The following is a 72,089-nucleotide window of genomic DNA, read 5'->3' as shown; positions in this document are numbered from 1 at the left end:
TGGGCCTCCGGGCCACCGTCATAATATCCATGACAGTTCGGCACGCAGCTGCGGCCCATCCTGTGAACTTTCTGGCCATTTCACGCAAACGAACTTCACTGCTTGGACTCCAAACAACACAGCCAGGACCAAGACTTGCACAAATCTCCAAAGAAACTCCACCCGAAATATTTCAAAATTCTTGTGCAGCGTAGCACCTCGCTGTGACATGCCCAAACAAGTTCTAACAGGCTTGCCCTAACGAAGGGAGTCACTGAGCCTGCATTCCCCAACCTGTACTCACAATCTCCACCAGTTCGTCGGCCTAGGTGTGCTGACGTCACACAAGAAAACAAAGGGAGTGAAGGCGCCTTGAAAATTCTAGGAGGCGCTGCACAGACGCCGCATTGTGATTGTCTAGTGACTAAGCAATTCGACTGCTGCCCCGCTGGTCGTGCGATCGAATGTCGGCTGCGACAGCTGCATTTTCGATCGAGGCGGAAATGCTAGGCCCTTGTGCTCGGATTTCGGTGCAAGTTAATGAGTTTCTGGTGGTCTAATTTTCCGGAGCCCTTTACTATTGCTCATAATTATATGTGGATTTCGGGACGTTGAACGTCACATATTTATCAATCATCGTGAGTGTCATGGTACATTTCTTTATATTAAGGCCTCCTTTACTCCACAGACGCCCCGATGCAACGGTCTAGCGACTAAGCTACTCAGCTGCGGACCCGCAGGTCGTGAGATAGAATGTCGAATGCGGCAGCTGCATTTTCGATCGAGGCGGAAATGCTAGGCCCATGTGCTCAAATTTCGGCGCAAGTTAGAGAATCTCAGGTGGTCAAATTTTCTGAAGCCCTCCACCACAGCACCTCTCATAATCATAATGTGATTTTCGGACTGTAAATTCTACATATCAGTTAATCAGTCTACTTCACAGATATGTGTCAAATTGAGCAAAAAGGTGCATATCCAGCACCATGTTACGTAAATTACGCTGCGGGATAGCTTAAGTAGTCCGTCTTTTTTTACGAATCTCGCTCCCCAGCTTCCCTGCCAGACGTTCTCCCAGACCGGTTCTTTGCATCGTGGAGGAAAGCCCTCTCACACTGGCGTCACCGAGAGTGGGCTGACCAATCCACATGGCTGTACGATGAGACAGAAGCGAACGCTCAGTACTCTGTACATTCAAACTCCATAACCATACCGACAGCGATGCTGCAGCGCCCCTTCTTTTTTTTCGATGGCCCGCCCGCACTGAGCTACGGTGGGATTGGCACAGTGAGTACATGGTGTCATGCAATTAGTATATATAGACGCTGTAGCTGTGAAGTTCTGTTGCAGAGCGACCAGTATCGTCGACACGCATCCACATAACTGTGAACGACAAACACCGATGTTCTTATTTGCGTTTCTATATGTGCAAACTGTTGTCCTTAAGTAACATGGACCGTTAAGGCAGCAGAGTTAAAATCTACGATCAAGAGAGATTATTATATCAGAAATGCTATGTTAGTGACATTGGCGGCGAAGTTTGTGAGCGAACAACATAAATAGATGCAGAGAATATATATAAGCGTCCTCTCAGGAATCTAACGCCGGCGCTGTGCGTATAAAGTCAGTGTTGTGCGAGAAAAAAGCTTGTGCGGGGGCTACTTGGAACGTACTACAAGTAGAGGCAGGTATTTTACAAAAAAGTCACTATAATACAATAAATTATACGTTAAACGACATTTAACCGTGTTGTGTGTGCGTGCCTGTGTGTGCGTGTGTATGCGCCAGCTTTAGCAGAAGTACAGCGATGCGATGTTTCTGAAAGTAGGCCAAGCGTTCTCGCATGATCACTTCCTTGACTTGGTGTGCAGTGGTAATGCCAAATCTATAGATGATTCACGAATCATGAAAAAGAGCTGTCGGTGGCGGCGTCCAACGGCATCATCGGTGACAACACTAGCATGCAAACAATCACAGCGTGATGACGTGGACACATTATTGCATCATGTTGTAACAGACTGCCAAACAAATCTGATGTGCTAATCATGATTTCACTACTGTGTCACTTGGGGACGCCACCACATGGCGTCATCATTGGTGAATTGTGAACTGGTAATTTGAGCAGTGCAGGCGAGAAAAGGAGCAGGAAGCTTAGGAGGCCTCTGATCCTGTAGACAAAAGGAAGTAGAGAAACTTGTTGGAAACAGGGCGGCAACAGTAGGACGATGACTGGGCTGAAACTCAAAAAAGAGATCGATGTCACATATCACTTGTCTTAAGATGCACAAGAGGCTCAATGAGTTTCAATAGCTTTCTCGCACGTAAATAATTATGCTATATTGTCGCAGATAATGGCCCACGAGATCATGCATGGCTATGACGTTCAGGGTTCAAATTACGACGACAAAAGTCACCACGATCCCTGGAGAACGCAAAAGATAGGAGAGGATTACACCAATAGGACATTTTGCATACGACGATCGCATAGAGCTGCAGTGAGTACATGCGATATGCTTCTAATGAAGTGTTGTTTTATTTATTTCCTCTAGAAACGTGTTCAAAAAAAGGCACGTGTGAAAAAAACTATATCATGTGTGACTCACAGCTTCGCTACGTGCGTGCAAGCAGCGCTAATAGTACTACTGAGGTTGTTCATGTGACTACAAGGAATGGTTCAAATATGTAATCGTGTAATTGAGATGATGCGACTGCTATGCAAAATATTTCAATGTTGAAGTACAAACGCGATAATTAATTTTGAAACGAAAGACGCCTTTCGGGGTTTTGCAGCCAAAGCGCTAGCCTGGACATGAATGACACAAATCTCTTATTTTCAGAGCAATAGGATTTTGTGAAACCAGGCTGCTATGAAGACGAATAATAATTAAAGGACTTGGTGTAAGCGCTTAAACGCCTCTCACTGCCCAGAATTTTTCACACTCACAAAGCACGTATTACATTCACATATACATATAAGAGATTCACAATACGACCGGTATTTTAGACTGCACGAAAAATTGCTTTCATGATGCCACGTATGCAGCATGTAGAGCTGGTACTTAATTGACTTGACAAAATGCGCAACTAATTTTTCACAGAGTTTTTCGGTATGCAAATTTAAGTTCGTGGGAAGCGTGAGGTGGTAGGAAATTACCTTTTTCAGAGGCCACAGATGCTTGACATAAAATACTTGGTCAAAAGTGCTAAATTCACAAGCGGCGCGGTATTTGTTGAATTTGAACACGCCGTATTAACATGGGGACTTAGAAATTACAGTTCATTAGGCACGGATTTGTTGCTGCCGGCCCAGTATATATTGCTCATCACTATAACACAATGATCGCCATTGCTAACTTCGGTGTACCTTATTAGATGCGGTGCAATATTGCTGCATATGAACCAACAGGCCAGAATACAGACTTTCATACAATTAGAGATCGTCGAAAAGCGACAAGAGTACCAGCTAGCCTCCCCCCCCCCCGAAAAAAAATTTTAGGTAAAATTTTTGCTGACAAAATTGATAGAAGTACTGTCATGTTAAGGCTAGGAAAAGGGCTTCACGATGATGGCCGATGCGTCTGACACGAAGCAATACTGTCCTTGAAAGAAGGTACCAGCAACACTGGAAGGCGATGCAAAATGCAATGTAGTACCAAAATAATCTGGGTGGAGTGTTTCACATCCTAAAAAGTGCAATCACAAGATGATGTTGCCTGCACCCTCATTCATTGGCTGAAGTTGTCGGGTTCCCCTCCAACCCACCAACAGAGGTCACAAAGATGGTTAATTTTGAAATAATTGATGTTACTTTCCTCCGTGGACCATGACAAAGTTAAACCATTCTGGAGGAACTACCTGGAACAACAGAACAACTGGTGTGGTGGCACTGATCGTCTGAAGTACATTTTGTAGCTTAAGTTACACTGGCCGAGGTTGAGCACTTTTGTGTGGCTTATTGAGAGCCGTGCTCCGCATGCAGGAGGAGCAGTGACGTCACACAACACACAGCTAGCGCACCTGAGATTGCCTGAAAGCGTCTGAAACAATGCCACTTGTGGGCTGGAACTTGAATCACGAGTGCTCGCTTGCAAGCAAGTCCGTCTATTTGTGCATTCATCCGTCCGTCCGTAGCTCACGCCATGTGTATCCTGGCATAGCCGAGCTAATCCAGTGCTAGTTTTCTAATTTCACTGGTGAAGTGCTCCAAGTGAATAAATGCAACAAGTGCAACGCCTTACAATCCTGCTGTAGTGAATGACTATGAACTTGCCTTGACACTCATATCAACTGGCTGAAGAAAAAATACGGGGATGCTTGAAGAGTTGAACGTGATGGCGATGTTCTGTCCCTAGAGCGCACTTAGTGCTAAAGGGCTTGCCTCAGTAACGTTTAGCATACGGCTGCATTCCATGTAGTCAGTAGCACTCTAAGCTTTACCAAATAAACGCCTGAAATCTTTTCGAGCTTGCTATTTACCCACAATAGGTGGCTTCAAGGGAAAAGCCGCCGTAACGTGTGTGCCTTTCGTAGTGGGTGGCCCGCTTTAAAGCACGAAGTCATCCCAATCGTATGTTCTAACAACCGCTCGCAATGTAGGCTTGTACCACGCAATAATACTGCGATCGTATACGACACAAGTCAAGCATGTATACAAGATGCGTTCCTTTGTAAACCATGCATGTTACTCTCGCGGCATTTCCAAGCAGATAAAGTTACTTTCACGATACTTCAAGAAGACGCATGGGTCTGCAGTAGAACACCCGCTTGCCACCCAAGACACCCAGGTTTATTCTTACTGACACCCAGACTTTTGTCCTATTTATTCTATTTCTAACTTGCTCACTTTTTTTTGCTCGTGAACAAGATTATAATTTTCTGCTCACAACTAAGGATGCCACCACCAACTCCGCAATTTCCGCAAAACCAGCTCGCTATTGCTTTCATGAGTGCCAACGTGTATTACTCGGTATGAGCAGGAGGCTCATCACCACGCGCGAGACGTAAGTACACCAGTGCTAGTTGTTAAAAAAAAGTTGCGGCAGCCATTAGACTTGTGCGAGGTGGTTCAGGCCCTACATTTACCATATTGTGTATGGCAGTCGAAAGTAATATGGCGGAGTAACGTACCGGGGTAGGTGGGTAAGCTGCGCTCAGTTAGCAGTCAAAGCTTGCTCAAGAAAAATCAACTTTACTTTGCACTGTTTGTAAAAAGGAGGGGTATTTTGAGAATTATTGATGTGAAGCCAGTAGCTTGTCTATTCCCCAGATTGCTTTACCTCCCGAGGAAAGTGAGACTCTAAATATCTCTGTTCACACCATCGTCTTTATATAACCCCTGGCATTCCTCTGTCACCTAAGCCTTGTTTTAGTTGTATTTTCCGGTGTATTATTCGGATACTGTATCTGTTGAGCTTAAAGTTCAATGCTTAAAGTTCAATGTATTATGTTATTTGTATTATAGGCGGCTTCCACTAGAATATGAATACTACCTGTATCCGTTTAGCACTTGATATGTTTCGCAAAACAGTTAGATTTGTGGGTGCAGCAGTGGCACAGTGCAGACAAATGGAGTGTATTGTGTGGCATACTTCGAAAACACTGTCGGTCCTGAATTTTATTTTTTTTTTGATTAAGCAGGAGCTGTGAACTCACCTATTGACGTTGCCCTTTAACTTTGCTTGCAGCTAATAATGAGATCCCAACAGGAAATGGTAAACGACACCCTCGACTCGGAGAACTTGGCCGACTTCGTGGGCACCCTGACCGCGTACGCGGCCTTTTCGTCGTTACCCTCGTACGAACGGGACATCGAGCTGTCGGGCCTCAACATGTCAGCCGAGCGCATCTTCTTTATCAGCAGCTGTGTTAAGTGGTGCGAACAGGAACCTTTGATTGGAGATCGGTATGCACCAAGCCGACCTCGCTGTTTGGTGCCACTCATGAACATGCCACAATTTTCGGCTGCGTTCTCCTGCCCGTTGGGGACGCCCATGAACCCTCGCGACAAGTGCACTTTCTGGTAGTGCAAGCACTTCTACATTTGTGCTATTAGATATATATTGTGCGATATGCTTATCAATTGTGAATATATAACGTTTCTATACTTCGAGCTTTGATATCGTATTAGAGTTTTATGTTTTATTGGAGACTAAGGTGAAACAATGAATTGCTCTATGAATGTACTTTGATAAATTTTCATCGTTACTATTCTTTTTTGATTAGAGAAAAAAAGCTGCCGAGTTCCTTTCTTCAATTTCGCTCTGAAATAATCATGCCCATTGGCAACATTTCGATGTCTATATTATGTAGTTTCAAAACATTGGCTAAGCAAATTTCTCAAACAGAACGTGTATATATATATATATATATACATGTCCCCACTACTACTTGAAACCGACGTTGAAACGTGTCAAAGGAAATGTACCAGCAGACTTATGCAGCCATAGTCACCTATGATACTAATAATGCAGGGGTAGCCTTAGGCAGCTGTCCTCACGCGAATTGAGCTGAAGACCCTAAGTGGTATCCACAATCAAGCCGGTGGAGTGGTGGTGGTCACTGGTGTCCTGAGAAAGGTAAATCATCCTTGACCTATGCACGTCCCAATTGTGTATTTTCATTTTTATAAAGAATTGACGTATTACTATCGTCCTTATCATCATTTGGTTATTGGCTTTCGAAACGCTGAATGTTTTTGATCACTTTACTGATTAGAAACTACTTAAGAAGCAATGGATGCAGCAAAATGTGACGTTTGGTTTGGGAATCTAAGGGTGGTGTCGGTAACCAAATTTCTTTTTGTGCTTTTTTTGCGTACCAAGCGTGATCACGTGGGGAGTGCGACTGTTTCAGAAATGTGGAAGAGCAATTTGATGGAATAAAAAAGTATTTGTCTTTACTGTCACCTACATGGCTTTTGAACGAGTGCCCACATATTCTTGAAACTTTACATACAACGATAGCTGATGAAATGTCAGCAGCAGCGGGATAGTTGAACAGTGCTTTTGGTGAAGATATACACAAGATTTGTGCAACGAGTCAAGTTAGTTGTTCAGGATAGAGAATGTCCATGAAGGCAAAGTTAAGCCTGGCGAAACAGATGTCGACCACACTGGTGGCAATACAATCTCACCATGACATTACCACCAGTGTGGCTAATACCATGTCGATTGGGAATAGCAGCGACTAGTCTTCTAGTTGAATAGTTACAGTCAGGCGTTTTGAAGCGTACATTCTATCATTCTTGCTTTAAAGGGATGGTGCCACCAAATTTGCGGCATGTGTGTTCTTTGCTGTAAGCGTTTCCTTCAGCTCCAGGAAGCATGATACACACACCAAATTCGTGCATTTTCGCTAAATAATTTAATATTGTTCTACCTATGTGGGCCATTTTCAGTTTCGGTTTCGTGGTTCCGAATTGGGCAGTGAAGTCGGTGCGTAGGTGGCTTGGTCACGTGAGCACAGAAGGCTGTGATGAACATCGTGTTGAGTTCCGTCTGCTCTCACGCATATAAGCCGCACCAAGCGCCAGCAAAACAAATGCGCTGACAGTCGCCATGGCCAGCTGCAGTAGCATCGAGGCAGTGCCAAGGCAAAAGGCAGCAAGAAGGGAACAAAGCTTTTATTATTGCAACGTACGTGCTGGGCGTGGACAAGGAAGCCGCATGACGCTCGATGAACCGACCTTTCATAGACACCGAGATGCTGATGGAGGATGAGACAACCCCACTGTTGGACGCGCGCATCATCTCTGAACGACGCCTCAAGTGTCTTTTCGAAAGCACTCCGAGTCCTTGACGGACGCACACAGTGTCTCTGCAAAGGTCATCAGCACACTCGTAACAGCAGGCATGCTAGTTCTCTGCTTGTTCACAAAATGCGTTTCGGAAATGGCGGAGGTCATTCGCGTCACTAAAAATCTGTTGTGACGTAAAAACAGCTGCCGTTCCCGGTTCTAGTCTAAAACGTCAGTGTTGCTGCGCAAGCGATTTGCCTAGATAGCGAAAGTGAGCAGCAAGCTACAATTTTAAATGCAAATCATTTTTAGCAAACTTCGGCAACTTTCACGTTATCTATCTATCTATCTATCTATCTATCTATCTATCTATCTATCTATCTATCTATCTATCTATCTATCTATCTACCTATCTATCTATCTATCTATCTATCTATCTATCTATCTATCTATCTATTTATCTACCTATCTATCTATCTATCTATCTATCTATCTATCTTTCTATCTACCTATTCATATATCTATCTGTCTGTCAATTTATCTATATATCTATATTTCTATCTATTTATCTATTTCTCTATATATTTATCTATCTGTTTATCTATGTGCTACATATATATTTATCTTTCTATTTATCAATAAATCTATCTATTTATCCATCTATCTATCTCTCTATCTAGCCGCCTATGACTTTTAGCTCTCCTGGCCGCTTTGTTATTGGTATCAATACCAAATTGGGTATGGCTTAACATGACTGTATGATGAGCGTATTATACTAGTCATAACATGATTATCATGACATGTATGTCGTGAATGTCATGATTTATATTTCATGGTCTTGCTGCTCTTGTAACCTGTTGCAAATATGGCATGGTATGACATGACTGCATGGCAAACACCAGTGACAAACTCTAACGATGAAATCATGACATGCATGTCATGTAAGTCATGAGTCATGACTGCACGCCATGCTGATGTTACTCTTGCAGTCGTTTCACTAGCTTCACCTATACCAAATTCGGTGTTAAGGGACGTGAATGCATGACGAAGGTATGTGACTGATGCAAACATGATAATCATGACCTGAGTGTCAAGTAACATGACTAAATGCCACGTTCATGATGCACTCGTGTCTGTTTCGCTAGCTTCACATGTACCAAATTTTGTATTACGGGACGTGAATATATGAGGAAGGTATGTGGCTGGTGCAAACATGATAATCATGAGATGCGTTCATGTAACATGACTACATGCCATATCCATGATGCACTCGCGGCTGTTTCGCTAGCTTCACATGTACCAAATTTGGTAAAACGGGACGTGAATAGATGACGAAGGTATGTGGCTGGTGCAAAGACAATAATCATGAGATACGTGTCATGTAACAACATGACTACATGCCACACTCAAGGCGCCAACACTCTTCGACGTGACCCGGCACACGTGCGCAGCGGTGTTCGTTTCATCGATTCATGCCCGAAATGCTACGCTAGGCGCCGATCTACCTGGCATATGCACGTGCCGCGCTGCGTTGCTTTGACGCACACACGTTTGAGCGCGCCCGGCGTCCCTCCGTCACGAAGCTAGGCAGACGCGGTGCTATCTGGGTAACGTCGCCGGTGCGAAATGCAGTATGTCACATTTCGCGCCGGTTGCCGCCGGGCCTCGCCAACAGACGGTGGTCGTGCCTTGCGTCACACTAGAGAGTGCTCGCGTTTTAATAGAGTAGCGTCGCTGTGCCCAGCGTGCGCACGCGTCAACGCTACATGGGCTCGCCACTGTTTCGCTAGCTTCACTTATACCAAGTTTGGTATTACGGGACGTGAACGAGCGACGAAGGTATGTGACTGGTGCGAACATGGTAATCATCAGATGAGTGTCATGTAACAACATGACCTCAGGCCACGCTCATGATGTGCTCGCGGCCATTTCCCTACTTACCCATATACCAAATTTGGGAATACGTGACCTGAATTGACGACAAATGTAAATGACATGTCGAAACATGATAATTATGACATGCCTGTCATGTAAAACTGTACTACATGCTACGCTCATAGTACGCTCAAAGCTGTTTCGCTAGCTGCACATATACCAAATATATCAGTTGACGCGAATAGAATACGAAGGTAAGTTACACGTTCAAACCTAAAAATCATTCCATAGATGTCATGCACGCCATAACTTTCCTCCGCCGCGTACCAATTTGCTGATTTTAAAGTGACATATCAACCTTCTTCATTCGCGCTTTGCATATCATTGATTCGCCGTCTACGCGGAATGTGCCAATATTTAGAAGTGAATTAAAATATAGTTTACGCGTTTGGTTTGCCTGACTTTTCGTGTGGAGAGTCCCTGCATACAGAGGAAACCCACAACAGGCTTGGGATAGCCTCGAAATTAGGTGTCACCAGCCCTTTAAGCTTTTTATGATGTACATTTGTAGGATGACTGCCAGTTGGGTGTGTTGGTAAGAGTTCATGATGAAACAAGCGCTAAAGAAGTGTTCGTTTTATCACGCACTTCTGTACTGCCATCAGCAGCACCTCTTCAAATGACGCCATCATCCTGGCAAAATTCATTGCAAGGCAAGGAGCGCTTTCACTTTTAGAAAATGAACGCGTCCTGGCCTTGCTACGGCGGCCTTATTTGCGCGAACTTGGTAACCTGATTAGCCCCCCTACCTATAGCATTTCCCTGGCATACATGCTTTTTCTTGGATGGTGTTCGTTCAAGTCACGAGACTTATTTTCAAGCTAGGTCCTAAGATGTCTCATAAATGGGCAAGAGTGGCTATCATGCAACTACAACGGATTTATGCAAGAGCTCAAACATGCATGAAGTTTCAAAAATTGCATTCTAGAGCACGTAGCGAAAAAGAAAACGCGCGCGCAAAAAGCTCTGACCCGTAATGAGCGCTAACTTCAAAGTATAGGAAAACTTGACAAAATGAGTTCCAATATAGAGCTAATTTCTAGTCTTTCTTTCTTGAGTGCAATTATGCGTGCCTGCTTTTCGCGCTACCTGGTCAAGTATACGGGTGACTGAACAAGACACATAATCAGCGATTACAAGTTGTTTGCGTTCATTTTATGACATCACGGTGGCGTTAAGGATCAGCGAATTCTCGATTCCATTATTACGGTATTATGATGTGCATAGATGACTTCACACGAAGACGGTGCATGGTTAAAGCTGTGCCAATCCAGAAGACCGCGAAGTACCAGGTGAGTTTCAGTTATTTTGTAATACTTCTAGAAGCTCTTTAGAGCATTTGGGAGAGGGCAAGCACTGTAACCTCGCTTGAGGAAAAAAAGATGTGTTTCGACAGAGTGGGTGTGGCCATCTCATTTATGCCATCGTCATCTTTATTATCCTCTTTAAGTGAAGAACGCCAACACAGTCGTTGCGTATACCTATTTCGGATCACTACGCTCATAAGGCTCGCTGTACTGTTCTTCGCAATGGCGTTGAAGAGCTCGTTTCGCAAAACTTCTGGAAGCAGTATCAACGTCCGTGTCTGCGTCGTTAGATGTGAGCAAAAAGTCACCGCTGTCCAGGCCTTCTGCCTGGTAAGGATGTATTCTACCTCAGAGTCTCACAATTACATGAAACCACATGGGGAAAAGTATTGTATGAATGACATATATAATAAAAAGACTCTCCTTAGTTGATATAACTACTAAAACCTCCGCTAAAATGTCTTGTTGGTGAAGATGATGATGATGTTGGTGAAGATGATGATAAATCTATTCCATATTAAAAATTCGATGCGCACAGCACCTAATTACGCTATTGTGTTCGATTGATTTATAAATATGTGGGGTTTAACGTCCCAAATCCATGATATGATAATGAGAGACGCCATAGTGGAGGGCTCCCGAAATTTCGAACACCTGGGGTTTTTTAACACGCATCCCAAACTGAGCACACGCCCCTACAACATGTCCAGCTCCATCGGAAGTGCAGCCGCCGCAGCCGGACGCTATTGTGTTCCCCTGCTGAAAGGGAAGTTCAAGCGCTCGCCGATGTTTTGCCTCCAGTATTTTCATCAAGTTTTTGTCTCTCGAAAAGATGAATCGTGGACGTCGGGTGCGGGCCACAGCTCACGACAACTATACTCACACTCTAGGGTGCCTTATTTTTCTATGCTGCTGGACCAGTTAACGGCAAATACACGGCAAGCGTCATTCATGAAGGAAAACAGATCAATTGTATATGAGTCGTCCAGGATACAGACACAACTATAATGAAAGAAGCAGGAATGTCCCTCACCCTATACGAAACCTTCAGTCGACCTTTATTCTGGCAGATTCATAAGCAGCCTACCGAAATTTTTACCAGCATATTGCACCTACCCTAGACTCTGTGTATGAGCCCGTTTCTCACATATACAGAAATTGTGCTGAATCAATGATGACTTAAGGGGAGATGCGGGTCGAAAAACGCACGTTTTTTTTTCAAAATTACCGATTTTTTATTTTGCCTGTTTTGATAAGATTTGTACCTCTACTGTTATGAAAAAATAATACAGGTCGAGACCTAACTTGAAATGCTTCAAAATTGCATCTAAAGAGCACAAGGTGCCCATTAAAGGTCGAAAGTTTGACGTATTCGAGCACCTTGCCGCCGATAATGCGCCGACGCTGGCCTATGTTGATCGCATGAGTCGAAGATTCGAGCCTCAATCTTCAAGTACCAACAGTTTCTCTCGCTGATGCAGCGCAAGAAATATCAAAAAGAAGCCCTCTTCTGCGTGTTTTTCGAGCGCCACGACTGGCTTATCATGTGGTACGAATTGGGGACCGCCATTGGCTGCTGTGCGCCTGTATGTGTTGTGAAACCTACTTGCGGTGCCCATGTCTTGTCGAGCAGCGCAGCTGAACAATGCTTTCCTCGTGTATTTACCTCCGTTATGAATGCAAAAAGGCGTTGCTCGCAAGTGAAACCCGTTGTGTGGCGCACGCAAGTGAAACCCGTTGTGTAGGAATAGGCTACGAGTAGCTGGTCCGATTTGCGGCAGTTGTTGGCTTGCAAACGCCAATTCATCAAAAGTCATTCAAATCCGTCAGCCGGAAAGTTCTTGATGCGGCAATGGATGACGTCAGTGCCAATCTTGAGAAGTCGAAAGAGCTCACAGTGAAAGAACTAAGCAGGGATGACATTGTCATTATGTACAACAGTATGTGGCACAAGTATGGCTGCAAAATGGCATGACACTGGACTTAGTTTGGTATACCTATCAGTTAAAGCGCACGAAAAACAGACATGAAGAGAGGACAAGCACTTGTAGCCTTGTCCTCTCTTCATGTCTGTTTTTCGTGCGCTTTAACTGATAGTCATACCATGCATATCCAACTAGCCCAACTTTAGATTCTGTTGTACTTAGTTTGGATTTCGCAGTCCTGTCGAACTTCTTCCTAGCTTGCAGTTGGCACAAGGCTCTGCCAGATGGAGCGGAAGTTTGGCAAGCGTTTATTGGCCGTGTCTATGAGCAAAATGTCTGTGCAGAGTTGGCTTGAAAAAGCCGAGAGGGACAAATTTAAGATGCCTGCGTATTTTAGCCGCAGTGGCCACTACAAGAAAGGTTCTTCTTTTTGGTGTGCAAATGTCATCTGATTTAATGATATCTTTCATGAATGAAAACTCACGTTTAACTGTAAAACTCGTTTTTCTCCAAACACAATGTTTTCCCTTTTTTCCAAAGTACCCCTTCTTTTTCGGGCACTTATAGTGCTCCGATCTGCATGAAATTTTGCCCAAATTTTTTTCCAAAGTATTGCAAATGCAAATATCTAGCTTAAATTTCAATTTTTTATTGTATAACAAAAATGTATGTGTACCTTCACAAGTGTAGGTGAAATATGGACTTTTTATGTCCATTATTTTTCACGCGTATTACATATTTTGTATGTGATTCCTAATTTGTTAGTTGCACTCTACACATTATTTGAGGCATTATGAGCTATGAATGATAAAAAATTACAGAAGCTTAGGGATGAAAAGAGAGGGGGCAAAAGGGTTGAGGTTTTCATTTTTTAAAGTTGCAGAGCTAAATGTGTGTAACTTTCAAGAGAACTAATTATATATTTGAAATCAGCACAAAACGTTCCATAAACAGCTCAAGTTTCATTGCTCTAGGGTGATTATTAAAAAAGTGTCTTCGAGTAGCATCTCTTCTTAATTAACGAACAGAAACTTCCACCCCCAGTCCAAAGTGTCAGCAAAAAATCGCAAGTAGCGTGGCGTTGCCTACCGACCCCGTCCAACTCCAATCAATATACACTGTCTAATACAGATGTCGACACACGCACCATAGTTCACGTACTGGGACAATAAAACAGCCACCCTGTACCTTATGGTATGGAAATGGCCACACAATCCAGCTTTTGCGACTCAAGACACAACCAAACTTGGAAGGTTGAGAGCCAGCTCTGTGCAGCTGGGATCCGAAGACCGAAGGAGCCTCCCATAAACATGTGAGGACTACGGTCCGTGCCAATTAAATCCTGGACTAAGGATCCTACTCACCAAGCTAAAATATTAAACCCTTTATTCTCTATATCTCTCTTTTGGGAACATCGTAGCTAGTTTTTTTGCCGTTTGTTTTGCAAAGAACGAAAGTAGATGTCGCTGAACCAGCCGGTTTCAACAAATATGTGTGTAATCAAGCTATGCAATTTCAAAAAGAAGAGTTAGCTTACATCTTAGCAATGTCAGCCAACAGTACACTAACAGCTCAGGACTGAAATCATCAAGGGCGCACACATTAAATGTCAGGGTGGCCTAAACGTAAATTCTATGCGCTGGCGCATTGAGTCGGACTATGCAGCCGCAGCCGACATGCGCCAGCGCACCCACTGTTGTGATGACTCTTGCTGAAATCACGCATTTTTCAACGTAACTTGCTTTTCTAATCCTTTATGCTGACCCACTATCCCTTGCGTCGGGAAGAGGGCTCATGATATTTTGCTCCCGAGAGCTGCTCGTGCGTGGGAGTCCATGCTACACGGGCTTCAAAGAGAGCAGCCAACGACGCACGCGAAGGACTGTGTCTAACTACACACGGGAAGTGAATTCGTTGGGCAGGATGTAGCGGGTCTTCAAGAAACCGGCGCTAGCCCTTGTGCCAAGCACGTAAGCCTATAAACACGCCTTCATGCGTTTGTACACTTGCACTGGCGTGTTATGTTCCAATCGCGTACAATAGATGTGGACAAGTGCGAAAAGATAATAACCGACTGTGCGTTGACAACGGTCTTAAGTTTGCGTGAAGACTTTTTAAAGGTCGCCAAAGCTGCATATTCTACAAAGTGTTGCCATGGCAAAAGCTCGCTCGGCTGGCACCATTTGGTCTGACCACACAGATCACGATGACAAGTTTTTCAGGATACTTGTCAAATGGTGAGATCAACACCGCGATTGGGCGACGACAGGTGCTGCACGGTGCTTGTGCCCTGTTTATTTGTTGCGCAACAACGTTTGGGATCCATCTCCATAGTGGGTACGGGTCATTAGCAATGTCGAGGAACCCTTACTATAATTATCAGTGTAAACCTTAGTGTGAGCAGCTTCACAGTTGGTTATAAAGTACAATCACCAGATTACGATGGAGAATTTTGAACCTGACTTATAACCTACATAAAGCTGGACTCACAGCATCTCCGTTATGTCTTTTTTGCAAGGAATAAGAATCAGTAGATCATTCCTTTTTATCCTGTCAACGATAATCTTATCAAAGGAAAATATACCTGGTCTAACCAATTAAGCAACTAGGTTTAAAAATAAACGTGGAAGTAATTTTATCCTTCGGAGGGATTACATTAGGTTATAGCCACAGGGAGGTTTACTCTGCCGTGTTTGCGTACATAGTGGCAACAAAAAGATTACCTTGTTAGTCTAGTGTTATTATTGTTTATGGCTACGAGCCTACGTGAATGCCTGACTCAAAACTAACTAACTTCATGATCCTGCCGCCCGGTTCTTGGCCGATCCCTCTTTGTGGGCGAGTGCCAGCAAAGCTGAAGGCTCATCATCATCATCATCTCCTGCTGCGTGCCTTCCAGGCACGCGCTGCCACGTCGTTCTCTCAGTCGCCTGCCTGGGTTTTACAACACCACTGACGGTGAGCGCAGTACTGAATTATGAGCTTTGTCAGACTACGCCTATATTCTGAAGGAGCTATTTATACGCGAGAAGCTGTCCGCCGCTGTGGAACGGTGGCCTTGGTGCTGGGATGCGGACGCGAAGCTCGCTCGCTTAATCCAGGCCGTGGTCGTCGCATTTCGGCGGAGGCGAATTGATAGAGTCCCGTGTACTGTGCAATGTTAGTGCGCGTTAAAGAACATCTGATGGTCAAAATTTGTAGATCCCTTCACTACGCCGTTTATTATAAGCATGTCCGTTTTGGGACACAAAACCCTAGATATTATACGCGGGAGGTAGTTTAGGTGCAAATTTACGCCTAAGTTTCTCAGCGCTCTTGTTTTGGTCTGAACTTGTGTTTACATTTTTTTTGCAGACACACAGTGATGCTGCTCTGATAAAGCCAGCCGGTAAGATCGAATGCCACTGCTTTAAGTACAGAATTTTTATGAGCGGGTTCCAAATGTGTATCTGTTAGTAGGAAGTCTTTTTATAAAGAACGCTCGCAATAAGAAAATTGAGAAAGCGTGTTTGTTGCTTATGAACATCTCAGTTTCGCTTGGTCAATTTTCTGTGAATGTCATGGCCAATCTTAAACTAAGGGTAACAACAATGGAGCCTGCATGTAAGAAGTTTCGGTAGTGCGTGAAGAAGTTTTGGTACAAAGTACTGACGGTGGCTCGTTTGTTTGCATGCATTCAAGTTAAAAAAACAACATTTTTACGGTACAATCAGACTACGTGCACCATGCAATGAAGTGTAAAGTGAGGCCGTTTATGGGCAGTCAGTGTATTTATTGTGTCGTTTAGAGTGCGGTGACCTTATTTATTTGAGTACCAGATTTTTCCAAAGTTATCAGGATATGCTGCCATATTAATAGGTGGCATAGTGGGCTTCGAACTATCAAACAGCGTTATAGATCTCACATCTTCGGTATCGTTGAGAAGTAAATGCTGCTTCAGTACTCTCTGCTTCTAAACTCATTGAATGGCTTCAAGTTTTCTTTTTTCTCTTATCTACTGAATTTACAAGCCGAGCATTGTAGCCGCAGCACCACAGCGATGCACTGTGTGATTTCGTTTTGCAACTATTGTAGTGTAGTTTTACCACGCGACACTTTAAAATTTGCTATCCAGTGCTTGTACACGCCGTTAAGAATATCGCTATCTTTGTGCCTTTTCACCATAGAGTCTGCATATGCGTGAGTTAAGCGTTTCACCGCAGTAACCAGAAATTTTATTCTAGAGCCTACTGCCTTGTGTGCTCGTCGCACTGGGTCACGTAATGTCAGAGAAAGTATTGCTCGAGCCAAATTTTGCTACATATTACGCTTCCTCAATGTGCGATAACGTTAAACGCTCAGTCCAATCACTAATCAAAAGATTGTTTAAAAACGATGCTGTCGTTGCTTGCAACATAACAGCTTCAGTAACAAGAAACAAAAAGAAAACTTTGTTCTACATTCTCAACCAGAAGATGAACACTTCACGGCCAGTGCACAATGACAGTCCTTCGTTTTGGTACTTAGGCTACACCGACCAATGAAAAGTTTTACAAACTTGATGCGGTCAATTCGGCTCTATGAAACGATAACCTGGTTAACTTCTGCAGAAAATAAATTACAGAATAAACATACTACGCTATGAGTGTCGTATGTTCTCATGTTCTTAAATGACACATGTGTTAGGGTTATTATGTTTGCACCAGTCATATATTTCGTCATCCATTGACGTCTCGTAAAATACATTTGTTACATGTGAAGCAAGCAAACGGCCGTGAGTGCATCATGAAGGGCCCAATATACTCCGATGTAGCGTTGACGCGCCCGCACGCTGAGCACAGTCACGTTACGTTAGCAAAACGCGAGCACTCTATAGTCTGACGCCAGGCGCAACCAGCGTCCGTCGGCGCAGCCGGACGACAACTGGCGCGAAATGCAACAAGCTGCATTTCGCGCCGATGCATGACCCAGATAAAACTAAGTCATCTCTTTTTGTGACGGAGGGACGCCGGACGTGCTGGAACGCGCATGCGTCAATGCAACGCAGCCCGGCGCGCGCCTGCCAGTATAAGGCAGGACCGGTGCCTGGCGTGGCAACGCCAGCTTCACGCGACGAAAGGAACGCCGGCGAGCATGCGCACCACGTCACGTCAAACGTATTGGCGCCTTGACTCTGGCATGTAGTCTTGTTCTCACATGACACGCATCTCATGATTATTATGTTTGCGCCAATCACATACCTTCGTCATTCATTGGCGTCAAGTAATACCAATTTGGATTTTGTGAAGCTAGCGAACAAGTGCCTCATCAGTGTGGCAAATAGCCATGTTTTTACATGACACAGATGTTGGGATTATCATATTTGAATGTGTGATTTGCATATGTCGTCAGTTCACGTCACGTAATACCGAGTTTGATACATGAGAAGCTAGCGAAACGGCTGCGAGCGTATCTTGAGCGTAGCTTGTATTTACGTTGTTACATGACACGCATCTCATATTTATCATGTTTGCACCAGTATCATACCTTCATCATACATTCACGTCCCGTAATAAGTGAAGTATAATAAGTGTAGTGAGGTATAAGTGAAGCTAGCGAAACGGCCACCAGCGCATCATGAGCGTAGCATATAATCATTTTGTTAAATGACGCGCATCTCATAATTATTATGTTTGCACCAGTCAGGTACCTTCGTCATCCATTCACGTACCGAAATAACAAATTTGGTACATGTCACGCAAGCGAAATGGCTGAAAGCGCATGATGAATGTGGCATGTAGTCATGTTGTTACACGACACGCAAGTTGTTATTTTCATGTTAGGGTCTGTCACTTGTATTTACCATGCAATCATGACATACCATGCCAGTTTTGCAACTTGTCATGCGAACACACCACAAGAGCAGCAAGACCATTACATGTATATCATGACATTCATGAAAGACTTGTCATAGTTTTCATGTTATGACAAGTCAAATATGTTCTTCATACAGTCATGTTATGTCATACCAAGTTTGGTATTTGTACCATTATCGAAACGGCCAGGAGAGCTAAAAGTCGTAGGCCACTAGATAGATAGATAGATAGATAGATAGATAGATAGATAGATAGATAGATAGATAGATAGATAGATAGATAGATAGATAGATAGATAGATAGATAGATAGATAGATAGATAGATAGATAGATAGATAGATAGATAGATAGATAGATAGATAGATAGATAGATAGATAGATAGATAGATAGATAGATAGATAGATAGATAGATAGATAGATAGATAGATAGATAGATAGATAGATAGATAGATAGATAGATAGATAGATAGATAGATAGATAGATAGATACGCTCAAAGGTGCTGAAGTATGCTAAGAAATGCTTGGCATTTATATAGAAAAGTTCCATGTTAACTGTGAATTTGCCACTCACCATATCTATTCCTAATAAGATACCAATAAGCCACAAATGGAGTATACTGAGCATAACCCTGCACCTCACTCGCGTTTATTTCAACCTGCCAAAGCAACAGAGTGTTATCTCACCCACGATACAAACTCTTAGCTGTGTCATTCACCATAATGTTTGCTCATCTTGTACACTTTCGTTTCAGAAATATAAAAGGACTCAACTAAAACGCTCAATATGTTTTTTGCGTTACTTACAGAGAAGCTAAAGCCACCCGTGATGAAGAACAGACCACTAAGCATGCAAGACTTTGGTGATGATATGGCGGTCCCGCAGGACGAAGATGACTGGTTGAGAACGACCGTCTTCTGCTCGTTGTGCTTACTGACGCTGATGAGTTGTTGCATCGTTCTCGCCCTGTTCATACTGTACAATGAGAAATCTGAAGACGTGAGTGAGAGAATAAGGAGTACATCTACAGTGAGTGTTTTCTTTATTATATGGGTGGGTTCTTTCATTTGAACATTCCTGAAATGTATAGAACTTGACGGCCAAAGGCGATATCAGATGGTTTTGGACACCACTTAGACTTTATTGTGACTGCATTATTGCGTTTGCGTATCTTCCGAGTCTTACCTAGGAAACGGTGTCAAAGTGACCGAAATTTCTCACCGAGTTCTAAACACGCTTGCTGTGATAGGCAAACTGTAAAAAAATTGACACATGCATTTATATGAAAGGTTTTAGCACAGCGTAGAAGTGACCCCCTCCCTTTCTTTATATGTTTTTCGTACGCATAAGCGTCTTAATCTATCTTCACATGGTATTACCCAATTGCCCTATATGGTGTTATACTGGTAATACTAGCATTCGCTAATTGATTCATGTTCAGCGGGATATCTACAAACTGGTAAAGATTTTTAAAATAAAATTACCAAAGTTTGTTTTCACTGTAGGGCGCGCCTTAACAGAAAAAAAAACAAGAGCATTCGACCTTAACGATGCACGAATTTTGTATTGTGTAAGAGACACAGGTTATTTACCTGAACTCAAGTCACCTATTGAGTTCATGTAGATCATCTATTCAAATAGCCTTGTTTGTGGGCAAACGTCGCTGCCTCGCCGCGGTGGTCTAGTGGCTGAGGTACTTGGCTGTTGACCCTCAGGTCGTAGGATCGAATCCCAGCTGCAGGGGCTGCATTTCCGATGGAGGCAGCAATGTTGTAGGCCCGCGTGCTCAGATTTGAGGGCACGGTAAGGAACCCCAGGTTGTCGAAATTTCCGGAGCCCTCCACTACGACATCTCTCGTAATCATATGGTACTTTTGGGACGTTAAACCCCACATATCAATCTATAAAACTTCGCTGGAATTTCTGCCGTAAACCTGCTCCTTTAAAAAAGACAATAAGCGTATATGCATATCTCCTGTTTTTGCAATATATTCCGTGTTTTTATTTATGTACCATGTAGTTGAAAATGGTACTGATTTAGAGGATAAAGAGCTTTGATGCGGTTGAGAATGCAAGTTCATTGAAGCTCTTAACTACTGTGTCAGTGCGTTATCCGAGCGCCTATATTTTTCAGATAGCCACGCACATCATTGCTTGACTGGTTTGTCTTGGCTTGTTCGCAAACTTCCGGGCCTTATCCGAATGTCAAGTCACGGAGAGTGTAAACTTGACAAAATTGCTTCGTGCCCCTTAGAATACAATTTCGGTGTCCCATCTGTTGTATCAAAGCTTGGTCAGGCTAAAATGGCTTTTACTGTATTGACAATGCGCATGCTCTATTGATGCACCATGGCCATTTGATGACAACATAACGAGTGATGGTGGTTTCACGTGTTTTTCGGTAGCAGCAATATAAACACAGTTATGTTTTCATAACCCCTTATAAATGAGGAGAGTTTCAGTGAGCTTGATGTGTTTTGTGTGCTTGTATTTACGTACCTATCTAGCCGCCTACGTGTGGATGCTCCCCTGATAGCTTCTATTACTTGGTGTGCAGCGAAATCGGTCTAGGAGAGTGGCAGGGTTGCATGAGTATGACTGTCCTTTCATGACAAGTATAATTTGAAAATGCCATCGTGTACGTCATCAAACTTTTTCCTCGAGACACGTGGTACAGGCACCGGTATAGCATGTGCCATGGTATGCGGGTATGCGCCACAGTAGATTGGCAGGTTACATTTACCCAGGAATGGCGAGAAGAGATACTAGTGATTTAAATGCAAGAGCGTTATGAAAAAGCTAGTTTACAATAAATTAATTGCACCAGAAATAATTATAAAAAATAATATGCATATTATTATAACGCCATTATACAGTAGGGCAAAAAAACATCGCACCTTCCCGCCACAATTGCATATGATGTATAGACACGTGCAAGTTGACAGCCACTTGCCATCTCAAAACAGCATTGTGCCATCAAAGCAACTTTAATTCAGACAACTATCGGACAGTGGCAGACTATTCAAACAGCTGTCGGACAACTTTAATTTTGCTGGCATAGTACTTCTTATAAAAACGCAGTCATCTGGAAATAACTTCATGTTATATTAGGCCTGTTAAATTATAATATTTAAAAGCAAAATAAACACGACAAGGCGCAAAACAAAGAAGCCTGATGTGTGGGCCCGGAAGCTTGGTCCAGGAAAAATTCTAGTGTGCTGGGTCCTGGCTGAACAAACTGTTGACGGTGAGATAAGGAGCAGCATAATCAGACCCGCATTAGCCAGTCTCTGATTATGTTGAGGTTCTAGAAGTAGTTTAACATTTTATACACAATTGAAGGCCTTTGCAAAGGGTAATACTTCTCTATACTGGCAACAATTTGCTAAACTTCAAAAGCAGGGGAATGGAGTTTCTCTAATCTTCCAGTTGTAGCACCGTAATTTGGTAGTCGTCCTACGGTGAGAGATTATCTTGTGACTATTATTGTAGTCAACGAAAATTCATTCAGTCAGACAACGCAAGAACAATCTTTGTAACACATGAAAGTTTTCATTATTCCTCGTGGGAAAAAAATAATTCAAAATCATTCAATCACTCATTTGCTGAAACAGAAAATACAAACATGCAATGAATAAGTCTTCTTCAACGAAATTATTCTGTTAACAGCGTGTGTTTGCGGCCAGCTACTTAGCAGAGGAAATCTTGCGGGCAAGCTATTCTGTCTCTTTTGCCACACTATGACAGTAGTTAACGCACTCCCCTGTTCACCCCGAGGTCACAGCTCCTTTTCCTGTGGCGGTCGCCTTTTGATAGGTGTGAAATGTTCATGAACCGTATACAGTGTGACATCGGTGCTACCTAAAGAACACAAAATGTTCGAAATTACTGGAGCATTGCAGCCCAACATGAGTTATAGTGACATGACGGCAGATCGTTATTACTACTTATGATTATGTACCCATGACAACTGTTTCCACGTGTGTTTTGCATTTCTTCAGCACGAGGATGCAACGATCAGGTTTTTACGAGTTCCGGAGGTATCGGTGCGGGTCCAAAGCTTACCACCGTCCACAGGAGTCACCAAGACCGAGCAACCCGCTTCAAGGGCGCCTGCTATAGTACCTACACAAACGGAGGTCATCCTAGATCCCGTGTGCACAACCACCCAGTGTCACATTGAGTCACAGTGGCTCCGACCAAAGCTGGACTCTACCGTAGACCCATGCAAGGACTTTTACCGCTATGTGTGTGGCAGCTTCAGGGGAACCAACCAGTACATCGAAGTAGGTAACATCGAAAACCAAAGTAGTCCTTTCTTTCACTTTAGCGAGTTTTGTTAAAACAGCACATTTCAAACGAAAGACAAAGGTTAGACACATAGCTGCAGACTACTAGATTGCCCAAAGGAAAATGTGAAATGTCAAGAATAATACATAGACGAATAATAAATAATAAGTGAACTTCAATACAAATGGCATCTTGATTAGAAGAAAGTTCAAACGTTGCGTTTTCCATGATTCAACTCCTTTTAGAATAAAATTTCGCTCTCGTTGCATCAATCCTGCGTTACGTCGAGCGAATTCGCGGAGAGAGTCAGGTCAATAAGAGCATTCGAAGGGCATACATACCGTCGTATTCTCTGTGAGATTTCTTGTATGTAAAAATGTGTACGAGTATATAGAATAGAGAGAAAATATGTCAAGAAAATGTACGCTAGGTACGTGACCACGATGTCGAACAACCGACGTTTCACTTCATGACAACATGCCTTAGATAATTGAGCCACGATTGTAGGTGGGCTCGCCTGTGCGAAAGGCCAGCTATTTATTGACATTACCACTTCAGGTGCTTCAGCGTCACAAATGCCTGTTCACTATTTCATCACGAGGTGGGGCTAAGCGCAGACGGCATGGCTACTCGTGGTCTCGTGAGCCTTCGATTGAAAGTAATCTGCGAAGTGAAAACTGCAAAGTGTGGTTTCCAGTCCTTCTTTCACAAAGTTGTTTTCTCATTGCAGAATGCGATTTCATTCCCATACGATGATATCTTGCAGTTGAGTACGAATTCAATCAAGTGCCAGGACAAATGTTTGCGCTCGCTTGTGCTGTCCCGACCGAAAGTTGCATTCCTAAGAGGCAGGCGTGAGGGTTCTCCTTTGTTGCGACCGGGGTTCGCGGCACCGGATATCCGGGATAAAAATGTCGAGGCAGAAGGTGGTTGAACTTCGAAGAGAGGATTTATTTACATTATTTACATGGCACGGGCTGCCTGCCCGGAAGCTCTACATTGGAAGCTATACATTTAAAAAGGCTGTCTCTCGAACAAGCTCTGTGAACCACCCTAAGCAGCCCGCGAGGGCTGAATAAATAGTGTAATCTCGCCAGATCCCTACATCTGGAAATAGGTACACTTGGCACTCTACAATAAGATGTCCCGCAGCACACACGAGTGTCTTTATGCCGGTACCGCCCCAAACATACACATACACAAATACACACACCGAACACGTGTGTGGTCCCAGCGGTGCTGCCTCCTCCGGGGAATCTTGCTTGAGCGGGGTGAAACGAGTCTGTCATCTCGCCGCTCGGGCCAACCGCCCATGCTTTTTCGAATGGCAGTCGTGGTCTAGGTGCTTCGGAGGGGCATTGCCTGGACATCTTGTGCTGATTTGAGCGTCGGCGGTCCATCAGCCAGTGACGCGCAATCTGATGGTCCGACGTCCGTAATCGACGGAACATCAGCATTGTGCCTTTTACCGGAGCACGAAGACGCCACGTGTGGCATCTCTGCGTAGACCCGAAGGACAGCGGTGCTCCGTAGAGAAATTTCAGCCATGCAGCGCCCAGCACATGGAAACAGCAGGGCGTCTTGGCGCTGCTCCTTATCTCCACAAAATGAGGCGGCTGCCTTTCTTCTGTTCTGGCAGCCGCAGCAAAATGGTGGCCCGCCAAACGCTACTCCTTGTACGTCTCACGCATAAACCAAGAACGTTCGCATTGCATTCGGTCACATTGAAGGGCGTGGTGACTCTGCGATAAGTTCTCTCCTGCATGTCGGCAGCGTTCCGTGGCATGACATATTTCACAGCCACCGTAGTGGAGGAGCAGTACGGTGGCTGACCAGGTGTCGTACGTTACATTCTAAGGAAAAAGGGTGTTAAAAGGGCGAGTGGTTCGTCCTTTTTGGGACTAATGGAGATGCCACAGCCATTATTCTCTTTGAAGACTAACCGCACTAGGTTTAGCAGTTAGTCCCCAAAAACGAGCTTATGGGACTAACATTTAGCCCTCACATATACACCTTAGTGAGGAACCGTTACTCCCAAAATTCACCGCAAATGACTAACATTTAGTCCTCACACTTGCACGTTAGAGGCAACTGTTAATCCCCGCATCTGCACCTTACCGCGCTACCGTTAGTCCTCACAGCAGTTGCACCTCACCGGACGAATGGTTTATCCACTCAAATACTCCAGTCGAATGAAATATACTCCAATCGAATAAAACACGGTGCGGCACGCGGAGTGTCTGCCGCCAGTGAACTTCGAACAGGAGAGTGAGCGCACGCTTGGCTGCCGCCACGAACAGCGCCGAGCTGGTTTGGAGCTAGCGCCGAAGAAATCCATGGTAATGCGGCCCTTTTCCCCAAACTCGAACGAGTTCATCGCGAAGACGCGAGTCCGCCGTGGCGGCCAACTGATGGCGCCGAGCTGCTTGCGACCGACTGACGGGAAAGTCAACTTTAATGGCGACCAATTTTCGCTGAATTCCGGCGCTAGCGAAAGCCCTGCCAGCCCAGGCAGGTGCACTTACAGCGCGCGACGTAATAAAACCAAGCTCGTTACGAGATCCCGCGACGTGTTCTTGATGACTCTCAACACAGCGACGAAGTCTCAGCCCAATATATCGTGAGCCCGGAGCTCATAGCAGCGGCGAAGACAGGTGAGCACTCGATGAGCGAGCGTACGAGAGGCCGACGGCAATGGCGGCCAAGTTCCAGGCGGTCGTAAAGCACAGGCGAACTGCAGGCGCCCAAGCTGACCTTCGCGGTGCATTTCGTGCGTGCAATATAGAAGACGACCGAGCCCGTTTCCGGCAAGCGCAATCCGTATCGCACACTCGACAAGTAGAATACAATAAAGAGTAATCACCTACTTGCGTAATAATCCAGCGCTGATTTCTGCCCTGAGTCGGACTGAAGTAATGTATCCGATAGGCCTGCTGTCTTCCCGGCCGCCATGTTGGCCTTCCCAACTGTTGCTTTCGTGTGTTGGTCGTGACTGTCTCGAAGCCAGAGATATACAACGTGGCGTGGTGAAGTGTTAAGACCTGCTCCAGACTTCACGGGTGTGGCGAAACGTAAAAGCAGCAGCACACGCTCATCCAAGCGTACACACAAGCACCACGTCGTAATTTCTAGATTGTCGAATCCAGGCGGCCGTGGTCGAGCACTCCGAGCACGACGCAACGCGAACCGTCGCTAGCAAAATTTTTACTGGGGAAGACTGCGCCAGGGCAGGAGGACGAGTAGTGATGTTGGCAACGCTTTTGGCACTGTCCGCATTTTGGGCGTTTCATTCCTTTTGAGCGTGTTTGGAGACGAAGTGGTTTGCACGCGGCATCCTTCCCTCTGTAGTTGCTCCTCAACGGTCTATCCGTTCATCGCGGGCGCCTATTGGGCACCGTTACTCCTTTGCCGGGTAATTTTCTCTTACATGCAAACTATCTTAGGCTTTTCAACCTATCTACTCTAACCACGTGCGCAACTTGTCGCGCACATTCGTGTTGTTTACACGGTTTGTCACTGTCACCGAGTGTTTCTTTTCATGCAACTCAGACCATGTCCCAGCAAACCTGCTTACTTAGCAAGTTTGGTTATTATAATTCATATCACTTGTCGTATGCTTCTGCTCTTTTAAGAATCTTCTCTGTTGTAATCGCATTCAGTTTCATTCTTACGGCGAAACTGTCTTTTTTCTTACATACTGCATGACATCATCTTTTCGTATTTTATTGTCGATACTAAAGTTTTTTACTGCTTTAAAAGACGCAGTAGTTTGAAAAAGACCTCCACTTTGAAATATTGTGCACCGCGATTCTGCAGTGAGTTCCTAAATAGGTGCTGTAAACTACTTTTAACACATATACGGGGATGACAAGTAGCCAGGTACTAGTCTCCTCCTACGGGTTACCGAAATGATCACGAAACTCCGTAATACTGCTAACTACCTCATCTTTTCCTTCGCAGACTCAGCTTGCCATTGAAGTTAGCATCGTGGCAAGCATATACAAAACTGATATACCATCCACAAATCAAACTTCATGGCAAAAAGTGGCTGCATTGTTCAAAAGCTGCGTATCTATGCAGGCAACAAACCGGACCGAGGTACGTACTGCATGTATCCTATATTGTAAAGAATACTTTTATAGCTGTATAACTCACTTGCGGAGCACACCAGTGTCAATACCGATGAAAACTGTTCAGGAATTTAAAAAAAATCAGAACATACAAAAATAGATATACGGGCGATATACAGAATATTGCCACCCACACGTAGTGGGTCGACTGCAAGAGCGGCTCTACCATCTGGAGGAAAGGAAGAAGAATTGCGTGTCTCTTCTCGGCTCGAGAGCCAGCCACGACTGACGCATCGTCCTAGAGCTAGCTACCCGGTTGTTCAATATATCTCCCAGTACTTGTGACTCATCGTGACAAACTGGTGGAAGGTGCTGGGTAGTCTCACGGATGCTGCAGACCCCCCCAGGAAGCCGTAATACGAGTCCAGTGCCAGTCAATACTCCCGTGCATCGGACGAGCCGCCGAATCAGGGGATTGCCTCCGGAAGTCAACGATACTGCTACCACCACGTCAACAAACATGACCAGCACTTCGGTACAAACCTTGCCAACCGGCACGGGAAGCACGTCGTCGAACCGATATACGTTGGAAAGCCCACGGGCACCGACGACGTTCCATGGTACGGAGAGCGAAGACGTTGAGGACTGGTTGGCGGACTTCGAGCGCGTAGCCAACTTGAATCAGTGGGACAACGCGGCGAAACTGGGTCGTGTCTACTTCTATCTCGAAGACGGGGCTCGCACGTGGTATCAAAATCGAGAGGAGCAGCTGACGACGTGGCCAGAATTCTCTCGTAGACTTCTGCAGACATATGCCAGTGCTGACCGCCAAGAAAGAGCTGAACGAGCTATTCTTGCCCGCGTCCAGTCGCCAAACGAAACTGTGACCGCGTACGTCGAAGACATGACGCGTCTCTTCCGACGGGCAGATTCAAGAATGACGGAGGACAAGAAGTTGCGTCACTTGATGCGTGGTGTCAAGTACCAGCTTTTCGCCGGCCTCGTGCGAAGCCCTCCGAAGACGGTCGCGGAGTTCTTGTCTGAAGCCGTGACAATGGAAAAAATGCTACAGCAGCGATCAAACCAATACGACAGGCAAGTCAGAGGCATGTCCTCTGCTGACATTTTCGCCGCCGCTGGGACCAGCAATGACTCCTTACGTGAACTCATCCGTAATATCGTACGTGAGGAGTTGCAAAAGGCTGGTTTAACACCTAATCCTACGGTTAGCTCTATTGCAACCGTCATCAAAGATGAGCTGCACCAGGCCCTCCGGGACACCTTGCCTCCTGACACAGCTGCGCCAGCTCCTGCTGAATACCACCGTAAGACAACCTACGCGGAAGCCCTGAAACGCCCTGCTGCATCGCCGCCCTTGTTCGTTCAACCTGTCCCTGCAGTTTCACTCGAGTCAGCGCAGCACATGCCATACTACGAAGGCACGTACACGCCACCGCCCCTGCCCTTTGGCCGTGGTGCTTCTGTTGCCCATCGTTCGGTACAACCGGTCCAGTACATCGACGATCGGCACTCGTATCCTCGGAAGTCTGATGTCTGGCGCACACCCGATCACCGGCCTCTATGCTTTCATTGCGGAGAAGCTGATCACTTGTACCGCCAGTGTCCTTATCGCCGTCTTGGGCTTCGCGGCTTCTCTGCGTACTCGCCGCCCCCCCGTTACGGTCAGAGACCACGCGACATCCAAAACTACCTCTCCCAGCAGCATGAACCACCGTCTGCCGGGCGCCAGTCGCGCTCGCCATCACCGAGGCGATTTTCATCAATGCCCCAGTGGTATTCTACCGCACGATCTCCCAGCCCCCCGCCGGGAAAACTAGCCGAAGCGACCTCTGGGGGCGGGGTCGCTGAACGTCGAAGCGCTGAAGACCTCCTATTGACGCAGAACCGTACAGAAACTGGTCCGACATCACCTGCTGCTGCAAAGGATAGCCGGCTTTCACTCGACATAGCAGTAACAATTGATGGTTGTGTAGTTAATGCGTTAGTGGACACCGGCGCAGACTATTCCATACTGAGCGGGAAACTGACAACGCAGCTGAAGAAAGTAATCACGCCGTGGCATAACTCGCAGATTCGGACAGCTGGTGGCCATGTCGTAACTCCACTGGGTGCCTGCACAATTAGAGTACAGATTCAAGGGTACACATTCGTAGCAAGCTGCCTTGTTCTACGTGAATGCTCCCGTGACGTCATTCTGGGAGTTGATTTTCTACAGGAAAATGGAGCTATCATTGATCTGCAAGAGCGCCGCGTCACGTTCTCAGCCCAGCGAGCAATCAACGTGCAGGATGACGGAATGCGTGTCGACGTACTCCGTATTTCTGAACAGAGCGTGACGCTTCCTCCCCGAGCCAGTGTTCTAGTCGACGTAAGATGCTGTGGTTTGAGCGATGGCGATGTGGTGGCCGAGACAAATTTAGAACACCTCCTGCAGCAAGGCATATGTGTAGCGAGAAGTGTAATTCACGTTCGCGACGGCCGATCTGAATTGCTCGTTACCAACTTTAGCAACGAGCATCGACACCTTTTCCGTGGCACTTCGATAGCGTTTGCCCACGAAGTAGCAAACGTAACCAACTGTCCCGCGTCAGAAATAGTGGATAACGCAGACACATCAATGAGCAACATTGACATCAATCCTGATCTGTCCACCGATAACCAGATTGCGCTGCGAGCGCTCTTGTTCGAGTACAGGTCTTGCTTCGCAAGTTGCTCAAAGATCCGCCAGACGTCCATCACTCAGCACAGGATCATCACGTACGAGGACGCACGCCCAATACACCAGCACCCCTACCGCGTGTCGGCTAAAGAACGTGAAGCGATACGTACGCAAGTTCGCGAGATGCTTGACGATGGCGTTATCGAACCATCCAACAGCCGGTGGTCATCTCCAGTCGTGCTTGTTAAAAAGAAAGACGGATCGCTACGCTTCTGCGTCGATTACCGAAAGCTCAACAACGTGACCAAAAAGGATGTGTACCCGCTACCGCGTATCGACGATTCGCTGGATAGACTTCGTCGTGCCCATTATTTCACTTCTCTCGACCTCAAAAGCGGGTACTGGCAAATTGAGGTAGATCAGCGAGACCGCGAAAAGACAGCCTTCGTGACTCCAGACGGCCTATACCAATTTCGAGTACTCCCTTTCGGCTTGTGTTCAGCGCCGGCAACTTTCCAGCGAATGATGTACACTGTCCTCACAGGGCTCAAGTGGCAGACTTGTCTTGTCTACCTTGATGATGTGGTGGTCTTCTCTGCCACGTTCGAGCAGCACCTACAGCGCCTGCGCAGCGTGCTGGAGGCTATCCGATCGGCGGACCTCACTCTAAAGCCACAGAAGTGCCACTTCGGTTATGAAGAACTGAAATTTCTTGGACATGTAGTTAGCGCTGAAGGAGTCCGGCCCGATCCAGACAAGCTTGCCGCTGTTGCCGAATTACCAGCTCCTGTCGATAAGAAAGCCGTCCAGCGCTTCCTTGGTTTGTGCGCCTACTATCGCCGGTTCATTCATGGCTTTTCACAGATAGCAGAACCTCTGACTCGTCTCACAAGGGACGACACGCCGTTTGTCTGGGAAAACGAGCAACAAGCAGCTTTTGATGAACTGCGACAGCGCATGCAATCAGCACCCGTTCTCGCTCATTTCGACGATGATGCTGACACGGAGGTCCATACTGACGCTAGTAACGTTGGGCTTGGTGCAGTGCTCGTTCAGCGTCAAGACGACATCGAAAGGGTGATAGCCTACGCCAGCCGCTCTCTATCCCGTGCCGAGGCGAATTATTCCACTACGGAGAAAGAGTGCCTCGCAGTCGTGTGGGCAATCACCAAGTTTCGCCCGTACCTTTATGGTCGTCCCTTCAAGGTAGTGACGGACCACCATGCCCTCTGCTGGTTGGCAAGCCTGCGCGACCCTTCAGGACGGCTAGCACGGTGGAGCTTGCGGCTGCAGGAATTTGACGTCACCATCGTCCATAAGTCCGGCCGTAAGCATGAAGACGCTGACACACTGTCACGCGCACCCCTTCATGTCGTCAGTCAGGAAGCAGAGGAAGACGAAGGCTTCCTGGGCGCCATTAGCTCATCAGACTTGAGTAAACTGCAGCGGGATGACGCAGAGATTCGTCCGATCATCGATCACTTAGAGGGCCAGGACACAATCATACCACGTCATTTATCCCGCTCGTTGCCGTCATTCTGCCTTCGAGAGGGTGTGCTGTACAAGAAGAACGCTCGTTCGAACAACCGTACCTACCTCCTGGTGGTTCCTCGAGACATGCGAGACGACGTCCTTTTCGCTTGCCATGACGAACCCACATCCGGTCATCTGGGCTACTCACGGACACTTGCCAGAGTGAGTGAGAGGTATTATTGGCCAGGACTTTCGGCAAGCGTCAAGAAGTACGTCAAGAGCTGTCGGGAATGTCAGCGTCGAAAGCAACCATCTGTTAAGCCAGCTGGTTTCCTTCAGCCGATTGAAGCACCCTGCACGCCGTTCGACCAAGTCGGCATGGACATTCTCGGGCCATTCCCCCTATCTGTGGACAGCAACAAATGGGTGATCGTCGCGACCGACTATCTGACACGCTACGCTGAGACGCAGGCGATCCCACGAGCCACGGCTTCTGAGGTAGCACAATTTTTCATGCGCCACATCGTGTTACGACACGGTGCTCCTTCCACTATAATAACGGACAGAGGGACGGCATTCACGGCGCAGCTTATGGACGAGGTTTTCAAACTGAGCAACACCAGACACCGAAAGACAACTGCGTACCACCCGCAAACCAACGGACTTACCGAGCGACTGAATAAGACCATTGCAGACATGATCTCAATGTACATCGACGTACAGCACAAAACTTGGGACCGGATCTTACCTTACGTGACCTTCGCGTATAATACCGCCGTGCAAGAGACCACGCGATTCACGCCATTTCGGCTTCTCTACGGCCGCGAAGTGCAGACCATGCTGGACTCTATGCTACCGTGTCAAGACGAAGACGAGTTGACAACTGACGCCGATGAATTCGCAGAGCGTGCTGAGGAAGCCCGGCAGCTCGCGCGACTACACATCGGCCAGCAACAGCAGGCAGACGCACGGCGCTATAACATCCGCCACAGTGAAGTATTTTACAACCCCGGAGACCAAGTTTGGGTGTGGACGCCCGTCCGCCGCCGTGGCCTTAGTGAAAAGTTACTGAGCCGGTACTTTGGCCCTTATAAAGTGTTACGTCGCGTCAGTGACGTGAACTATGAAGTGGTTCTGGACTCAACATCGCAGGCACGGAGTAGGACACGACCGAGGTCGGATGTCGTTCATGTGTTGCGCATGAAACCATTTATTGCGCGTTGTTCATAACTTTTTTCTTGCCGTACAGCGTTCTTTGTGTTATTTATTTATTTTTGTGAACTTGCTTCTTCGTTCACTGATTTTTCCTATATTGGCACGCTCGTTCATTTCTATTTTTACTTTATCCGAATTTCCAATTTCTTTTTTTCCACGTGCCTATGTCGTAACATCGTGGTGGTGCTATGTACTTTTCTTTCCCCCTTTTGGGACTTTTTTTTTTCTTTTCGAAAGGGGGGATAATGCCACCCACACGTAGTGGGTTGACTGCAAGAGCGGCTCTACCATCTGGAGGAAAGGAAGAAGAATTGCGTGTCTCTTCTCGGCTCGAGAGCCAGCCACGACTGACGCATCGTCCTAGAGCTAGCTACCCGGTTGTTCAATATATCTCCCAGTACTTGTGACTCATCGTGACAATATATAAGATGTACAATACCATTATCACAGAAAGGCTACAATTTACCAACCAGATGGTTATTTGGAGCAGAGCACTGGAAGCTCAAAGGCACACACAGACACTAGATAAGAGAAAGGACTGCTTCACCATTATTTATATAGAAAAGTGACGTTTCATGAACACGCAGTACATAAGCATAGCGCTACGTTGCATAAGTCAGAAAATCAACATCAAATATGCACCAGTAACACTGATCAAGCGCACTGTTAGGAACCATTGCGAGGCTTTTATAGAGTTAGCCTAGCGGTTTTCGGGAGTTCTTCGCACATATACTGTTGTCGACTTATCGTTTTACTCATGGTTGTCTCATGTAGTGCCTGAAAAAAGTGTTACGTCAGTCCCGGCCCGGCGCGCTCGCCTTGTATGCGCTCGGACGCCCCCCTCCCCCCCGCTTGCCGGCTTTGTCACGACTTCAGTGCCGGATGACATGCAACTTCCGCTTCGCTTCGCGTGGTGCTCACTTGATGGCGCTCTAGTCCACTTCCAGTTAAAGTCCCTGGATATTTTTAGGAAAGTACCGCCATTCTGTTAACCCAGCCGCCACACCACGCATACTCCTCTCCTCCTCTCGCCTGTTGGGCCGCGACGAGCATCACGCGTGTTATCAGCGTGACATATCATTCTTAATAGGAAAGTGGCACCAGCTGGGTTAAAGGGCCGGTGCCCGCACGGTGGCTGTTTGGTAGAGGATATAGATTAGGTGTGGACACTTAGCAGAGGAGAGTTGGACACTTCGGAGAGGATATGGAAGAGAGTGGATATTTTCTCATATATTAGGGGCTTCACTTGCCGTGACGGACTTCCCGCAACAACTTGCTTCATAGCGGGAGCCGGACTGTGAACTTTGTTGTTCACAAGGGCGTGGTCATGAGCGCTTTATTGGAGCGTGGCGTTTAACGTTACAAAATCACCATACGATTATGAGAAAGGCCGAGTGGAGGGCTCAGGACTGGCCACGAGTGCTCACGCACGGGCTATATCGACAGACATCGATGTGCTGACAGCTCAGCACGTTCTGTTGTCGCAGTGCCTACTTTGTATTGAGCAAGGGAGAGTACAAAAGCCTTTTCGCACCCTGCAGCACCTGTATTTTGACCCCAGAGGTTTGCACTTGCGCGATGTTGGATTGAATCATGTTAGCTGCAAGTCTTTCTTCATATAAGCTGACAATTGTTTGCCATCACAATTACTGAATTGTCTTAATTTCTACGTTCTATGAATTGTTTATCCTAGCCCCATCAGTTTATATGGTATACTGTAGTAAACTTCATGATCTACTATTTCATTCCTGAAGTAACAGATGGTGTGTCATTAGCAGTACATTATGAAGCAGCATGACGTTATAGACCATAGCAAAGTGACACTTTCAATATTTATCACTCTGTTTATTGATACTACAGTTTTTAAATAATTTCGGCAAAACTGTGCAAAAGTTTCTTTTAAGATTCCTTTTAATGGACTTGACGCTGTTTTTATGGTGATGCATTATTTTACAATACAATAAAAAGTGATCAAATACGTCCGCGCTCACCTTTTCCACACTGTGTGAGACTGTATGCGTCATTCTCTGGCAGTTAGAAGCTTTTCAAACTATGCAAGAAATTTTAAATTGTGAATAAATGCGTGATTTTAGTTGAACACTCTGTTGAAATGATTTAGATCATAGCTGCATTGTAGATTTCCTTTCTCACAGAATAACGCATTGATCTCGATAAGCGGAGAACCGACTGTAGTAGCAATGTAGTAAGCGTAAAAACTGAGTAACACACATGCTCTAGCTGGTTTATGTGCGGTGGGAAGCAGCTGTTGAGAAACTATTACGCAGTCACTGCTGAAAAAAGGTGCATATACGCGCAATTACTTGCATGTTGCGACATACTTCCGTTAATCGCCTTGGCTTTGTTATTTCTTGAATACGTGTAGTTTTGAGGCATACATAGATAATTATCTGATTACAATCCGTCGCGCTCCGTCTATTGTTGTTGAAAGGTGAAAACGAATAATGCACCAGTGTCAATACCAGAAAAGTGTTAGCAAACAAAGAACTTCATTCCCTGCGAAACATGCGACGCCTTTGCTTTCTCGTTCAAGGAAGAGCACGCGTGTACGACGTCGCGAATAGCTTTGCACTTTCGACAACAAGCGTATATTTCAGACGGAAGATCTCGTGGAGTGGATGATTTCACTGAATCTGGACCTCTGCAACGATACAAGGTTGTCGACAGTCGATGCAGTAGATATGATTGTGCGCTGCAACCTGGACTTCGGGCTGGAGGTCATCTTCTCGATCACGTTTCATCCCATCTTTTCCGTCGGCAAAATGCCAGCAGCACATGTGAGTAACCTTTTGATTCTTTCATTTTCATCTCCTGACAAAGTGAAAAATTGACAAAGTGCGAGTGAAAAAAAATTGGAGCAGCAAACCTGACCATTACGCTCAGACCATGGTGACAAGAGAAAGATGCTAGAAGAGTCCTTAGTTGCATCAGAAATGACTCTAGGGGCATTTTAGGGGCGAATCTCTTTAAAGCGAGGGCGGTGCGTCTCTTTTATGTAATAGCCACATCTCGTTTTATCCTTGAGTGTCATCTGGATGGCGGTACATGTATATTATAAATACAACATCGAAAGACGCGAGATGATGGTATTTAAATTGTTCACTAGATATAGAGACGGACGGATGCCTGGACGGATGGAAAGACAGGCGAGACCAAGCGATGATTCATGGTTTATCGGGGAAACCCTTCGAAGCTACGCCTCACTTATCATCGTTCACTCCGTGGATATGCTGTGCTTTTTTTATTATTATTTGGACAGCAAGCGCTTCAAAAGAAATGCAAACAGCTGAGGCAGCAGATACCACACTGTTCAAGTTTATTTTCTATCTGAACAGTGCTTGCATCATAAGAACAATCAATGTACTCGAAGACCATCGTTTTGTTTATTAACACTCGTATAAACCCTTCGAAAAGTTAGGCTAGGTTTTCATTTATTAAATAGTGTTGTGTATCGGCAAAAAAACTGAGTTTCACCGTGATAAGCCTTGGGGCTAAGCATACGCGTTCGTATTTTTGTTTCACGGCCTCTACGTGTGTTTGCAAGGCTCTCGATGCTCCCTCATTAAGGTAATACAAAACAGCTTCACTTTGACAGAAAGAACAACATTCACGCGTAGTGCGCACAAGGCAGCAGCGCTGAAAAGAGATTCACTTATGAAGAATCCGCACAATATTGATATCTTTAGAAGTGATTAGCTCAGTCAAAAATTTGGCAGCTTGAAGTACGGCAGCCTCAAAGAACAGTAACCATCTTGGTATGAGCTAGAGCCCTTAACCGCCAAGATGCAGCTCCCCGTCCGCAAGACCCGTTTCCCTTCATGGAGATTCCGTGCGACAGAAGACAGCCAGAGTCGTTCTTCTCTGGTTGAGTCGTAGTTCCTAGCATGCCTTCACAATTATTAGCGCTTAAAACATAAGCAGTGTTATGGGTTAAGACATCACACGGAAACCCCATGGTGAAGACGATGTCGACAGCAAAATTGAGTCAGGGGTTTCAATTGAATTGCTGTCGCAATGAAACAACGCTGCCTAATAAAGGTAATTTTGTGGTGTAGAAGAAATTTAATAGGCGACTGCACAGTCGTTTCTTTTCTAGTTACATTAGGCATCGGGTTGGGCGTGAGAGCGAGCCGCCATAGTTAGACAAAACAAAAACAGTTTATGTGCAAAGATATGCCTACAAGGACTCGTGTAAAACGCACTGAATCTCCAGTAGTATATAGGTGCCACACGAGTCAATGTCCATTCCATCTATGTCACTCAGAGCGCTCGTTTAATTATGCTAAAGTCACTCTCACCCACTATAAGCCGAAGAAAGCACGCCGCAATCGCTGTGGATGCTTTATCGCTACTGCTGCTGAGTAATCTGAATTTGAAATGCGAAGCATTTTTTAGCGAACATCAGCGACCTCGAGCGTATCTATCTATCTATCTATCTATCTATCTATCTATCTATCTATCTATCTATCTATCTATCTATCTATCTATCTATCTATCTATCTAGCCACCTACGACTTTTAGCTATCCTGGCCGTTTAGATATTGGTATCAATACCAAACTTGGTATGGCATAACAAGACTCTTTAGAGAACATATTTAACTATTCATAACACGAAAATCATGACACGAATGTCGTGAATGTCATGATTTACATTTCGTAGTCCTGCAGCTCTTGCGGTGGTTTCGTTTACAATGGCATGTTGCAAAACTGGTATGGCATGACATGATTGCATGGCGAACACAAGCGAGAAACCATAGCATGATAATCATGAGATGCGTGTCGTGTAACATCCCTGGATGCCACGCTCATGATGCGCTGGCGGCCATTTCGCTAGCGTCACCTATATCAAATTTGGTATTACGGGACGTGAATGGACGACGAAATTATGACGCTGGTGCAAACATGATAAAATTGGGATGCGTGTCATGTAACAACGTGACTACATGCTAAGCTCATGATGTGCTCGCGGCTGTTTCGCTAGCTTCACGTGTACCGAACCTTGTATTACGCGCCGCGAACGGACGACATAGGTAGATGACACATCCAAACCTGATAATCACAACATGCGTGTGATGTAACAAAATGACCACATGCTACATTGATGATGCGCTCGCGGCCGTTTCACCAGCTTAACACATGCCAAATTTGGTATTACGTGAGGTGACGCCATTGGATGACGAGGGTATGTGACTGGTGCAAACATAAAAACTCGCAAGCATTTCCCCGAGGGTGAACATGGTTAAGTGCGAATGCACGGGGTGATGCTATGAGGGGTATTTATTAATTCGCACTATTATATTTATTAATCACACTATGGTGCCTTTATGGTGTAATGGTTCCTGGGAATCGCAATTTGATCACACGGGGGAGTTTACGTTAACTCACTGGCGAATGCCAACGGATTTTAACTTTACTCCCCCTCACGACCAGCTCTCGACGGGAGACTGAGAGAGAAGGCGGGCGCGCAAGAGGGAGGGGTGCGCGCGCAGCTGCAGCGAGTGAGGAGAGCGGAGGAGTGAGCGAAGGGGGAGGGGGTATAAGGCGCGTTACTGACACCGATATCAGCGTCGCGTCCGTGGCTTATTCGGTAGAGCGTCGCGCTGCGGCCCGCCAAGTTCTCTTTCTTTTAAAGATAGAGAGAAGACTGCGGACGCCGCCGACGGCGGTGGATGGTTTGGGGTCGCTTATAAAGTGTATTCACACTTAATAATCATGAGATGCGTGTCATGTGAGAACATGACTACATGTCATAGTCAAGGAGCCAATACATTTCGACGTGACGCGTTGGGCCTGCTCGCCCGCGTTCATTTCGTCGTGTCACACCACCGTTGCCACGCCAGGCGCCGGTCCTGCCATATACTCGTAGTCGCGCGCAGCGCTGCGATGCTTTGACGCATGCGCGTTTCAGTGGGTCCGGCGTCTCTGCGTCACCATAAAAGGAAGATGCATTGTTGTATGCATAACACATCGGTGCGAAATGCAGCATGTCGCATTTCGTGCCGGTTGCCGTCGGGCTGCGCAGACGGACGCTGGTCGCGCCTGGCGTCCGACTATTAACGTGCTCGCGTTTTGCTAACGCAGCGTCGCTGTGCCCAGCGTGCGCTTGCGTCAATAATAGATTGGAGTATATTGGGCCCTTCACGATGCGCTCGCGGCCGTTTTGCTAGCTCCACATACACCAATTTCAGTGTTAAGTAATGTAAATGTATGACGAAAGTATATGGCTGGTGCAAACTTAATAATTCTGACGCGCGTGTTATGTAAAAAGATACATACCACGATGAAAGCGTACTCGCGGCCGTTTCGCTAACTCCACACATACTAAATTTAGTATCACGTGACGTGAAAAGATGACGAAGGTAAATGACACATCTAAACATGATTATCGTGACACGAAAGTCATGTGCGTTATCATCTACCTCCACCTCGTAACGTTGTGCTGATTTTTAAATGACATATCAGCCTTTCTCATTCGTACTTCGCATAACATCGATTCCCACTGTACGTGGGCTCTGCCAAATTTTTCCTACGGTAAGATGCCTTGGCATTCCTAGGTAGAAGGTCAATTTTAGATGGCTGGTAATTTAGGGCTCCATGAATACAAGACATTTTGCCCCATCAGTAAACACTACTCATAGACGATCAAGCTCTCAAAATGATTAACACAATGTTCAGTGGTTTTAGCGGCTGCTAGAGTCTGAAGAATGTTGGTAATTTATATATGGCTGCCAACCAGAGTTCAATGTTCAGCGTTAGCTTGTAAACAATTTGCTTCATATTACCATGGTCCTTCCTCAAGTTATTTGACACCCCGCTACGCTGTACGAAACCCCTAGCACAAACCACGCCTACAATGTTCGAGAAGCTTCAGGACTATAGTAGATCATTTTCTTGAGACTGGACCCACTTCGTGAACAGTTCAGATTATTCTGAAACCGACATCACCGCAAGCGATAACGCTAGAAAGTTTGATGGCAAGTGTATAAATGCGCACACGCTTTGTCGCTTGTCAATTGATAGACGGCCGGCGCTCCGTTTGGCGCTATGAGTGCTGGACTGCTACTGTAATCCAACATTCCGTTTACCGGGCACGAGTTCACCCAAATAAACAATTTATTATTCGACCCGCAGTCTGCTCCATTGGTCCAGGTCAAGCTTCCGTGACAATATATTAGAGCACAATACACTGCAATGACACACACAGATGCACAAAAGGGATCGCACTATGTAAAAAAAGGCACATTTAAAAATAAGGGTGTTGTATTTCAAGAGCAGGTGTCCTCTGTTCAAGGATGCTACGTAGCCTTTTCATTTCAGGTTGCCCCTGGTTTCCTTATATTTATGAAATAAAAAATATAAAGTTCCAAGTACAGCAATTGAAAAAGTGAATGAAAGTATAGAACTATTCAGAGATTCATGCTACCAAATCTTTATGCAGCTCGGCTACAGCCAAGCAGACACAGCTTGGTGGTTCTGGCGCGGCACAGTTTCAAAGGAGCATAGGTCGGGCGTCTACATCCAGCTGCTTCGTCTACGGTGTCACCAGCCCTCCAGATGAGCTACTTGCATGGAAGATTACGAAGTACGAGAAAGAACGTGAGCACCATTCTTTGTCATTTTTCTGTATATATATATATATATATATATATATATATATATATATATATATATATATATATATATATATATATATATATATATATATATATTTATATATAAATATATATATATATATATATATATATATATATATATATATATATATATATATATATATATATATATATATATATATATATAGGCAGGCATGGTGGTTGAGTGGCTGTAGCGTTGCATATAGTCCAGTAGATCCTCCGTGAGTGGTCACAACGTGGTTTATTTCGACGTTTCGGCCTAGAGTCTGGCCCTCATCAGGATTAAAGGTACTGTTTGTTGGTGCTCAGCTTTATACAATCTGAAATCAGAGGGCAAGAAAAGAGGAAAAAAGACAGAAAAGAAAAAGAAAGAAAAAAGCAAAAAGAAAAAGGCACTGGAAAACCCAAAACAATTCCAAGTGTAACTACTCTTCCTAAGTGCAGCTGTCGTCTGTTTTCTGCTTTATTTTACTATCCAATCAATTGTGCCATGCATGACATGCCCAACAGCAACCCTGTGCACAGCCGGGAGGCCCCCACTACACGCGTAATCCAGCAGCGGGCAAAGAATTCGCATTGCGCCCGCTTACCAGCCTCTGCCGCAATACGGGGTACCCCTCTTTTTACGACGAAATGTTGACAGGGCGCCGAGTAGTTAAAGGTTTAGAACTTCCTAAAATGCCCGCTTATCAGCCTCTGCCACAATACGCGGCACCCCTCTTTCTACGACGAAATGTTGACAGGACTCCGAGTAGTTAAAGCCTTAGAACTTCCCAAAAAAATTGCCCGCAGCTTCCCTCGGAGTAACACTGAGGAGGATGCGGAGCATATAATTGGTTAACGGGGTGTTAAAGTGCGACTTACTTGGGTCGATGGCTAACTTGGTTAACGTGGTTGTGAAATGGGGTGTTAAATTGCGACTTACTTGGGTCGATGGCTAAATTGGTTAACGTGGTTGTAGGAGGGGGTGTTAAATGAGTGAACACGTACACACGTATGCGAAAGTGCGGCGCTGGTCGAAGGGACGTCGATCATTGTGTTTGTGGATTCGTTGGAATTCATTTCACCGCGACCTTGGACGTCGACGCGCCGTACAAACCAACCGACGAGCGGCAACTGAGCGAGCGAGCGCCGACCTTGAGTATATATACAGCGCGACGGCGCGTGCACTGTCAGCTGTCGAATGTTCGAGAAGGGGGAGAAGCGCAACGGCGCATGCGCGCGCGTCAGCTGCCGATGTTCTCGAAGCGCGACGGCACATGCGCGCGCGTCAGCTGCCGATGTTCTCGAAGCGTGACGGCGCATGCGCGCTACAATATACAGCTAGCGAATGTTCGTGAAGAGGAGAAGCGCACGCGGTGTGTAGAGGAGGAAGGGTGCACAGATGGTGGAGGAGTGAAGCGCGCGCGGTGTGTAGAGGAGGAAGGGATGCACAGATGGTGGAAGAAGGAGGAGGAAGCTTGCGGACGGCGCCGCACTACAAGCCTCGAGTATTAGATGCTCCGCATCTAAAAAGCTTTTTTTTTGCCCCACAGCAAACCGCCAGTGCCAGGAGGCGCCGTCTGGTCGCGAGGAAGGCGTTAGTGAAAGGAAGCATACACAGACCGCTGACATCAGAAAGGTGAAGGGGATAAGGGGGAGAGAGATGAAGGGGGAAGTGTAAGGAAGAGTGGAAGGGCGCCCGAGGGGAGTCAACGGTATATTATTTTTCTCTTCTTTTTCTCTTTTTCCTTTATTTTTTCTTTTTCTTTTTTCTTTTTTTCTTTTTTTTCTTTTCTGTCTTTCTTCCTCTTTCCTTGCCCTCTGATTTGAGATTGTATAAAGCTGAGCACCAACAAACTGTACCTTTTATCCTGATGAAGGCCAGAGTCTAGGCCGAAACGTCGAAATAAACCACGTTGTGACCGCTCACTGAGGATCTACTGAAATATATGCAACGCTACGGCCACTCAACCACCATGCCTGCCTATATATATATATATATATATATATATATATATATATATATATATATATATATATATATATATATATTAAAATAGAGGTGTTGTACGTCGAAAAAGGTTCAGACACAACGTGGCAAAATATGCTTTATCAGGCAGGTCTGGCTAATGGCGAGCGGCGTGCGCGAGCTACTACTACAGCCACCGATCATCATCGTCTTCTTCATTGCCAGCAGAGCGCCCGTTATTCAGATTCATTACAATTACTCCCCGCGAAATATGGAGCCATCCTGGCGAACTATGAACAAATAAACACGGGAGGGTCATAACAGGGCTTAAGTCTCGAGACGTGGACAATTTCCTGGCCACAACGACGTTGGTCAGAAGGTGGTTCCAGTGGCTCAATGAGGTAATTCACTGGTGACGTTTTTTGTAGCACACGATATGGGCCGTGATACTTGGGGACCAACTTGGTAGAAAGGCCAGGTGTAGCAGAAGGGACATGTAGCGAGACGAGTGAACCTGGATCGTAGAAAGTAGTGTTATTTGATGCGTCATGGCGGTGCTTTTTGCGTCCTTGGTCTTGGGTTGTGAATGATCCTGCCTGTTGGCGGCATTCTTCAGCGTATGTAGCGGCTTGAGACAAAGTCGGGGACTCTGAGGAGTCAGGTTTGTTTGAAAGAATGGTGTCCGTAGTGCAAGAAGGTACGCATCCGTAAAGGAGGAAAAAAGGAGAAAACCCAGTAGTGCTTTGAATGGCGGTATTATAGGCGAACGTGATAAACGGGAGCACTCGGTCCCAATTGGAGTGGTCAGACGAGATATACATAGACAGCTTGTCACCAAGGGTGCGGTTGAAGCGCTCTGTCATTCCATTGGTCTGGGGATGATAGGCGCTTGTAGTGCGGTGAACGACGTAGCACTCACGCAGCAATGCTGTGATGACGTCTGACAAGAATATGCGACCACGATCGCTCAGTAACTCCCGAGGTGCTCTATGACGTAATACGATGTTGTGAAGTACGAAAGTCGCAACGTCTTTTGCTGTAGACGAGGGAAGGAATGAAGTTTCGGCATACCGCGTAAGATGGTCGACGGCAACTATGATGCAGCGGTTACCGTCAGCAGTGTTGGGAAGGGGACCATAGATATCGATGCCGACGCGGTCGAATGGTCGGGATGGGCATGGTAAGGTTAACAAAGTACCGCTGACGTGATAAGGGGGAGTTTTTCGTCTCTGGCATGTTGAGCAGGCCCGAACGTATTGTCGTATAAAACGGTACATGCCACGCCAGTAATATCGGAGACGTATGCGAGAATAAGTCTTCAGGAAACCTGCGTGTCCACGTTGGGGGTCGTCATAAAACGTGGAAAAAATTTCGGATCGCAGATGGCGTGGAATCACGAGTAGCCACTGACGTCCACCGGGTGCGTAGTTGCGTCGGTACAGCACGTCGTTGCGAGCGGCGAAGTGCTCGACTTGCCGACGCAACGTGCGAGAAGGGGGGGAAGCCGTCCGCCCAGCCAGGATGTCTAGAATCGAAGCAACCCACGGGTCCTTGCGTTGCTCAGATGGCATGTCGGTGGTGGTGACGGCAGTGGCATCACAGGTTAGACTTTCGCAGCAGTCCGGGTCAGGGGGTAGGCGCGAACGGGATACGGCGTCTGCGTCCGAATGTTTCCGGCCGGAGCGATAGAGCACGCGAATATTATATTCCTGGAGGCGTAATGCCCATCGGGCGAGGCGACCGCTTGGATTCTTCAGTGACGACAACCAGCAGAGGGCGTGGTGGTCAGTCGCGACGTCAAAAGGGCGTCCGTACAAGTAAGGTCGAAGTTTTTCTATCGCTAAAATACTGGCCAGGCATTCCTTTTCAGTGACGTAATAGTTGATTTCGGCTTTGCTAAGAGTTCAACTTGCGTAGGCAACCACGTACTCTTGGAAGCCGTGTTTCTTCTGTGTAAGAATAGCGTCTAGCCCGACACCACTAGCGTCGGTGTGGATCTCTGTGGGTGCCGATGGGTCGTAGTGTCGCAGAATAGGCGGCGACGTGAGGAGGCGGCGCAGTTCATTGAAAGAATCGTCACAGGTGGCAGACCAGGCTGAAAGGTCTCTAGAGCCGGCGAGGAGCTTGGTCAAAGGAGCGATGATCGTCGCGAAATTGCGAACGAAGTGCCAGAAGTAAGAGCACAGGTCTATGGAGCTTCGGGGCTCTTTCATGGTGGTCGGTTTGGAAAACGCTGAAACGGCTGTAAGTTTGGCAGGGTCAGGATGAATGCCGTCTTTTGAAACCACGTGGCCAAGGATCGTAAGCTTTCGAGCGGCGAAATGGCACTTTTTCAGATTCAACTGCAGCCCCGCGGCAGAAATACACGCGAGGACTTTCTCGAGGCAGATTAAATGGGTTGCCAAATCAGTTGAAAAGACGACAATGTCATCTAAATAACAAAGGCAAGCGTTCTATTTGAGGCCTCGAAGGATAGAGTCCATCATTCGCTCGAAAGTAGCTGGCGCATTGCAGAGGCCGAAGGGCATGACTGTGAATTCGTAAAGCCCGTCGGGCGTGATGAAAGCTGTTTTCTCGCGATCGGCCTCTGCCATTGGTACCTGCCAGTATCCAGAGCGCAGATCTAAAAAAGAGAAAAATTCGGCTCCCTGTAGGCAGTCCAAGGCATCGTCAATGCATGGCAGTGGATAGACATCCTTGTGCGTGATTCGGTTGAGATGTCGGTAGTCCACGCAAAACCTGATGGATCCGTCCTTCTTCTTCACCAACACAACTGGAGAGGACCAGGGACTGCTTGACGGTTAGATTATGCCACGTGTCAGCATGTCGTCAACCTGTTCATTGATGGCACGGCGTTCGGTAGTTGACACACGATATGGACGCTGCCGTAATGGCGTCTCTTGACCGGTATCTATACGATGAAAAACAGATGACACTCGACCTAAGGAAGGCTGATTGTGGTCAAACGAGGCCCGAAAACGCTGTAGGAGCTTGATCAGCTGTTCCTGCTGCCCAGGCGTGAGGTTCTAATCAACGGACTTGCGGAATACATCCACAGGTTCATTAGCGTCAGTTGCGGGTGTAATGGCACAAGTTGGTAAAAATGGCTGTCTGGATAGATCGGGTCTTCGAAAATACAATTTAAGGTCTCGAGGCTCCTGAGACACTCGCCGCGTAGCAGGATGTATGGGCAAGCAGAAACGTTGCACGCATAAAGTACCGCCGAACCATTGGAAAAGTTGATGACGGCAAACGGGAGGACGATGATTCGGTGTTGCACACTAGCTATAGTTGGGTGGAACAGGAGGGTCGAGTTAGTAGCAGCAGAGGAAAACAGAGGCACTAGGACGTCAGCTGCGGCAAACACTTTCGAGGGACTGTGGTGGTCGATATCAAGCCACGGATTCGTCAACGTGAGTTCAGCACGAGCGCAGTCGACGAGGGCCTGATGGGTAGAAAGGAAATCCCATCCTAGTATGACGTCGTAAGATGAACGTGGGAGAACAAAAAAGTTGACGGCGTACCAAACATCTTGAATAAAAACGCATGCTGTGCACTGAGCTGTCGGCGTGATGAAATGGGGGGCGGCTGTACGCAGAGCAAGATTCGTAAGTGGCGTTGTAACTTTTCTCAAATCGCGACATAGTTTTTCACTAATTACAGAAACGACGGCGCCTGTGTCGACAAGTGCACGTACAGCAACACCTTCTACTAGCACATCAATTTCGTTGGTCGGACAAAGAGGAGGTCTTGGAAAGTTCGATGACGACGCAGTTCTTGCCTCCGGAACTGCGACTGTCAGATCGGCGACGAGGTGGTAATGACCGGCGAGAATCGACAGGGCGTCGTGGGGACAATGAGTCGGTGATAGGAGAAGGTGGTCCCTGGGGATTCTGGGCAGCTTGGTAATTTGCAGAATTCCCATTGTCTGGAGGCTGGAAGTTGCGGCGGCGACAGTAGCGTGCTATATGTCCCACAAAACCGCATGCGAAACAGATGGGTCGATTATCCGAGGTGCGCCATGGGTTAACGACAGAAGGTGCAGGTGGCGAAATGGGATAGGGTGCCGTGTATGTAGGCAGCGTCGTAGGCTAGGTGGACCCGGTGCCCCGGTATGCGCCAGAGACAGGTGGGGCTGGGGGTCTAGCGACGACGGCAGCGAAGGTCAGCGGCGTAGGGACGGGTGGTGATGGAGGCAGTGCCTGCGTGACCTGTGTCTCAATGACCTGGCGTAAGCGTGGGTCTAACTAGGTCACTGGCGTGGATGCTTCGGCCACAAGAGAAAGCTGACGCGCAACTTCTTCACGAATGAATTGTTTGATGTGGGGCAGTAAGATGGTGTGATCAGCAGCGACGTCGTGCACGAGAGCGGAAACTTCAGCCGTATCTTCAGCGGCCCTGCGCGTCGAGACACGCTGCTTACGCGACTCGTCGTACTCCTGACAGAGCTGGACAACATCGGTGACGGTCTGTGGATTCCTAGCGACGAGCATCTGGAAGGTATCGTCGTCAACTCCTTTGATGATGTGCTTGATTTTGTCGCGTTCGGTTAGAGATTCATCGACGCGCTTGCAAAGAGACAAGACATATTCAATGTAACTTGTAAAGGTCTCGTCTCTGCGCTGGACTCGACTACGAAGACGCTTTTCCGTGCAAAGCCGGCGCACGGCGGGACGACCGAAGACCGCGGCGATGGTGGTCTTGAAGGTGGACCAGTTGGTGATTTCGCCTTCGTGGTTCTTGAACCAGAGGCTGGCCACATCAGCGAGGTAGAAGCGCACGTTTGTGAGCTGTTCGCAGGCGTTCCACTTGTTGGAAGCACTTACGATTTTGTACTCGGCGAGCCAGTCCTCGACGTCTTGTTCTTCATCGCCGCGAAAAATTGGTGGGTCGCGTTGCCGAGGTACGCCAGTATAGTAGACTGTCGTTGGTAAGGCAGCTTGAGAAGGGCCAGGAGCAGTCATAGTGAACGGTGAGGGTAGCGTCCGATTGCGAAGTTCCAGGTTGATGGGCACCCCGGCTCCTCCACCACTTAAAATATAGATGTTGTGTACGTCAAAAAAGGTTCAGACGCAGCGTGGCAAAATATTCTTTATCAGGCAGGTCTGGCTAATGTCGAGCGGCGTGCGCGAGCTACTACTACAGCCACCGATCATCATCGTCTTCTTCATTGCCAGCAGAGCGTCCGTTATTCAGATTCATTACAATATATATATATATATATATATATATATATATTGTAACGAAGAGCGGCGCGGCAGCTGTGGGCTATGGGCTGAGAAGCGAGGAAGAAGAAGCAGAATAGAACAGCTTGCTCGAAGAACGGGTGTTGTGTCTGTCTCGCTTATTACAATGGCGCAGCCGTTGAACGAACCTCTGTGCGACGATCTGCGTGAAGAAACCGTCCTATGGAGCGGACGCACTCTCCAGCAGCCTGCAGCTCCTGCTACCGTGGCCATGGCATCCGACCTGGCTACCGCGGGCACTGAAGCCAGCGCGCTGCCTGCAGGCGTCCTTGCCAAACCACAAGGTGACTCCACTGACTTGGTTTCGCAAACCGCTTCTTTGCCAAGGGACGCCGTACACGCTTCCTTGGACTTCGCCTCAGGTACCATCCCTGGAGCAACTTCAGTACCATCGCCAGAAGACAGGCGTAATTCCTCGCCTGTAGCCGCCAGCGAACTCTGCACGGTTATGAAGGCCATCGCTACTTCGAGCCAGCGTCTTGCAGACACCACCAACACCTTCTCCGCAGCATGTGCACGCACCGCGTTGCCTCCTCCGTCTATGGCAGAAATTCCTAATTTTACTGGCGTTGATCAAGACCAAACCGTCTGACTGGATGAAATCCATTCGTTGGCCCGTCGACATGCATGGACTGACGACGTGACGCTATCGCTCGCCGTAAGCCGACTGCGCGAGTCCGCCAAAGCATGGCATCAATACGATGGCTGCAAGTACAAATCCTGGAGTGACTGGACTACAGCCTTCGTCACTGCCTTCCCACCACTTCCATCTGCATACGACGACCATTTCATGCGCATGCGATCGCGGCGGCCGGCTCCATCGGAAGACGCCCGTAAATACGTCTACGATAAGCTCGGGCTTCTCGACAAATGTGGCATTACATGGATCTCTCCGGCTGCCCGCCAGTATGTCGTTAATGGCTTGGCTGACCCTACCCATGATGCCATCTTATCTTGCAAGTCACCTGAAGCGTCACCCCAGGTTTTCGCTCAAAGGGCAGCCGAACTTCAGCATAACTGTCGTCGTCGGCTTAACTTGGACACATTACCGACTGTCTGTTCGACGTACGCCTCCACACGACACGGATGCTTCAAGTGCGGTCGCATTGGCCACAACGCAAAGGAGTGTCGTCAACCTTTCCAGACACGAATTCACTACCAAGCTTGTCAAACTTTTCGGATGTCTATTCATTTTGAGGGAATAGGTGACCTATCTGCTCTGGTCGATACCGGTGCAGAACGAACGGCGCTACACCGACGTCAAGCTCCGGACACTATCGGACCGTGGACGCAACCTCACCTCTGCGTACTTGGAGGATGTGCTATGCCAGTCGGAATGCTCAACATTTCAGTCCGGACGACAGCGGGCACTAAAGTTCTTCCAGCCATTACCGTCTTTGAAGACCTCACTGCCGACATGATCCTTGGTGCTGACTTCTTGCTATCTGATGACATTGAGCTCACCATACATCGCGGCCACGTCGAGCTCCGGTCTTCGACAGCTGGGACTACCGCCACAATCCTGCCACCACCGACAGGTGAGCCGTCCACTCCGCATACCTTATCTTCTATATTGGCTCACCATCAGCCAGTATTCGCTAGCAATACAGCAGAACTGCCAGTCACTCATTTGCTGCTCCATCGCATACCAACGGGAGATCATCCGCCAATACGCGTACCACTGCGACGATACGCTGAACGAGAATGGGCAGTGATCGCAGAACAAGTCGATGAAATGCTTGCCGCGGGCATTATTAGGCCGTCATCGAGCCCGCGGGCAGCGCCAGTCGTCCTTGTTTGCAAGAAAAATGGATCACTACGCTTCGGCGTGGACTACAGGCAGCTCAATAAGTGTACAATGCCTGACTCCTACCCTTTACTCCACATTGATGACACTGTTGATACAGTACCTCACTGCAACTTCTTTTCATCGCTTGATTTACGCGCAGGGTACTGGCAGATTAACGTCCCGGAGGAAGATCGATGTAAAACGGCCTTTCGCACACCTTTCGGTTTGTATGAATTCAACCGCATGCCGTTTGGACTAAGAACGGCGCCTAGCACTTTTCAGCGTGCGATAAATTCAGTGCTTGGACCATTGAAAAACCAAGTCTGTGTGATGTACTTAGACGACATCCTGGTCGTTGCCAGGACGGAGGATGAACACCTTCGCAATTTGGACGAAGTACTACACAGACTCTATGCAGCAGGGTTTCGTTTGAACCAAGAGAGATGCCAGTTTGGGGTGTCCAAGATTTCGTACCTGGGACATAATATATCTCCTGTCGGTATTCAGCCACTCCCGGAGCGAATAACTGTCATGTCGCAGTATCCCACACCAACCTGCTTGAAGCAGGTTCAGTCATTTCTGGGTATGGCGTCATATTTGCGTAGGTTTATTGCCCACTTCGCTTCGATCGCAGCTCCTTTGAGCGGTCTTTTTAAAAAGGACGCGTGGCTTTAATGGGGCATCTCCCAAGAAAATGCTTTTCGAGCTAAAAAGCAAAAGCTCACTTGTTGCCCCATACTAAGTCACTTCCATGAGGACTGGTCCACCGAAGTGCACACTGATGCCAGCCAAGTTGACTTAGGAGCTGTGTTAGTGCAGCGTGATCCAGATGGCGTGAAACACGTGGTCACTTATGTCCGCCGAAAACTTTCAGACACCGAGCGCCACTATCACTCCAACGAGCTTGAATGTCTTGCAGTGGTTTGAAGCGTCGATGATAAGTTTCGACATTATCTTTTCGGGCGTAAATTCACTTTTTTGACTGATAATGCTGCTATAGCATGGATGTTCTCCAAGCAGCAACTTAAGCACAAATTTGCCCAGTGGATAATCACGCTGCAAGAATACAATTTTGACGTGCGCCACAGCGCCGGGGGGGGGGGGGGGCTAAACAACGTCACCGATGCACTCTCATGGAACCCTCTTGACTGCGCGCAACAAACCAGGCAAACCCACATTTTTTTCGCCCAGATAGATATATCCCAAGTCCAACAGCAGGATAAAAATTTGGCATCCATTATTGCATCTATCACTGACAAGGGAAGTCACAGTACTTTTGTGATGCGTAATGCGGCATTGTACCGGCGTCACTGGTGAGCGGACCGATGCGAAGAACATTACCTCCTGGTGATCCCGAAATCCCACAGGTCGGAAATATTGTCACAACGCAGAAGCAGCTGCAGTTGAATACAGGAAACTCACTTTAATTGTACCAGAACACTGGCAAACTGATCGGAAGAGAACCTCGTCTTCTCTCGCTGTGCGTGTTCTTCGTTGTTCTCTTGGTGCTGCATATTCAATGCGGGATTTGCCCCCCTCCAGAGAGCAGCGTCCCGATGCTCTTCTACAAAACACGGTGCAGTAGATGTATGGTGTAAATCAGTCCGAAATGTAGGGCTTCATTCGCACAACGTGCACGATTTCTGGTTTTTGCTGGCGAGTTGTCGAGGAGCTGTGAGGAACGACCACGTAATTAACGTCGTTCAGGCATTGTAAAACTGAGTAGGGGCCAAAATACTTCTTCAGCAATTTTTCAGACAGTCCCCGGCGGCGGGTAGGACTCCATACCCAGACTTTGTCGCCAGCCCGATTGACGACATGTCGGTGTCGCAGTATATAACGTTGGGCGTCGTAATTTTGCTGCTGGGTGATTCGGACACGCGCAAGCTGCCTCGCTTCTTCTGCTCGTTGGGTAAAAGATACAGCGTCCAAATCGATGTCATTGTAGTCGTGCAGTAACATGGCGTCAAGCATCGTCGTCACTTCACTGCTATGAAGGAGACTGAACGGCGTTCTTCGTGTAGTTTCTTGCTGCGCTGTATTATAGGCGAAAGTGATGTACGGTAGAATGTCGTCCCAGTTCTTGTGATCCACGTCAACGTACATACTCAACATGTCGGCAATGGTCCTGTTGAGGCGTTCTGTCAAGCCGTTGGATTGTGGATGATAGGAAGTGGTTTTCCGATGGGCTGTTCCACTAAGCTCAAGCACTGTCTTCAGGAACGCGGTTGTGAAAGCGGCACCTCGATCCGTTATTATGATTGTTGGAGCACCGTACCTCAGGACGATATTTTCTACGAAAAATCGTGCGGTTTCAACGGCGGTGCCACTTGACAAAGCCTTTGTTTCTGCTTAGCGCGTAAGATAATCAGTGGCGACTATTACCCACTTGTTGCCTGCATGGGAAGTCGGATATGGTCCAAGGAGATCCATTCCAATTTGGGCAAAAGGTACCGTGGGCACTTGATTTGGTTGTAATAGTCCAGCTGGTTTTAACGGTTGCGATTTTTGTCGTTGGCAATCGAGGCACGTGCGCACGTAATGCTTCACAATAGCTGGAAGTCTTGGCCAGTAGTATTTCTGTTGGATTCTGGCCAATGTGCGTGTGTATCCAAGATGACCAGACGTTGGCTCACCGTGGCAAGCACAAAGTATGTCCTCGCCGAGTGACGTCGGAACGACAAGTAGGTGGGTGCTTCCTCTGGGAAAAAATTTCTTCTTATAGACAACACCACTACGTAAGCAGAATGACGGCAGGCTCCTTGCAAATCTTCTAGGGACGGTTGTTGTCCGGCCATTCAAAAATTCAATGAGGGGAAGCAACTCGCTGTCTTCTTTCTGCTTGCACGAAATCGTAGTGGTGTCAATGACTCGTACAAACGCCATGCTGTCATCTTCTGTGTCATCGTCGCGCTTTATCGGTGACCTTGATAAGCAATCTGCGTCGGCGTGCTGCCGTCCGGACTTATACACGACCGTCATATCAAACTCTTGAAGGCGTAAGCTCCACCGTGCCGGCCGACCAGATGGATCTTTCAAGTTGGTCAGCCAGCAGAGGGAATGATGGTCGCTGACTACGTGGAAGGAACGACCAAAGAAGTACGGACGAAACTTCATAACCGCCCATACGACAGCAAGACACTCTTTTTCCGTTGTGGAGTAGTGGACTCGTCGCGGGAAAGCGTCCTACTAGCTGATGCGATCACACGCTCGGCTGAGTCTTGCCACTGGACGAGTACAGCGCCTAAACCCACGTTGCTGGCATCTGTATGGACCATGGTAGGAGCATCCTCATCAAAGTGAGCAAGCACAGGCGAAGTCTGCCGGCGTTGTCGGAGATTGTCAAATGCTACCTGTTGATCGTCGTTCCATGTAAACGACACGTCTTCTCTTGTGAGTCGTGTTAACGGTGAGGCTATGTAGGAGAAATTGGCAATAAACCTTCGGTAGTATGCGCATAGGCCAAGGAAACGCCTGACTGCTTTCTTGTCTTTTGGTACCGGAAATTTTCTGACTGCCGCAATCTTATCGGGATCAGGTCGAACGCCTTCATGGCTCACCACATGGCCTAAAAATTGGAGCTCCTTGAAACTGAAATGACACTTCTCAGGTTTCAGTGTCAGGCCGGCAGACCTTATTGCCCTCAATACCGATAGCAGCCTGCTCATGTGTTCCTCAAATGTTTTTGAAAAAACAATGACGTCGTCCAGATAGACCAGACATGTCTGGCACCTAAGGCCTGACAGAACGGTATCCATCGGTCTCTGAAATGTTGCGGGGGCTGAGCACAATCCGAATGGCAAGACATTAAATTCATAAAGCCCGTCAGGCGTTACAAAAGCCGTTTCTTCTCTATCTCGCTCGTCGACCTCAATTTTCCAATACCCACTTTCGAGGTCCATTGACAAAAAGTAGCGTGCATACCTCAGCCTGTCGAGTGAATCATCGATGCGCGGTAGTGAGTGTACGTCTTTCTTTGTCACACGGTGCAGCTTGCGGTAGTCGACACAAAATCGCAAGCTTCCGTCTTTTTTTTAACCAGCACTACCGGCGATGCCCAAGGACTTCTTGACGGCTGGATGACGTCATCATAGAGCATTTTCTTCACTTGTTCCTGGATTGCTTCACGCTCTTTTGGTGCTACATGGTATGGGTTCTGTCGTATTGGCCTTGCCGTCTACTCCGTTATTATCCGATGCTTCGTCAGTGGCGTTTGACTGACCCTCAAGGTCGATGAAAAACAGTCTTTGAACTGGTGAAGAAGATCTACTAGACACTGTCTCTGCGCTGGTGACAAATCCGTGCTTACGTCAATAAGTGGTGGGGCTGACGTGGCTTGGGGCTCGTCCTGTTGTACTACACAGCCTCGCGGAATTCGGTGATCTCGTCGAAGTAGGCAACTGTAGTGCCTTGTGTAATGTGTCGTCGCTCGTTGGTAAAATTCGTCAACAGAACCTCTGCTTCACCGCACACAACATTGACGATACTTCTGGCAATCGTAACACCACGAGAGAGTAGGAGCGTCAATACTTGTTCAGCGATTCCTTCTCCAGTATTCTGCTCGCTGCACGTTACTGAAACACGGCGGCACGATAACGGAGGTACGGTCCCATCGTCAATGACTCGTAGGAATTTTCGGTGTAGCGCTGCGCTTTGATCCGCTGAAAAGGTCAGTACACCGTCCGGAATATTGATGATGGCACCATATTCACGCAAGAAATCCATCCCCAAGATTGCCTGTTTGCAACTCTCAGAAAGGATAACAAAAGTTGCCACGAAGGATACATCCCCTATTTTCATTCTTGCGGTGCACTTTCCGGTAGGTGTGAGTAGCTGCCCTCCAGATTCTCTAATCTGCGGTCTTGTCCATTCCATTCTAACCTTCCTGAGCGTGTCTGCCAGACTCTCACTCATTATTGAGAAGTCCGCGCCAGTGTCGACCAATGCCATGACGTCATGTTCGTCAATCGTAATTGCAACTTCGGCAGTAACAACCCCCTCTTTCGTCTATTCATTGAAAATGTGTCTCTCTTCGCTCGGCAGTATTGGGGAATTTTCAGCACTTCGACGATTCGAAACCTTCCCCCCTGAGGTCGCTGCTTTTAGTTTCCCCGGCGTGGACTAGGAGATCTCCCTCTTGGCATGTCAGTGGTGCTCCGTCTAGAGGATGGAGAATAACGCCCAGGAGAAAGTGAGCGTGACCGAAACCCAGGAAGAACATTCCGCGGGGTCATGACACTCGTGTCGACATCAGGTGTTCCGTTAAAATGGCGCCGAGGAACCGTGGAAGGAAACCCTCGGTACCCTGCGGCGCGATACGGGCAATACCGAACGATGTGGCCTGCTTCCCCACAGTGAAAGCACAGGGGCCTATGATCAGGGGTACGCCAGATGTCAGTTTTGCGAAGTGGTGGCCGCCTCGGCATCGAAGTTTTTCTGTCGTACCAAGGCGCTGTCGGCGGATGTTGCTGGTGGTACTGATGTGGTGTCAGCACGTTCGCTGGCTGTCGGTGGACTACGTCTGCATAGCTTGCCCTGGGAGTGCTCGTGTTCGGCTCAGGAAGCGAGAGCGCTTGCCTGATCTCCTGGCGTACAACTTCCGTTACTGAGGCTATCGCGCAGTCATTCGGTTTGGCGACGAGCTTCTTGACCTCTTCTTGTACGATTTCTCGTATTAGTTGGCGCAAAGAACCTCCGTCGGGTGTGGTTGCTGTGGTCGTGGCTGCCACGCTGATCGGTGTACTGTGGATTGGGCGGTCATACTGGCGATAACGTAGATGCAGTGCGCGTTCAATAGATGTCGCCTCCTCGGAGAATTCATCCACACTTGTAGGCGGGTTTCGTACGAGACCAGCGAACAGCTGCTCCTTAACGCCCCGCATGAGGTGGCTAACCTTTTTGGCTTCGGGCATATTAGGATCTGCTCGACGAAATAGCCGCGCCATGTCCTCAACAAACATCGTAACGGATTCATTTGGTTTCTGAATTCGTGACTCGAGGAGACGCTGTGCGATTTCTCGTCTTTCAGTGCTCGCGAACGTGTCGAGGAACTTCTGCTGGAACTCGTCCCAAGACGACCACACGCGATTAGTGAACCATTTTCGGGCCCCGTCTTGAAGCGGAAAATAAACGTAGCCCAATTTCTGTGTGGTGTTCTGCCCGTTAACATTTGCTGTGTGCTCGAATTCCTCGAGTCAGTCATGTGCATCTTCATATGCGTTTCCATGGAAGTCAACCGGAAGTCGAGGGTTCAAAACAGTCACCTGTGTCGTGCTTGGGCTGGACATGTTGGGGCCAGTGCTTCCAGGCGCCGTCATGCTTTCTGGCACAGTTACGCTTTCCGGCAATAGACCAAACTCTGGGCTGAGGCCTAACAGGCGCCGGCTGCTGCGATGAACGGGGGTGTCGATGCGCGGAAGTCTTTCTGAACTAGATGCGGGGCTGTTGTCAGGCGTCCCGAACATGTACCCAGCGCCTCCACCAGTGTCACAATGCAGAAACAGCAGCAGTCGAATACAGGAAACTCACTTTAATTCTACCAGAACACTGTCAAACTGATCGGAAGAGAACCTCGTCTTCTTCTCTCGCTGCGCGTGTTCTTCGTTGTTCTCTTGGTGCTGCATATTCAATGTGGCAATATTACAAGCCATTCACAACTCCCCAAAAGGCGGACACACCGGCGAACGAGCCACACTCCGTAAACTACAAGAACGTTTTTGGTGGCCAAAGATGCAAAGTAGCGTCCGTTCTTATGTCGCCAGTTGCAAAATTTGCCAGCAGTTTAAGCGAATGCCTGGGTGTCAACCTGGATAACTAACACCAATCCAGATACCCGAAACAATTTTCCACACGATTGGCATTGATTACATGGAACCTCTACCCACCACCACTGCGGGAAATCGTTACGTCATTGTAGCAGTAGACTACCTGTCAAAATACGTGGAAGTAGAGGCCGTGCCATCTCTTGCATCCACTTACCTAATCGACTTCCTCAAGCACCGATTTGAATGGAGACATGGCTTACCAAAAAAGTTAATATCTGATCGGGCTACAACGTTTCGTAGCGAGGAACTGAAAAAGTACCTTTGCACGACAGGCGTGCAGCACCACTTCGCATCCGCGTTTCATCCTCAAGCAAACGGCCTTACTGAGAGAACCAACCAGAGCATCTAGGCACGACTCGCTCCATATACGAAGGCAGGGAAAAGAGGAGAGGCCGACTGGGACGTCCACCTTCCGTCAGCCGCTTTTGCGATTAACACGGCACTGCAGGCGTCTACCGGGGAAACGCGCTACGAAATTGTTGATGGGAAACTACCACAGCTGAAAGCGGTCCTCAGTCTGGATGCTCCCATTATATTTCCACGTGCCAATGGTCGCAAAGCGGCCTGTCAGAAGATCCGAAATGAGGCGATCAAGAAAGCCACCCACGCACAAGAAAATCAAAAGCGCCGTTATGACAGACGCAGTACACCCGCTCCTGATTACAACATTGATGACGAGGTCTGAAGCAAAGGGGCACTGGCGGGCCTGGCAAGAAGCTACTCCTAGTTCGGATCTTCTGCCAGGCCGCTTTACGATCGTTGGCACGTGGAACTATAATGGGAGCATCCAGACTGAGGACCGCTTTCAGCTGTGGTAGTTTCCCATAAACAATTTCGTGAGGCGTTTCCTCGGCAGACGTCTGCTGTACCCTGTTGCATTAATGACAGACTGAGGGAGCATGCCAATAGTTTAGGCAAAAGTGAACATGCGCATCTTACAGCGCACTGTAAAGCCTGCGGATGTGTGCCATTGTTTGAAAAAACGGTGATTCTTGGTAGGAGCAAAAAACAAACAGCTAGAGAGCTCTCGGAAGCCTATTTTATCAAAAAGAAAGGGCCCGATTGTATCAGTGATACATCTATTGTGTTGTACGCAACAGAAATGCATTTTTTGGATAACTTAGAGTCTTGCTCAGGACGCTGTGCGATGTTTGTTGGCTGTGCACGCATTCGCGATTTTGTCTTCTTACCAGTGCGTTTCCAAGACGGTCATTAAACAGTTGGTAGTTGGCGCTGTTCTGTCTTCTCTCCTGCTCTTCCTGCTTCATGTTATGTTTTTTGCGCCTCAGTCTTAAGCACCAAGGCTCGTAATTTTTCTGACCTGTGGAATTTCGGGATCACCAGGAGGTAACGTTCTTCGGATTGGTCCGCTCGCTAGTAACGCCGGTACAATGCCCCATTGCGCATCACAAAAGTACTGTGGTTTCCCTTGTCAGTGATAGATGCAATAATGGATGCCCAATCTTTATCCTCCTGTTGGGCTCGGTATATATCCATTAGGGCGAAAAATATGTGGGTTTGCCTGGTTTGTTGCGCGCAGTCAAGGGGGTTCCGTGAGAGTGCATCGGCAACGGCGTTTAGCCCCCGGCGCGGTGGCGCACGTCAAAATCGTATTCTCGCAGTGTGATTATCCACCGAGAAATTTCTGCTTAAGTTGCTGCTTGGAGAACACCCATGCTATAGCAGCATTATCAGTCACAACAGTGAATTTACGGCCGAAAAAATAATGTCGCAACTTATCATCGACGCTCCTGCCACTGCAAAACATTGAAGCTCGTTGGAGTGATAGTGGCGCTCGGTGTCTGAAAGTTTTCGGCTGACATAAGTGACCATTAATCTGCAGAAAACGAAAGTAATGTACAACAACCTCGGCAAGGAGCAGCGCTTCGAGATAGGTAATAGTGCACTTGAAGTTGTAAAAGACTATGTCTACTTAGGGCAGGTAATAACCGCAGAGCCGAACCACGAGATTGAAGTAACTAGAAGAATAAGAATGGGGTGGAGCACATTTGGCAAGCACTCTCAAATTATGACAGGTAGTTTGCCACTATCCCTCAAGAGGAAGGTATATAACAGCTGTATCTTGCCGGTACTTAGCTACGGAGCAGAAACCTGGAGACTTACAAAGAGGGTTCAGCTTAAATTGAGGGCGACGCAGCGAGCAATGGAAAGAAAAATGGTAGGTGTAACCTTAAGAGACAAGAAGAGAGCAGAGAGGATTAGGGAACAAACGGGGGTTAAGGATATCATAGCTGAAATCAAGAAGAAGAAATGGACATGGGCAGGGCATGTAGCGCGTAGACAGGATAACCGCTGGTCATTAAGGGTAACTGACTGGATTCCCAGAGAAGGGAAGCGGGTTAGGGGGAGACAGAAGGTTAGGTGGGCAGATGAGATTAAGAAGTTTGCGGGTATAAATTGGCAGCAGCAAGCACAGGACCGGGTTAACTGGCGGAACATGGGAGAGGCCTTTGTCCTGCAGTGGACGTAGTCAGGCTGATGATGATGATGATGAAGTGACCACGTATTTCACGCCATCTGGATCACGCTGCACTAACACAGCTCCTAGGCCAACTTGGTTGGCATCAGTGTGCACTTCGGTGGACCAGTCCTCGTGGAAGTGACTTAGTATGGGGCAACAAGTGAGCTTTTGTTTTTTAGCTCGAAAAGCATTTTCTTGGGAGATGCCCCATTCAAGCCACGCGTCCTTTTTAAAGGGCCACTCACCCGGCCCCATACCGAATTTTAGTTAGACAGTGGAAGTTGTTGGGTGTTCGATGAGGAACGTTTTGCCACAAAATTTTTTCGAGTCGGTTCATTACGAGTGGAGAAAACAGGTTTTTTGAAGCGGCGCGAAACGAGGGTGAGAGGAGACAAACTCGAAACCCTTGCCGCTCCTCCGCGTAGCCTTCGCAAGCCAAACCTCTTCCCCACACTCTCCGGCATCCGACCAAGAGGTGACGTGCGCATGACGTGCCCGAACAAGCCCAGCCCCCGTGCACGCGAGCGGCGTTGCTTTGTTGACCAGCGTTATTTTGTGGTCTTCTGCCTGTTTCTGCGGGTTTGTTTGGAAACGCTGGCTTAGACGTGGTAGAGTAAATGAGCACAATGAGTGCGCGAACACGTAGGAGCGTTCCACGGTAGTCGTCTGCTCAATGTGCCGACCACGGGAACCCGAACGCATGTGAAACGCTGACACATTAGCCCCGCATCTCGTAGCATTTCACGGAAAAAAACGTAAGAAAAACGTGCACAATTTTTATTGCGTCTCATTATTTATTGCAAGCTTTATTCATCTCCTAAAGCAACAAATACATAAACTACGCATGTTGGGTTAAACAATTTTTGCCATGTCACGAGGTATACTGTTGACAACGTCAGAGCAGAGTCGTCTACGTAGAGGACCAACGTGACCGCAGGGCTGTGTACGTAGGGCCAAACCTACGCCAACGTCATGCCCTCATTCTCTACACGTGCTTAGATAGAGGGAAGGGCGAGCAGCTTTCATCTTGAAATTTGACCAATTTCCGTGGCGCGTAGCGTTGCAAATTTCGGCAGACGTGATGATGAACGCCTCGTCTACGCATTGCGCTTGTCAGCTCAAAATTGTCAAACCTGGTGAGTGGCGCTTTAAGAAGACCGCCTAAGGGGGCTGCGATCGAAGCGAAGAGGGGAATAAACCTTCGCAAATACGAGGCCATACCCAGAAATGACTGAACCTGCTTCGAACAGGTTGATGTGGGATACTGCGGCACGGCAGCTATTCGCTCCGGGAGTGGCCGAATGCCGACAGGAGATATATGTCTCAGGTACGAAATCATGGACACTCCAAACCGGCATTTCTCTTAATTCAAACGAAACACTGCTGCATAAAGTCTGTGCAGTACTTCGTCTAAATTGCGAAGGCGTTCATTGTCCGTCCTGCCAACGACCAGGATATCGTCTTAGTACACCACACAAGCTTGGTTTTTCAATGGTCCGAGCAGGGGATTAATCGCACGCTGAAAAGTGCTAGGAGCCGTTCTTAGTCCAAACGGCATGCGGTTGAATTCATACAAACCGAAAAGTGTGCGAAAGGCCGTTTTACATCTATGTTCATCCGCGACGTTAATCTGCCAGTACCTTGCGCGTTAATCAAGCGATGAAAAGAAGTTGCAGTGAGGTACTGTATCAACAGCGTCATCAATGTGGAGTGAAGGGTAGGAGTCAGGCATTGTACACTTATTGAGCTGCCTGTGGTCCACGCCGAAGCGTAGTGATCCATTTTTCTTGCAAACAAGGACCACTGGCGCTGCCCACAGGCTCGATGACGGCCTAATAATTCCCGCGGCAAGCATTTCATCTACTTCTTTTGCGATCACTGCCCGTTCTCATTCAGCGTATCGTCGCAGTGGTACGCATATTGGCGGATGATCTCCCGTTGGTATGCGATGGAGCCGCAAATGAGTGCCTGGCAGTTCTGCTGTATTGCTAGCGAATACTGGCTGATGGCGAGCCAATATAGAAAATAAGGTAGGCGGAGTGGACGGCTCACCTGTCGGTGTTGGCAGGGTTGTGGCGGTAGTCCCATCTGTCGAAGACCGGAGCTCGACGTGGCCGCGATGTATGGTGAGCTCAATGTCATCAGATAGCAAGAAGTCAGCACCAAGGATCTTGTCGGCAGGGAGGTCTTCAAAGACGGGAATGGCTGGAAGAACTTTAGTGCCCGCTGTCGTCCGGACTGAAATGTTGAGCATTCCGACTGGCATAGCACTTCCTCCAAGTACGCAGAGGTGAGGTTGCGTCCACGGTCGGATAGTGTCCAGAGCATGACTTCGGAGTAGCGCCACTCGTTCCGCACCGGTATCCACCAGAGCAGATAGGTCACCTATTCCCTCAACATTAATAGACATCCGAAGAATTTGACAAGCTTGGTAGTGGATTCGAGTCTGGAGCGGGTGACTACACTCCTTGGCGTTGTGTCCCATGCGACCGCACTTGAAGCATCCGAGTCGTGTCGAGGCGCAAGTCGAACGGAGAGTCGGTAATGTGTTCAAGCTAAGCCGACGACGAGAGTTATGCTGAAGTTTGGCTGCCTTTTGAGCGAAAACCTGGGGTGACGCTTCAGGTGACTGGCAAAATAAGATAGCAGCATGGGTAGGGTCAGCCAAGCCATCAACGACATACTGGATGGCAGCTGGAGAGATCCATGTAATGTTACATTTGTCGAGAAGCACGAGCTTATCGTAGACGTATTTACGGGCGTCTTCCAATGGAGCCTGCCTACGCAATCGCATGCGCATGAAATGGTCGTCGTATGCGAATGAAAGTGGTTGGAAGGCCGTGACAAAAGCTGTAGTTTAGTCAGTCCAGGATTTGTACTTTCAGTCATTGTATTGATGCCACGCTTTGGCGGACTCGCGCAGTCGGCTTACGGCTAGTGATAGCGTCACGTCGTCAGTCCATGCGTGTCGACCGGCCAACGAATGGATTTCATCCAGCCAGACAGTCGGGTCTTGATCAATGCCAGTAAAGCCAGGGATTTAAGCCATGGACGGAGGAGGCAACGTGGTGCGTGCACAGGCTGCTGAGAAGGTGACGGTGGCGTCTCCAACAAGCTGGCTAGAAGTAGCGATGACCTGCAGAACTGTGCAGAGTTCGCTGGCGGCTACAGGCGAGGAATCATGCCTGTTTTCTGGCGATGGTACTGACGTTGCTCCAGGGATGGTACCTGAGGCGAAGTCCAAGGGAGCGTGTACGGCGTCCCTGAGCAAGGAGGCGGTTTGCGAAGCCAAGTCAGTGGAGTCACCTTGTGGTTTGGCAAGGACGCCTGCAGGCAGCGCGCTGGCTTCAGTACCCGCGGTGGCCAGGTCGGATGCCATGGCCACGGTAGCAGGAGCTGCGGGCTGCTGGAGAGTGCGTCCACTCCGTAGAACGGTTTCTTTTCGCAGGTCGTCGCGCACAGGTTCGTTGAACGGCTGCGCCATTGTAATGAGCGAGACCGACACAACACCCGTTCGTCGGGCAAGCTGTTCTATTCTGTCTCTTCTTCTTCACTCTCCCGCCCATGGCCTACAGCTGCCGCGCAACTCTTCGTTGAAATATATATATATCTAAACAAACAGAGACATTGTAGGGGTGTTCTGGGTGTTATAATGAACTGTATAGTTTAGAAGCCACTCCATATTTTAATCGCTGAGCTCGTTTATAAATTGATGCCTAAATATCTAATCAAGGAATCCTTCAAAGTTCCTGCCATGACCACACACCTAATACAGTGTTCTTTTTTTTCGACCTGCATCCATGGTGGTGCACCGCAAGCGGGAGAACTATTGATGATTGATTGATTTGTGTTCGTTTAACGTCCCAAAATCGCGATATGATTATGAGAGACGTCATAGTGGAGGGCTCCGCAAATTTCGACTACCTGGGGTTTTTTGACATCCTCACGGGCCTACATTTCAAGTATGATAAATAGAGTGGACGATATATTTGTTTGTTTCTTGTTTATTGTCAGGGCAACGTCATATGAAGAAGAATAAAGGGGGCTGTTGAAATGGCGTAAAGTAAATAACTTGCTAGACATTACAAGCAAATCTGATCACGCAGTTATCGGCCTACAGCTGTGCGATAGACCAATCTGTATAGTCATTTTTGGTATAACCGACGTATTAAAATCGCCCTGAGCATCAAATCATCACGCGTAATTCCTGGTATTCATTAGTAATCATTATTTTGAGTCAATGAGACACAGGCGTTACCTCCAGCACAAGAATTACGATTGTAATAGACTCTCGTCGAGTACGTAACGGTACATACCGCCGAGAGTTCTTTTTTTTTTGCTTCCCAACCTCTTAACGTAGCTGCGGCACCGTGCTTTTGTATGAGTTGTAAAAAGCAGTTTCACCTATGTGCTTCTTACAGGAGCCTCAACAGCGTGTTCCCATACGCCTTACAAGACTTTCTTCGAGGAAGCAGAAGACGTAATCTACGTCCATTTTTTTAGTATAGCCCGTAATGGTGCTGTACGGCCTAACAACAGTGTTTATTTAGATTAGGATTCCTCGCCCCTCATCTAGTGCCATCACTATTGCAACTACAATTGTTCCATTAGCTACCGTAATGTCAGCTGTCCCTTAGTCTCGGTTGATGTGTACTATGTAATAAACTCTTTTTACATAATAGCTAATTTAGGGCCAGGTCTGATGACAGATGAGTGTCTTCGTCGGATGCCGTGCTTCGGTGTCTCGTGTCCAATGCCTACAAACACTCATACGTAGCGAAACTTCTCCGAAAATATCGTAAGGTTATTCGTATCACTGTGTAACTACATCTCCTTTCGTGCACTTGGTAAAGGTTTTAAATATATGGAATAGACTTCTCCCGGGGTTACCACACCAGTGCACGCGCAAGGCGGTGGGTAATGAAAGACCACCACTGTTAGCTCTGAGTGGTACACTCACGCGCTGGTTGTGGCCAAATTGGCAATTTTTATTAGGCCTAAACTTTATCTTAGTGTGTCAAGATTACCGGTGGTATGTGTAAGAAAACATCTATGTGTGCAGTGAACTGCTCAATGAAAAACTCGCCACACTGGCTGGCTGATGGAGACCCGCCGCAGTGTTCTAGTGGCTAAAACACTCGGCTGCTGACCTGCAGATTGCGGGAACCATGCCGGCCGCAGTGGACGCAGTTAGCGCATGGGTGAGAATACTTGAGGCCCGTCCAAACATCAGAATATTTAGAATTACGTATCTATGCGTTTTCTGGTAAAGAAACAAACTAACTAGTATTTACGTATTCACTGTGCGCCTTGAATATACGTTATGCCTGCTTTTTCGTCGACAATGTTTGAAAGTATGAACGCCGGCACCTGATCACGATGACTGAGCGTTGAACCAGTTTGAAAATTTCCGCCGGGTGGCTGAACCATGTGACACACAGACGGGCCGAAATTTCAGTAATGAATCCCAAGAAGAGCTGTCCTATTTTAAAAAAGCCCGCTTTCAATTGCGTTGTTTCCTACGGGACACCAATACATCAAAAACTAAAGTCTGCTTCCCCCTCTCACTATCTGCGTCTCTCACTATCTGCCATTCTTGCAGTGGAAATGTATTTATATTTTGTGTTTCAGTGCAAAGAATCATCAAGAGAGCGACTCCAGAAGAAGACCCCTTCCAGTACGGAACCATAGAAAGTATGGAAGAACTGACCAAGCCCTACGTGACATCAAGTGTGTTGGCCATTCATCCTTTCTTTTTGTGTGTGCCACTTAAATTCGTTTTACACTGATATAGTTGAACATGCACTAGGAATAAGCTAGGCGCATAAGTTCATTGTATACAATCATTCTATACATTGTTCACATACAATATTTAAATATTTCATCGTCGTTGTCATCATCATCATCATTAGCCTAACTACGCCCACTGAAGGTGAAAGGCCTCTCCCATGATCGGCCAATCACCCCAGTCGTGAGCTTTTTGCTGCCACGTTATAGCTGCAACATTTTCCATCTGATCAGCCCACCCAACATTCTGTATCCCCTTCGTGCGTTTGCCTTCTCTGGGAATCCGGTCAGTTACCCTTAATGACCAGCGTTTATCCTGGCTACGTGCCCGGCCCATGACTGTGGCCTAACTGAGTGCATATAATTTTTGCCAGAGTGTATTTTAGTACGGCGTACAGCCTTGCCGCTATTTGTTTTTAGCATATACCAACCATTAGAAGCTAAGGACTTACATAAAAAACTTCTACTTTCACAATTGCTTGAACTTTACATGAAGCTTGAATAATTAATAATTAGATACTGAAACCTTGTCTGGAGGTTTCTGACTCGTGCTTATTGTTTAGGTCACTATCCACCCCTCCCCCCAAAATACAAAACGTTTTGGTAGAAGACATTGAGAGAAAGGATCAATCTAACACCTCCTAATAGAACACGCCCAACACAGCCACCCTCTTTGTGCAGATTCATTCATCATCTCTCATTGTTCCTCGCTATTGCAGTTCACAAGTCCGTTTATCGAACTGTCGACTCTGGAGAATCCATCTTCTCACGATTGTCAAAACACATAGGTTCACATAATTGACTCCTGAAACTGTATCCGTGATCGTGGAACTCCGTTAATTAGGATGTCATTGTCAAAAGACATATAGCTATGACTGCGACCTGTAGAACTATGATGGCGATGTAATGCCATCACGTTTTTCCACCAAAAGAACAAAAGAGGATGTGGACTGAAATATATTTGATCTCAGTATACTAGAGTGAGGTGCATGTGCATGAAAAAAATTATGTGTACAAAAAGAAAACAAAACTTACCTTTGGATTCTTGCCCTAGCAAAGAAAATAAAAACCTCAATCTTGTCGAAAACTTTACACTGAAGGTTAATGCTAAATTAAGCCATTCTCGTGAGAAAAAATCCTGAAAACAAAAACTATTAAGTATACTGTCGGTGTTTCTGTAGACATTGCCAAACAAAACAAAGCTCGTGAGCAAGTGTCCAATGGTCATGCTGAGGGTGAAGAGATTTATAGGTGTGGTGGAATGAATATGTGACTCCAAACAAATGAATTTTTTCATAGTGCGAAAAAAATGCCACTTAGTGCTACGGATCAGTGAGCAAAATTTATTTGTACTCACAGTTGCACACTCATGATGGCAACGTAAAAAGTTGACATTTCAAACCACTGTAAAGCGAGTCTGTAAGAATTGTTAGTTGTACAACACCTGCAAGTTTTGCAAGCTTCAAGCGCATGGCGTCTGTGTAATTTTCCAATCACCAGGTAAATGGTCCACGATGTTCATGACATACACCAACCTCATCTACAAAGGCAACAGCACGATTGCGTACCAGGAACACGTCCTAAAAGTTCTCGTAAAGCTGCTCAAGTACAAAGCTGTTGGAAACGATGGACTTCACTACCTGATCGCCTGGAGCCTGTTGCGGCAGCTGGCGAGGTACACGAAGCCGGAGTCCACAGCCGACCAGAACGTGAACCATTTGTGCTACGCTCGCGTTCTAATGGTTATGAAGATGGCGGTCATTAGCCCGTACCTCAGGATGAGTAAGCATGCATGTGTTCTTAATACATCATTTTATTGCGGGCACTATGGCAAACTTTAACGTTTATTGATTGAACGCACCGAGAATTAGTGACAATGTCCAAAGGAACATGCTACTTGAAAAATAAAAAAACAGACGTTCAAAAATAAACGTGCTACTGCGGGCCTTTTTTTTACGGAGAGGAGGATTTCCTCTTTTCTGGGCTGTTGCATGAGAGTACGAAAGTCAACTTCACAGCCTCGGCTGTGCATTTCTTGGAGGGTCACGAGTGGTGACAACAGCCCAGAGAGGACTATGGCAGCACGCGTTGAGTGAAAAGGTCTATAGAAGGAAACCAAATGCACCACTGGTTCGAAATGTGCGAGCGGAATTCTTCATGCCTCTTAAGGTTAAAGTCACAAAACAGGGTTTGTCGAAGAAGCCATTTACCCATCTTTGAGCCGCTGCAACATTTCACAAGCACTCAAACATAGCACTCGCACTGAAACCTCATTACAACAGAGCTTCTGTAGCACCGACGTCGCGTGTTGCAAACAAAATTTAACTTACTCTCGTACGATGTTCAGTACACCAGTAAAGGTGCTGAAGTGAAGTATGGCTAAACGATTTCTCCATTTTGACAATACAAATGAAGAAAAGAGCGATCGACTCAAAACTGCCCTTTACTCACATGCAAAAATAATTTGAGCAGCTCAGCCATAGTTATGACCACTCCGGAAGAATTGCAGAGCTGAGCGACGTTTTTCTTCACCTACTTTTATCATCACTTTTTTCTCTCTCTTTTATTTTTTCCTCATCTCAGTTTTTTGTGTTTTCATCTGTTTAGTTTCTTTTCTGTCTCTTGTGATGCTTTTTTTTCTACGAATCGCTTTTTCATTGTTACCCATATCCAAATCTTTTTTTTTCTCTCTACATGCCTTTATTTCTTTCTCTAATTCTTACTTTTTTTTCTCTAAATAACTCCCTTTGTCTTTCTCTACACTATGCTAGGCTATTTTTCCAATATGGCTTGGGAAGCAGACACCAATATCTGCCCAACGCAGATTGCACTCTTTTTTAATTTTCTTTATTCTTTCTATATTTCTTTATTTCTCCTCATTTTCCTGCCCTAACCTGCCCATCACTAGTCCTCACTCCTACTTGCTCTTTATTTATATCCATTTTCTAAACCATGACATGAAAGAGTAGACCATGCTCATCTCCCTCACGCCCTCGTTCCATTCTTCCTGGCCTTCAGATCAGTCTATCTCACCCTCACCTCTTTTTGCGGTCTCCAAGCTATGAATAATATACTGTGCATGAGTATGCCGTCACACGATCAGCCTGGCACATACCCACTTATTGTTACACGTGCTCTTTAAGTGCAAATGCAGTTCTTATAGCGGTGTCATATGGGCGCTTTTAACTGCGATCAGTGTCGATCCAAATTATCCATGATCTGGAATACGTATCACTACATGGTCACTTTTAATAATGATTAGGAGTGATCTGGAAGAAGACTGTCGCGCTTTGCATGAGAGATAGTGAACTCGCTGTCGTTTGCATCTCCTGGCGAAGCTTGTTGAAAGCACTTTAAACAAGACAATCAAGCAGAGTTTAACAAGAAGACTTAAAAACAGCTAGATGTTCATAAAAAGCAAATTCTAAACTTGTTGAGTTGGAACAATATCGGAAATTTTAAGATTCGTATCGAATGCAAGTAGTTACGAGAGGAACAGATGAGAAGCAGACGGCCGTTGCCTTCCGCGCTTAGATCAACTCTCGCACTGTCGGAGCTGTTGGAGAACCTCGAAGCAAACTGATTATCAGTGTTGCAAGCCTTTCGACTAGGTCGGAACGTACACGCACTTCACGGTCAAATGAAGAGAGCTTTACGCTAATCGACCAGTGGCAGGAGCGACTGAAAGACTTGAGGAAGCAGAAGTGATACTCAGGCGCGTACAACGAGATTGACGCTTTGCTGCGACTGGACGGCTACGAGCGGGAGCTATCAGAAATAAACTCGACGGTTAAGAATATCACACAGATACGCAGGTAAGTGCAAGGAAACCTTCATCGAATGATGAATTTATAAAATTATTTATATTGTTACACGCAAACTTTTTCCGTTCGAGCGGTTCTTGCACAATTAGCTTTGCTAATAAATGACTCTATAGAAAAATTCTGCACCAAGTTTTGTCAGAGACATGTTTTACGGCATACAAGTGCCACTTCGTGCATTTATTCTGACCCACTTACTTACTTAGCCAAGCTTATAACGAATTAGCTTAGGCCATGTATCAGCGGTCATAAAAATGATGGTGATGAAGAAAAAGAAAACTGATCCGGATCGCCCTGATTGCGATTAAAAGTGCACGTGTTACACAGGCATTAGTTGGGATATACAGGCGTTCGTCGAGATCTTTTCACCACCCTCTCCCATAAGGCTGCGTGCACGCGCGTCCTCAGCAACCGTTGCCCCCACCTCCTTGAGTTGAACGTGACTGGCCTCCACCTTAAAGGGGTCGTGAAATGGTCGCTTTACAAGGACAATGCGGCACCAAAGGCGGCCACATGCGCTAACTGTATCATCAGCCCGAACGAACCTGCATAGAAGCTTTGCCTATCGAGAAACGCGGAACTCTATGGCATATCGAGCACGCGCAAGAGGCGCTCATCGGCGTCTGCCATACGCGATCCGCGTCTCACAAGGCCGCTGCTTAATATGACGTGAGAGTTGAAGTTAGCGCTGATTGCGTATGACAAAAAAACTGATGAGCGTCCCAGTTGCACGCACTCGCAAGTACCGAAAAGTTCCGCGTTCCACGATAGGCAAAGAATTACTTATGATGACGTCACCTAGTTATTTCGTGTGGACGCCGGTGGCTTCGCGTTGTCGCTTGAGAGCGAGCGTTTCACGACCCCTTTAATGCATTAATACGAGTTTGTAGCGTTTGTGCTGCCAGCGTTTGTGTAGCGTTATTAGGGGCGAAGCTCCTTATAGCGGCACCCGTTGGTCCCGCGTACCGTTGTAGTATGTAACAAGTCTTGCGCTTTGACCTGCAAGGTATAACATTTGACCTCCAAGGTGGTGCAGGTGAGATATTTCTTCTGTGCGCTGTTTAACAATAAAAAATAGTGCTCAATGTATATGCTAATGGCTTCTAATGGGGAATGAGAGACGGGAGCATCCAGCTTTTAGTCAACGCGCACGCTGCGATCCCCATTAGCAGCCATTGGCATGTACGTTGAGCACTATCGGACAAAAAAGGGTTGCTACATTATACTCGCTGGGTGTAACCTCCTTAGTTTTAGAAAGGTTTAGCGAGCGTTGAGCCGCAGGGCCATGAATACAATGAACAAGTATATACCATGAATGAATTCGAGGTGGTCAAAGGGGGGAAGCAGATACGAAGCGCAAGCCGTAAGAAATTAAAAGCTGAATCCTCCTGTCTCTCATTTTACATTAGCAGCCACTGGCATGTATATTGAACACTATCTGACAGCAAAAGGTTGCTACGTTATACTCGCTGGGCGTAACCTCCTTGGTTTTAGAAAGGTTTAGCGAGCATTGGGCCGCAGTGCCAAGAATACAGTGAACTAGTATATACCATGTACTCAAGGTGGTTGAAGTTGGGAAGTAGACCCGAAGCGCAAGCCGTAAGAAAGTGTGCGTGTGCCACCTCTCGTTTAGTCCTTGGAATGTCCACTGAATGGCGGTGCTTCTATATGGGGAATATATGATAAATAGATGCGAGATGGTAGGACTTGGAGTGTTGAATAGATGGACGAACGGACACACAGACAGATGCATGGATAGACGCATGAACGGACGCAGGGGCGGATGCATGAACGAACGCAGGGACAGGCGTACGAACAGACGCATGGACGGTCACACCGACGGACGCATGGACGGGCGCATGCTTCGCCCCACTCTCCATCATTCACTCCATGGATATGCTGCAAACTTTTTTTTAACCGCACACGCTAGCTACTAGAGCTGCAAATGCCTACCACTTTTCTCGAGACAGACCGCATCAACTCTGTAAGCAACATTCTGCTCATAAGCACACCGGACTCGGCACGCACCGAAGCATACCACCATATCAAATCCATCAAGATGGACGAGCGCAGCTTTGAAGTGGTCCCCCACATTACCGATCCATCGAATACCTGCCGAGGGGTCATCCGTAATATTCCTTTGGAACACACATCTGAAATCATCTTGTCAAGTCTATTTGACTATGACAGACTAGGCCTCATCCTGACCGGACGTCGTATGGGTTCCACAACGTAAATCTTGGTCACCTTCAGAGGTACGCGCGTGCCTTTCTACATAAGTTATCAGGGTGGCATCACCACATGCGTACCCTATCGTCATAAGACGGAAGCCTGTAATCTCTGCCGTAAGCTTGGCCACAGACCACACGTATGCCCAGGCGCTCCTCAGCCTTTATGTCCAATGTGTGGCATTTCGAACCCACTCCTTGATCACGAATGTGAACCTAAGTGTGTGGTGTGCAACAGTGACCACCCCACTGGCTCGCCCCAGTGCCCACAACTCTACAAGCCCAAACCAAAGCACGCACCCTCAAGTTTCCAGCAAGATGCAGCTCCTTTCCTCGACCCAAGCCCATCTTTCAAGAACGCCCCTAGAGGACACTCACCAAGTATTACAAGACACAAAGCCAGAAAAGTCGCAGCCGCAGCCGAAGCCGCAACAAAAGCATTCATCAAGTCCCCAGCCCTCGGACAGGCCCTGGACACGAGGTGAGCTGGGCTGATGTAGCCTCCCTTGAAAGCTCCTTTCAAAACCATCTCAAACTATTGCAGGATTAGATGGCTACATTGAGGGCAGAAAATGCAAAACTACGCCTAGAGCTTCAGTCCTTCAAACAACCATCTACCTCCACACACCTCCCCACCTCATCTTTCACCCCTACACCAATCTCACCAGCACCAGCTCCTCTCTCCACCACCCCTATAACTATGCACCCCGCTCAACCACCTGCGCAAAAACGAAAAGCCTCGACTCCCCCATTGTCATTCGATGAGCGAGTGGAACATGTTGAAGCGAAACTAGAGAAGGTTGACAAAGAGAAAGAAAAAGTAACCAAACTTGAGGAAAAACTAGACAATTTTATTACCTTATCCACAGCTTCCTTGCAGAAGCTACATGAGTCCGTGGCCTCGATACAACAAGCTATGTTACCGATGCAACAAACCCTGAATTGAGTCATGCAGTGGATCTACACGGTCCACGCTAACCGTCCAGAGCTTGCCCAACCTAAGCCAAATCAACCTAGCGAAAATGGCTGCTCGTAACCGCACTGAACTTTGCGTATGGCAATGGAACTGCAGGTGGTTTCGCCGAAAAAAGGCAAACCTCCTACAGTACATCAAATCACAAACTACCCCTCCCCCAATCATTGCGTTACAAGAAATAAATGGTGTAGTGCAGCTGCCAGGTTATAGAACGCATCGAAACCCGGCTGATACTAAACCAAACACTGCTGTCTTAACTCAGAAGTACCTTAGAGTTACCTATTCAAAATTTGCTGACATCGACATTGAGCACGACTTTCTCCAAATACTACCTGCTAAACTTAACTCTCCATTCTTATACATTCTCAACGTATATAGTAGACCGCAAGATTAAAGGAACCGCTTCGATTCCCTATTCGCCCGAGCTACATCCTCGGCAGGCAAACACACCCCCCTCATAGTGGAGGATTTCAACGCCTCCCACCCAGCGTGGGGTTACACCGCATCTACACCGAAATGTAGGGCCCTCTGGTCCCATATTAAGGCACATCGTTTTACACTGCACAACAACCCGGAGGAGCCTACTTGTTTAGGGAACAGTGTGAACAAAGATACATCACCCGATCTTACCCTCACTCACAATGCCTCCACAATGGTTTGTACTAACACCCAAACTAATCTTGGCAGTGATCATTACATTATTAGCATTACTTTACAACTAAAACACAGACCCATTGCACCTAAACCACTGATGCTCACAGAATAGGACAAATTTAGAGAGACCCACAACAGCACCGCTCCCTCACGTATTGCAGACCTTACCGAGTGGACTCAACAGCTTCAAAGAGGTGTTGAAATTCACACGAAAACTCTACCCCCCAACACCCCGGTAA

At 47.0% G+C, this 72,089-nt stretch overlaps 3 protein-coding genes across 3 annotated transcripts in view; all 3 read left to right on the top strand.

Moving 5' to 3' along the window:
- The first annotated feature begins 5,684 nt into the window (after positions 1-5,684).
- LOC142802929 (neprilysin-21-like) lies at positions 5,685-5,999 on the top strand. The gene has a single exon (XM_075888013.1). It carries the CDS (start codon positions 5,685-5,687, stop codon positions 5,997-5,999), a length of 315 nt encoding a protein of 104 aa, XP_075744128.1.
- Positions 6,000-21,402: 15,403 nt separating this feature from the next.
- Positions 21,403-49,511, top strand: LOC142802928 (uncharacterized). Its single transcript, XM_075888012.1, has 7 exons — positions 21,403-21,420; positions 22,714-22,998; positions 26,963-27,100; positions 35,056-35,235; positions 47,405-47,573; positions 48,642-48,827; positions 49,441-49,511. The coding sequence occupies exons 1-7, from the start codon at positions 21,403-21,405 to the stop codon at positions 49,509-49,511; spliced, it is 1,047 nt and encodes a 348-aa protein (XP_075744127.1).
- Positions 49,512-65,685: 16,174 nt separating this feature from the next.
- The window catches only part of LOC142802927 (uncharacterized), a 16,126-nt gene continuing 9,722 nt past the window's right edge, over positions 65,686-72,089 (top strand). The window contains exon 1 of the mRNA XM_075888011.1: positions 65,686-65,953. Coding sequence (XP_075744126.1) covers positions 65,686-65,953 — 268 coding nt within the window. The remainder of the gene's footprint in view (positions 65,954-72,089) is intronic.

The sequence above is a fragment of the Rhipicephalus microplus genome, chromosome 3, assembly GCF_043290135.1.
Source record: "Rhipicephalus microplus isolate Deutch F79 chromosome 3, USDA_Rmic, whole genome shotgun sequence".
Classification (NCBI taxonomy): Eukaryota; Metazoa; Arthropoda; class Arachnida; order Ixodida; family Ixodidae; genus Rhipicephalus; species Rhipicephalus microplus.
This window is presented reverse-complemented; position numbering and strand designations above follow the sequence as displayed.

Coding starts and splice junctions, on each gene's coding strand:
- LOC142802929 (XM_075888013.1), top strand. CDS start 5,685: ATGGTAAACGACACCCTCGACTCGGAGAACTTGGCCGACTTCGTGGGC.
- LOC142802928 (XM_075888012.1), top strand. Junction 35,236..47,404: donor GCAAAATGCCAGCAGCACAT/GTGAGTAACCTT, acceptor ACAATGGCGCAG/CCGTTGAACGAACCTCTGTG. Junction 48,828..49,440: donor AATCCTGCCACCACCGACAG/GTGAGCCGTCCA, acceptor GGTCGTTGCCAG/GACGGAGGATGAACACCTTC.